Raw genomic sequence first — 62,183 nt, forward strand, 5'->3', positions numbered from 1 at the left:
TCAACTGTAAATAAAAGAAATTGAATTGCCTTGATGAAATATTTTAGAGACGTTTTAAACACTGTTACTGGCAACAGTCGTCACAACTGCCTGATGTGGTCAGGCTCAGTTATTTAATGACTGTCTGTGTGTGTTAATTAATGACTGTTTGTTATGGTCCTGAATCGACTTCCTTTGTAGAAGAATATTTCTGGATTGTGACCTCAAACAATATTCCTCATGACGAGTGATTCTTTCAGGATAACACACAATGCGTTGTTTATGGATTTCAGTTGGTCCTCTTTGTGTAGAGCGTAATCTTCTTAAAGGAGATGTAAGGCAATATGGCCTAACGTGTTTACTCACGTGTGCTTCACCGAATAGCTTCCTCGTTGAACCTCAAAGACGTATCTCGGTTTCCCGACACCACAGTTACCCGGATGTACAGTGTTTGTGCCCACAATGAACTTTGTGAACGAGTGTAAACGCAACGCCGTGTGTCTATACAGTTAGTTTCCAGTGTTTAAACTCTTGCCATAAGAATTCGCCTTGACGTTGTTCATTGCTTAGTATCCCAGTCATTTATTAGTTTGTGTATGAGCCGGTAATGACCCAAGTGTTTGACCGCTATTATCTCAAAGGAATAACAAGGGTTTCACGCCTACTGAACAGAATTATTGTCAATGAACACTACACCAGTTTAATCCCGGGGAATGTTCATTGTAGCAAAAGTCATACACGCTACACTTTGCTCTCTATGGTGAATTTGGTAGAGAGGCAATATATATCAAAATATACAAACGCGTAATAACCTTTTGGCATAAGATCGCTACTTGTACCAGTACTTTGAAAATCTCCAGTAAACTGTACAATTATATCCAAGTTAATGTCCCAGATATATTAGGTCGACTGAGATGGTTTTCATTTGTTAAAAAAATTCTTAATGATTGCGGGTTAAACGAAATATATGATAACCCTTCCACTTGCACCACCACGTGGCTAGTCTCAACAGTAGAACAGATACTCAAGGACCCAAATTTACAAAATTGGAGAAGTTCCGTCGAACAAAGTTCCAAGGGATTTTATTACAAATACCATAAACAGGATTTATCTTTTGAACCAAAATCTGTATATGCCAAAAATCAATTTACATGCTTATTCTCAAATTTACGAAACTAGTAACCATTATCTACCTGTTGAAACTGGCCGGTGGACAAATACTCCAAGAAATGATCGTTTATGTAAATTAACTCACCCGCTGTCGGTGATGAGTTTCACTATCTTTTCAGGTGCCATACTCTTCACCAACAGCGGCAGCTGTACATACCCTAGTATGTAAATACCTGGCCCAACCTTTATACACTCAAAAGATTACTGTGTTCAAAGAAAGCTAAAGATGTTAAAGACTTGTCAAAATTTATTAAATGTATCAATAGAAGTTTAGATATAAATACATGTAATTAAATGTTTGTATCATTCTCTAATGACACCCTTGTATATATGAATATGTATGTACATGTATATTGTATTGTACATTATCCTGCCTCAATTATATCTCTCCGATGCCATCTTGGTGTATATGTGTATATAATGTTTTTCCAGTTCACTCATGTACCACCGTTGGTGGAAGTTGAGAAAATAAAAACCTTCGCTAATTCCACGCACAAAGGGGTTGTGTGTGTGTGTGTGGGGGGGGGTGAGTTGGTGTATGGTGATGTGGGGTGTGTGTGTGGTGGTGTGGTACACCTTCTACCCCACTCCCGTATCTGTCTCTCTAACACAAATACACCAACACACACTCTCTCGCTCTGTCTCTCTTTCTTTACTCCCCCACACACACACACATACATACACACACACACACACAATCATACAAACATTCACAGACACACACACACAGAGGTTAGGCCGGTGTTTATATGTGGTCGGCTCATTGAGTGCCATCTGTTCACGATCACTACCCTCGCTCATGACATCAACCACTAGTTTGCGTTACCCCGACACAATGACTTGCAGAGATAGTAAACTGTTTCATCGACAGATACATAACGTCACTCACTGGCAATAACATACCTGGCGCACTGACGTTCGAGTATTGCCAGATCACATCAACATTAGTAACACTTACATAGCACTTGGTTCAGTTAGCAACCAAGGTATTTCGCCATAGTAACGGGATGCGTTCCGGGGTTCACGGCATCAGTTGCTGTAATAGAGACCAGGGGTCATGGCCTTGTCGGGGCAGATAAATACATTACCATTGCTCATCACATTGTCCTGTGTAGTCTGGCTGACTTCTCCGATACTGTCACCATAGTGACAACATTGACGTTTAAAGGATACGTACCCATTTACCATGGTCCTATATTGCTCATCACCGATTGGCAATTAAAGTCGCCCTGTTCATGAAATATTGTATATGATGACATTTTGGTCATGATACATTTAATCCTTTTGGGCTCTTCTCAAAATTTCCAAACTGATGATATTTTTGATTTAATACTCTTGTTAGCCAAATTTCACATCTACAGGTGCAAAATGCAAAACTACCTACCAAACATAAAACATTTCCAAAACGAGGTTAAATACTACTACCCGATAGATAAAAAACTAGACAATTTAACAAATCCAAACATGCTGAAATTTATAGGAAATGGTATATATATATATATATATATATATATATATATATATATATATATATATATATATATATATATGTGTGTATGTATGCATGTGTATATATATGTATTATTTTTAATTTACATCAAACACTGCCAAAATCTCCTTCCTGCGGTATCCAACTTATGAATGTTAAAACGTTTCTGTATGTGTGTGTGTGTGTATGTATGCATATCTCCTTCTGCAGTATCCAAATATGAATGTTAAACGCTTCTAGTGTGGTGTGTATATATGCATGTGTATCTCCTTCTGCAGTATCCAACATGAATGTTAAAAAAAGCTTCTAGTGTGTGTGTGTATGTATGTGTGTGTGTGTATGTATGCATCCTTCTCCTTGCAGCATCCAACATGAATGTCAAAAAGCTTCTAGTGGGTGTGAATGTGTTTGTATGTGTGTGTGTGTGTATGTATGCATGTGTATCTCTGCTTCATGGATGTTAAAAGCTTGTGTATGAATGTGTGTGTATGTATGTATGTGTGTGTGTGTATGTATGCATGTGTATCTCCTTCTGTAGTATCCAACATGAATGTTAAAAGCTTCTAGTGGGTGTGAATGTGTGTATGTGTGTGTGTGTGTATGTATGCATGTGTATCTCCTTTTGCAGTATCCAACATGAATGTTAAAAGCTTCTAGTGGGTGTGAATGTGTGTATGTATGTGTGTGTGTATGTATGCATGTGTATCTCCTTCTGCAGTATCCAACATGAATGTTAAAAGCTTCTAGTGGGTGTGAATGTGTGTATGTATGTGTGTGTGTGTATGTATGCATGTGTATCTCCTTCTGCAGCATCCAACATGGATGTTAAAAGCTTCTAGTGAGTGTGAATGTGTGTATGTATGTGTGTGTGTGTATGTATGCATGTGTATCTCCTTCTGCAGTATCCAACATGAATGTTAAAAGCTTCTAGTGGGTGTGAATGTGTGTATGGATGAGCATGAGTGATCAGCAAATGTACTTTGTCCAGGAATAAATATAAAAAATAAATAAATAAACAAAATCTTGGTCATAAAGAAGTTGATGAAAAAACACTTGAACATTGGTGTAAACTTTTGGAAAACAGTGTTGGTTGTTGTAGTTGATTGTTGTTCAATCATTAATTGACCTTTGATGAAATTGATTTTTTCTGTTGTCCAGACAGCTAAACGCATAACATTGTCCAGTTACATAAAGCTCACAATATCATTCTGATGAATCATCGATGTCAAAATACAAGTCACATTGCATTGTATACTTTGAATAAATGTGTAACGTGGAATATTTTCTGTACTATAATCTACTGTTGTTCATGTACAATATTCCTTAAACGTTGTGAAACTGCTTTCGTCTAGAATATTTGAATGTACAGACTTTCTTCGGATGGCTTAACCTTTGACACAATTTTAAGTGTTCAAGAATAGCTAGCGTAGTTATTGTGTCGAGTAAATAGACCATTAATAAATTACCGTTGTACTTTATTGACTCGATGTAAAATTTGAAAAACCGTATATATCGCGGAGATATTTTTACTATACTTTGTCTTTCAATCGCTGAGGAGCGTATTGGGTCAGGTTAGGCATAGAGACTTAAAAACTATGGCCAATGTTTGTTTCACGTTTATATTAACGAGTGGTTATGTGGACATTTCGAGTGAATTTCAGTTCACAAAATAGAACAGGAAGGAATGAAGAGCCTTAAGATATGTTAATGATTAATACGTTCCCGCTGTTGTTTCAGGTGTAAACCCTTCTGATAGACGGAAGTGTGCCTTGTGTTGAAATGAACATTTTTTATTGGTCACCTGTATCGACAGATGTCGGGATTTAAAGGTCAGTCTATGCCCGTTATAAAAGCGACTCTTTGTGTTCCATCTGTATAATTGGGGTGGGGTAGCCTTGTGGTTAAAGCGTTTGCTCTCCACGCCGAAGACTCGAGTTCGATTCACTATATGGGTGCAATGTGTGATGGCCCAGATTATTCACAGGATACATTTAGAATAGAATAGAATTATCACAATTACATTTATTTAAAAATATGATTATATTTAGTTTCAATTTAAGACGTTATTGATGGAACGATATTTAGATGAGCAAAAAACGTAAGCTTTAACTGTAAGATCTTATTAATCATGTGCAAAGATATGGCATGACAATGTGATATGCGAATTCATTTTGTTATTTGACATGTAGATTGTTTTTTTATTCGAACTGCTTTTGTGGTATAACGAGTGTAGCGTTATACGCCGTTACCTCAAATGAACTGATAGATTACAAAATAATAGTCGCTGCTTTAGTGTAAAAAGAAATGACTAGATTAAAACACAAAATCTTCTTTCTGTACAAACAATCTCATCAAGCCAGTTGCTGTGCCCCGTCAATATATATATAGCAATACTGAGATGTGTACACACAGGCAGGATCTACACAGTCCTGGTTGGATGTGGGACACGGGCATTTGAAGAAAATATGCGCATCTTCCTGTTACGTGTACAGACATCTGGCAGTTCATTGGGTGATGAGACGCTAGGGGGAGACGCGTGTTGTCATTATGTTTGAATTCATTGTGTCTGGATAGCTAGGTGAATGTCACACGTAATGTTGACACGAGGATTGAAGTTTTAGAACAAACGGTTTTTGACACATTCAAATGGTGGTTGTAAATACGAGGGAGATGAGACTATTGATGTGTGCACTGTGGGTGTTTGTGTTAATCTTTCAATTCATACAATCTGAGGGTAAAGTTGTTTTTTTTATATTATTCCTTCCTTGTTTATTTTCTCATCATCATCATATCATGCATATCATATCATATCATTCATATCTTATCATATCATATCATATCATATCATATCATATCATATCATATCATAAAATATCATAACAGCCACAAGTCATCAGATAGGGACACAAAACATAACGTGCTTCTCTGCTTAACTGCATTCAAGAAATTCCGTATCAATGACATCATGCTACGCTTTTAAAAGAAAGGAAATCAACATCTAATATTCTCTTGTAACGAATGTATAAACTGTTTGCAGGGTAGTAGCAGCTGATATAATACACAACTTTATTTTTGAAGTTGATCTAAAAACATAATTATTTTATCTAACTGCCCCTGAATTAATTCGCTGTGCGCATTTAGTCGAACCCCACCACGGTTAAGCATACAATAGTACTTAGAAGCATCTGATGTTCCAAAGTACTTAAACAGCACATGTACATACAAATCATAATATTTTATCTCCATATTTACGTGCTACCCCTAATGCCTAACGTACAGCAATATTTTATCTTTTTGATCTCGTGCGGAGAAATGTAACACATGAAACAGCGAAATTGATTTCCCTTTTCTTTCATATACACATAGACAAATTTATCGCAACACATCTGATTTTCAACCGCCATTCAGACATTTATATTCATAATCATCATTATGTTGATCTGTATGATGATTTCTGACCAGTCGGGCGAAGCATACACTGATTTCAGATAAACATCTGTAATGACCAATGGCAGGTATCACGTGCAATAGTGTCCCCATCATTAAGGAAATATCAAGTTTTTAGTAAAGTTACAGATCGACTTGGAAAATCAATTGATTTCGTTGTTGATAAGCAAATGTGTGACTGCTCAAGTTACTGGTAGCCGGAATGCTATCATTAAGGGCTTGGCAAGAGATTCTGGTTGTGGGCCGATTGGCCAGAACACATCAGCAAAAAAAAAGGAAAAGAGTTGTGGACCGTCAGCGTTCAGGATCCAGCGAGGATACAGTCAGTCTCAGAATCACAAGACTTCATTCATTCATGCCACGTGACGTGGTAAAATCTGGTGTGGCTTCCACATCGTCGTTTGCTCACTGGACGGTCGGCATTAAAATCGGCTAAAATCGGCTGAGTGTAGAACTATACGACATACCAGACGTATGCTGTCATCCACTGAACAAAAGCAGCAGGGATAGCCAGTTGTCAAGCTCAACGTCTCTGGAATTTGACGTCGGTCCGACGAGAGTCGACTTCATTTGTCCATGTTTGATGGCCGAGCTCGTGTTTGGCACCGGAGAAAAGTGCATATGTACAACAGAAATATCTTGGAGCAGGTAAAGTTTGGTTTAGTTCATTGCTGGCGTAGACTGTAAACCTGATCTTGTGAGGATCAAGAAGATCTGAATGGTCAGCAGTACATCACTGGCATCCCAGACAGAGTTGTTGTACCACATTTCGATGTGCCATCCTTTGAACTGAAGGCCAGTCTTTATGGACGGCAATGCTAAGCCATGCATGTGCCGTTGGAGATTTCTTTGCGTCAAGAGGTGGTAACGACTCTATCGTGGCCGCCAGGAGTCCAGGTCCCATTAACATAAAGCATGTTTGGGACAATAGTGGTCACAAAATACAACAGAGAGATCATCCAGTACAACTCGTGGTGATCTGTTAGAACAAGCCCTCCATCAGGAATGGAACGCAATACACATGCAATGAAGAAGAGTGTTATGGCAGTTTTCTTCTCTGTGAAATGGGAGTCAATTAAGGAGGGTACATATAGTATGGTTAGTTGAGGTTTGGATAAGTTCCTTTGTTGTGGGTAATGGTAACTTATTGAACATATGGAAAAATATAGGGTGTCGCGATATTTTTTCCATGTGTGCATATATATAATACCGATGTGTCCTCATGAGCTGACAACTTGTCGAGATTCTCCGCCTCGCCGATTCAAACTGCTTCAACCACTTCGACATAGTGCGTTGTCTGAGCACACCCTTTGAGCCATTATGCAATTAGCCAGCATCCATCCTTGTGCAATCACTTTGTCTGAATCGTGGAGCGAGTAAATATGTTTTTAATTGGCATTTACTAAATGTATACAGTTTATCGGGAGGCATGGGGGCACGAGACTAACACTTGCTGCAAAGTAAACGTTAAAAACTGTTGCTTTCGTTAAGACAGACGGTCGTTTTGACCTATGTTTCACAAGGAGAAAAGACACGTGGAGCGTCTCAAAAGTTTGGTTTGGTAAGGTCTGGTTGTTGTTTAACGCCGCACTCCGCAATACTCCAGCAATACGGCTGCGGTCTGTAAATAATCTGGACCAAACAATCCAGTGATCAATAGTATGAACATCGATATCAGTAATTGGGATACGATGACATGTGTCAATCGATTCAAGTCAGCGAGCCTGACCACCCGATCCTGTTAGTCGCCTCTTACCACAAGCATGGATTACTGAAGACCAGGAAGACGAGCTGACCTCAAGGCTTCACGATCTCGTCTTGTGCCGCCCTCTACAAACCGTCACATTCATCAGTGGTGTACACAACGTCGTAACCTAGATAATCTTTGCTAGTCCCCGTGTCATGTGTCAGCCCCGATGTAATTTGCCCTTTCGTGGAAGGCGCTGTCGTGTCTAGCGACATCTACATGAACCTCAAACCGTGAACGCCATCGAAAGACTCGTCAGCAGTATGCCTCAACGAGCGAATGGAAGTTTGGCAAATCGTGGCGGTATTACACACTACCGATCCAGAAACGTACCCTTTGAAATTTCCCATCCTAGTCCCATTGTCGTTCAATATCATTGGAGGCCATAACATCATCTGATGGTGACACCAGGCTTCATATATGTTATGCCATTTGAACGCGTGTCTTCATCGTGCAGTTTAACTATTTATACTTGACTCTTTTTATCAATAGTTCGTCAATATCCGGGGTTCACAGATTGTAGCCATGCATGTACTCGAACCCGGATCTTCGGCATGGCGGGACGAGCTTTAACCACTGGGTTACCAAACCGCTCGTCAGTGGATTAAAACTCATGGAGGCTTGTATATAGGTATAGTTCGTCTATGTTTGGTTGTTGTACTCATCGATGTTACAGCTTTGGTAGCGGATGTCTGTAACTAATCAAGTCAATGATGACGATGCGTCGATCAAGTCAGCGAGCTTGTCCACCCCATCATGTATGTCGCCTCTTACGACAAACATGAGTTGCTGAAGACACATTCTAACCCGGATATTTTATGCTAGATGTGTTTCACAAGTGTTTCTGATATCGTTTGTAGGTTCTCTGGTACTAACGACTGTTCCGGCAGCAGCAGCAACAACAGACAGCCACGTCATCACTCTGATCTGCAGCAGCAGCTGGGGCAGGGCCAACAGATACTGGTACAGGGATGAAAACGTCATCTTCCGTACAACCGAGTCACTGTCCACCCTCAGTAAAGCAGCCATATCTAACCCGTACGTCTACAGCAAGTACCTGTCAGGGCGTGTCAGTGTGAACTGTGGGTCCTCCAACACAATGTGACTCTCAGGATCAACGCTACAATTGACAAGGGACAGAGTGGTGGTGTAAGGATACAGTGAAGAGCGAGACAAGCAACCATATAACATTACGTGAGTTAGATGTGTACTGCAAGAATCAGTGTAACGGAAATGCCCACAATACTTGATGACAAGAGGGCTGATTTTGACATTCCAGTAGAACCGTTTCCATTCAAGTCGACCAATGTTTCAGCAGCTCCTATCTTTGTAGACCGTTTCATAAATTTAGTCCTTTCTGGTACGAACGATTTCAATGGCTTTATATGACTCCTGTACAAAGTTTTCTGGTTTAGAATTACAACATTCAAGGGCTCAGTAAAGCTTTCAGATTAAATTAGTGAAGGCATGTGGATGGTATTCACGTATATGACACATTAGTGACACAAATTATAGTGTTTCGTTAACACCTGCCTTTGTCATAGCAGGACAATATAAACGTTAGGTCTATTTCTTAGTCAGTGTGTGCTGACTGTAGATAATGGCATTCACATCAGATGGAAGTATGTTTTGTAAATGGGAGGTCAACACTCAACGATTTATGACCCAAAAGCAGAAGTTTTTAGTATTCCAGCATTGCCAGCCCGGATAAAAGGGATTCATAGTTGAATCAGATTTGATATGTATGCCAATAGGATTGGCCCTAGTGTCTTGTGTTTGAAGGTAACATATCTCGGAAAATAATATGAGGTTTTATGAGTTTTATTTCTGAAGTTATTATCACGTTATTATGAGTATGAGTTCTATGTGTGTGTAGTTGTTTGACAGGATATGCCATAAACACGTATACAACGTTGATCAGCTTATGAACCTGTTGTTACATGTTCTCATCTTACATGGACATAAACAGTTCGGATACTGCTGAACAAAGGTCTGATGTTATTTTGGTTAATAAGAACGCACGTATGTAGTAGCCTAGCATGAATAAAATGAACGTTCGGGCTAAATGAATGATTGGTATGAGTAGCTTACAAGTGTCTGAAAGGAGTGGCCCCTTCCGAAGATTAGTTGTTAGTTGTCATCAGTAAATGGACATCAGGCATACCGTCAATGTTCTGCTTACAATCAGTCTTATTCGTATATTCTAGTAATGTGTAATGTCTGCAAACTAAGCCTACCATTTCCTGTAGCTTCTAGTTTGCTTTAACCCTTTCACAATTAGCCGTGGTTTGCGAAGGCCTCATGTCTGAATGTGTCCATAATGTTGGAAGTTGCTGTTGCTATTCTTGTATTTTCCTTATATTGTGACAAAAGAATAGAAATTTGTAGCGTTAAACCTTATTATCGGTTTCAGTCTCTGCGAAGTCTGGACGACATACTGATCTATCAAGACTTACAGACAGCGATGCTAAAGACAACGGTAACATACAAAAAAGCATGGAATGTGTGATTGACTTGTGGCGATCATAAACGAACAATTCTAATCAACTAGTGAATACATATCGTGTTGTTTATGATATTTAACATAGGATATAGGTAAATGCCTTGATGTTGCCTCGTGTTGAGCATAATTGGTGTCGCATCATGGTGTGTCGACTTATGTGTAAGAAATAACTATTTGGAAAAAGTGCAAGATATGTAGTCATACATGGCGAATTTTGTAAGCTGCAAACCACTGTATAATTGTACCCAAATGTGCAAAACGGTCACAGTCAGCGATATTCTACCTGTCATGGTGACCAGTAATAATGGACTCGGGGACAGTGGTGACAATCCAAGTCACGACCCAATCAGCAGGGTCACACTATATAGCACTCATTGCTCCATTCGACGATTGTTCAGGACAAGCATGGTCCAAATCCAGGTGAAATAGGCGACGTCGCTGTTGGAGAGGTTTATTTGACACAAGCCAGCAATCTTGGGCTGCTCTGAAGTGTGATACTTTATGGAAATTATCTGAACTTATCTGATCACTTTGAGGAAACGCTGCCTTGACGTGGGTGGAGTCGAGCGCTTCATTATGCACGCCATATTGACACGGCTTACTCAAGGAATGATTATTCTCCTGCTGTTTCAGGCTCGGGAAGCAGGACTGTTATTTACATTGCTGCAGGGTCCGCCTGTGCAGTTGTAGTCATCATCGTTGTAGTCGCCATATTATTTGTTAGAAGAAGACGTCACACGTCCGGAGGTAAGACATTAAGATGCAGAGCTATGGAATGAGTCATTGGATTCTTCATTAGATTGAACTGTGTTTAAACTGCAAATATGATACAATAAGTAAACAGTATTTATCTACAAGGTGTATTGATAGAAAATATTTATCCATAAGGTGTATTGATAGAAAATATTTATCTACAAGGTGTATTGGTAGAAAATATTTATCTACAAGGTGTATTGATAGAAAATATCTATCTACAAGGTGTATTGATAGAAATATTTATCTACAAGGTGTATTGATAGAAAATTTTTATCTACAAAGTGTATTGATAGAAAATATTTATCTACAAGGTGTATTGATAGAAAATATTTATCTACAAGGTGTATTGATAGAAAATATTGTATTGTAAGATGTCGTCGTATCGCAGTTGCGTTGATCGATGCTCATAATATTAATCACTGGAGTGATTCAAGTTTGATTGTTTTACAGATCAACGTCATATAGCTGGAATATTGTTGCATTTGGCGTTACACAACAAAAAGACATGTTCGAAATAAGTTAATCATTATGAGAATGACGTTCATGTTTCAGCCACGCAGGATGACATACTACACACAGTGTCATCAGAAACGTCACCAGCTGATGACCACACACAGTACCATGAACCAGTGACACAAGGTATATAGTTTGTCTCGATCAACACCTTGTCCACAGATAACAAAATGAATTAAGTAAGTCATAACCTTGATTGAATATATTATTTTCATGAGACATAAAACGAAAAGTGTTCCGTTTTCCTGTGTTAATTTGAGACATGTATGTCGAGTAATGTTTGAAATCATTTTACACAATATAGTTCCTTTATACGTGCAAATAACATCCGCGGAGAAATATACTTTGGAATGTTGTACACATTAATCTTGAAAATATTTTTATATGAAAACCATTTGTTATTTACTAGCAAATCTTACATGATCATGACACACGGTAACTTACCTAAAGTAATATTTGCTGTTGTCAGGTGTGTACGTCCATGTGCTGAAAGACAAGGTCAAATAACACAAGGAAGAGGAAACACATGTCGGCGTGTGTACGTGTATATATTTCTCATTTACTTCACCAGGGAGGCCGGGGGGACTAGTTAGTGAATCATAATGGTTGTAATGTCAGCAGTTAGATCCTTGTTTGTGTGTTGCAAGTGCTCATGTCATTCATCAAAGCATGTCTGGATTGGTCAAACTGGTCGTGGGATACAGGGTTGAAAGTATGCTCGATCATTCAGTGTATCATCTCGCCATGTTATATCATGTTATATATGTATCAGACTAGAAATATAGTTTGTATTTATATAGTGCCCGTTCAAACAAATTGAGCAGAGGCACTCAGGCAAAGACACTGTCAAAAGCTGTGTTTTAGCACTCGTTTGAACTGGTGGAGTTCACAGGTGACTTAAGATTTTGTTTGGGAGATTGTTCCATAATAGATGCCTGGCTTCTGAAAATGTTCATTCTGTTTGATGGTGGTACCTGCAATATTCGTGATGTTTGTGTTATCAAAGGTATATAACAAAAACTGTAGAATGAATTGTATGTTCACAATGGGATTAAGCCCACACCGGTAGTAATATCACTGCATTATAAGTTTGCAAGAAGTGCCATTCAAGACCAAATTGTACATGTTCAGCAGAGCCAGAACACATTCTGCAGGCTTTACAGTTCTGGTCCGATGTGTTTGATGAAATTCTGAAGGTGTCAGTGAGTACGTGAGCTGGGTTTTACGCCACTTTTAGAAATAGTCCAGCAATATGGCGTCGGGGGACATGAGAAAAGGGCTTCACACATTGTACCCATATCGAGAATCGAACCCAGGTATTCGGCGGGACAAGTGAATGCTTTAACCACCGGGCTACCCCAGCGCCCCAGATTCTGAAGGAAACCTAGCGGAGTAGTCCCGTGTGATGGGACGTTGTCTTATTGCTGTTGATCTATTCTGGCCCGACTTTGAGACAATTGGTAGAAAGTTGTCTCCCTTTAATCAAATTCTGCTGTCAAAGCCTTTGCTGAAGTGTAATTGTACTTAATAGGTTATGTATATAATTTGTCTGTGGTGTCATAATGATACTACCGTGCTTGACTGGATCATCACATTATTCTGCATATGCCCCCGCTGACCAGTCATATCACTGGTGTCTTTACAAACTAAACTCTGGACCAGACAAACTATTGGTTGATAGCATGAGCAAATAACGCATAAATATGGACGTAGAGTTCGAAGTCGGTCTGGCTGCAACGGTTTATCGAACATAATATACATTATTATGTATTTCCAGAAGCTGTCCCACGGTCGAGATTTACCGGGGATGATTCTGATGGGAGGATGGAGCCAACCTCAAAATGGACCAGTTGGGGCAGAACCTACAAGTTTCCTGGAATTACGGGTTATCTGAAGTCATCATCAGTTGTTTCGAGAATGCCGTGATGTCACAACACGTTCATATGGTCCTCTAAACAAACAGTGGAACAAATGATGCCAAATAGTCAATCAGAAGGAAAAAGTACAATGCTCAGTGAAAATAAAATCCAAGCCTAAATGTTTAAGGAACCTACTGATACACAGACGATAGGATGAATATGTGTCCGTCACATAGTTACTTTTTTTCCATACATCGCTTTGTGACAATAATTGTGAGAGAGTAACAATTTATGCCGTCATTGTTTCACCCGTATTACCGGTTTTGCACAATTACAAAACGTTGTCAGTACGAATGGCTCAACAGAAATTGATATTTTATGTGTATTGAAAACACTGCCTGCTTCCTTTGTTATCGGTAAAGTCATGCTTCAACACTTGTGAACGATGTTGACAGCTGTTTGTTTGTCAGGTGGTGACGTTACTGTACATGCATATGTGCAGGCCGGCGTGTTCACAGAAATATAATCTAACGTACACAGGTCTTTCAGGTAATGTACAAATGAGTGCAGCCATAACCATAACCTCTTGGCAAAAGAATGTACACATCTCACAATTTGATTTTACCCAAAATATTACAAACTATCAAAACGTGATAATTACTGGACTATATCAGTCAACGGTTCACGTTACATGTTCACATTAAACTCGTACCTGTATCAAGCATATCATCATACTAAGTTATTTTCTTGTTTGTTCCATTTTCAGCCTCTACCAAACATGTGTGTATTTATGTTTCGCCCGTCAGTTTGTGTTTGAACACTGGCATCAAATTAGAATAATCATTCTCTTTGTAAACACTGCTGTACATTGTCATGTCATTTAGGCTTTTGAAAATTAAGGGTTAATAAAATATTCAGTACTATCATTGTAACTGTTTCGTAACATATGTACAATAATTGATGATGTCTCAGAATATGATGATTTTGGAGTTACGTGAAGATATTCAAGAGAGTGGAGTACTGTTTGCTTTCAATTAACCCGAGGCAAACAAACGGTTTGTTTCAGACTTGATAAGAGACGAGTACCTGTCGCATGTTCGTCTTCGTACGTCAACTGTCACTAGCATAAACCGATGTCTTTAGTTTGGTACGAAATACTCGAATATTGCCAGATACAAGGCTCAAAGTTATAACTATTCTAATAATTAAAACAGGTAAATGCAGATGGGCCAACAGTAGTTGATTTGCGCACATTCCACCACATTCAGACAACTCATTTCACACATATCTCATTCTGTGGATGGAACAATATGTAATCAGGGTATCATATCTCGGCCGTATTGTGCTACTTCTGTTCTGTAGTAGGTTTGACCACATCAAGAGTACACTTCCAAATACCTGAGTCTGACGTTAATATATTTGATGTATTAGGAACATCACGAGCATCGTTGAAGTACAGGTGAAAAGAATGTACACATTTACATTCTCACTGACTCACTCGTGCAGCTCAGTACAGAACAATAAGTCGAGACAACAGGGATGGAACAGGTCTTAAGCTATGTGTGCTCGTATCAAGAAGCGACTGTGCTTATTGTAACAGGCCGTCAATATTATCTGAAGGTTAGGCAGGCTGTCTAAGGTAATGAATGTCATGGCCCCCACAACAGCGTAGATTTATGTTCATGATGTCAGTCACTGGCTGACCACTACCATATCTCTTGAGTAATGCTAAGGGCTGTGTTGAATAAAAAAGAAAGATTCCCACTCAATTATGATATCAGTGTACATCTGGATACGAAAGGGTGCACTGTATACGTAAGGCCGTCTATCTGAAGTAGATCTGAAGGTAATATGCCGCCAGGCATCTAAACAGAAGTAAACGAACAGCCCTACATTTTAAACAGCGTATATTTAACAATGCTAACAATATAAGCGAGAAAATATATTAATGTTCAACCAAGGAGACCGGTAAGCATCTCTCTACACAAACATAATTACACAGTAAACGAGACACCAGTCCGATCACATAGTCCGTCAGCCAAACAACCCACCAAACCAGCCACTGCACGGCTCAGCACAGTACGAAAACCAACGCTATCTCTGGGGTTGAACTATTTCGCTTCTCAGCAATTAAACGAGAGGTCATTTCAGGGTTGTGGAACATATTATGCAGATGCGAAAGTGCTTCCCTGCCCCACGTGATTTCCGTCCGATGCCCCTAATCTTAGCCCATTGTATCCCACACACAGGGATACAAACCTGGTTCTTTGGCGTAACAAGACATCGCTTTAACCATTTGGCTACCGCTTCGACCATACTTTTGAAATATTGATCACACAGGACTGATAAATAACTTATATGCTGAAATCCTTTGTTCAGTCAAATGATTTACGACCTTTTTTAAAATCGTCAGAGGACAGACTTGTTTAAAGGATATGAAGTGGTTTGTTTACCGCTCAAGCGTCGAGGAAAGTACTGCGTAACGCCGAAAGACATGCTGCAGTTATATATAGACCACAGCAAGCACGTCTGACAGGTACACAGAACATGGAGGATTTATTTGTGAATCTGCTGATCCCAGGACAGACTTGACATGACATCCTGTATCTCTGCTTTCGATAGTGTATGGTACTGTACCCATTGCCTAATGATTGTTTCAATCAGGAATTGGTTTTCAAATGCAAATGTTCAACTGTTAAGGAGCCCGATGTAAAATAACACCCATCAAATCAAATCACACAATTCACATTGAAATAGGCTCTTGAGATACCCCACTGTGTATACTTTCATCTGTGTATGAATGTTGATTTAGCTTAAGGATGTGTACTAATGTGAATTCCCTTTTCAAAACACTTAATGTACTGGTATATGTTCATAATATGGACATGCGCATTCACTCGACAAGTCGATAACACCTCCATTCCTCACGCACCTAGAGCTTGCAGTATTCGTGATTATCGTGATCTCAGCAGGTACACTGTCGGTCTGAGCCCACTCTTACACACGCTGTTGATTAGATTACACTTCACGGCAACACACATATTTAATACGATCTTCCCTGTTGGAATTTCAAATATATCTTCCTCGAGAACTTATTGAATGGGGAAATCAAACTTGCATCCTTGGTTGAGTGAACGTCATCGGGTGGAGCGTTGTTCACTATATCAATCACGTGTTGCGTTGTTCATTATTACTATCACTTGTTGCGTTGTTCATTATTTCAATCACTTGTTGCGTTGTTCGTTATGTCAATCACGTGTTGCGTTGTTCGTTTTTTCAATCACGTGTTCTGTTGTTCGTTATATCAATCACGTGTTGCGTTGTTCGTTATACAACACCGAAACATAGATTTGTATTAAATGCCATGATAACAATAATACTGGCGGGATTTGTTCAGCTAGGGCTGAAACAAGATGTATTCTGCTTGTCAGAATGTGTGAGATGTCTGTGTCTCTATGTTAAAGGTCCGGGTACTCATTTGCACGGAATGTCAGCTTGCCACCCAATGTAAATAGATACAACACTCTTGGGTATCATAATCACACACACGCCCAGTATGGCTTAACCTTCGACAGCATGTTTCGATCTACGGATTCCAATATTGTTGTTGGTTGAAGTAATTTCCCCATCGGCGTTGGCAACAATCACTTACTTTCATCGCGTGAGTGACTGGCTTTGGTGGACAAGATCACGTCACTGATTTCCAGTGACCCACGCACATAATAGCGATCACTCTTGTGTTGCGGGACAAATCGAGACTGAGGTTGTCATTTGATATTATATCTTCCTACAACCACACCCGTGAACATCCGGGTTAGAATTGTTCTTCAGCAACCAATGCTTGTCGTATGAGGCAAATAACGAGTTCGGGTGGTCAGGCACGTTGACTCGGTTAACACGTCATCGTATCTCAATTACGTAGATCGATGCGCATGATGTTGATCACCTGATTGTCTGGTCCAGACTCGATTATTTACAATTATACTGTCGAGTGTTAACCCATACCGTTCGTGATCAAGCCCGCTACGGAACACATGCCCCAGTGACAATCTTCTACAACACGGGTGGAGGTTGTGGAGGGGTATGTAGCAGTATATGTAGGTAGCAGTGTTGAACAGTAGCAGTAATTCTCAAATTCTCAAATTCACGCACGTATCCACCTACCTACACCACTAGTGTCACTGAGTAATTTAGAGTTACATCTAACAGATTCTCATCCACGATTGTCAAAGGATACGTCACCGTGTACGCCATCATCCCAAGCGATTTCTGAATGTTGACAAGTCTTAAAGTCACATCACTACTGTATGTTATTGACACATGTAAATCCTGTTTGAACAGAATTGACATTGGCGAGACATACTAAGGTTCAAGTGGATTTGTATGATTTGGTTACATGCACGGCAAACATATCCTTGTCACTTAATCTGATGCAATTACAGGTGTGTAAACTTGCATGAAGTGTGAGCAGCGATACCTATACCTGTATGGCCTTCAACTGCTCGTGACTCGGGTTAAAGCTGTACACAACAACTTCCTGGTTTCAGACAATACGCTTGGGTTGTATCACGTTGCGGGTAGGCTGATACACATAGCCTGATGCTGATAAGCGACCCTGGTGTTACAAGGGACTCCCAACTACCTGGACGGTCACTGTGTGGAGTTATTGCGACTTGTACACAACCTGGTTTACCTTGTTCGACGGGAGAGATTTGTGATGTACAGGACTCTGTACATGTGATACGTGTGATGGGTGAAGTGTGAGAAAAGTGGCCCCGGAGTACCGGAGCTGCGTGGATAGATGGACACGCAAGAGGAGTGTATTTTCATGTGATATTCGTAAACAGCTACTATACAGCCATGTATCGGATATATCTACTCCTGTTTCTGTTACTCGGTGGCCGCTCACACCAGGCAGGTGGGTATTTGTGTAACACTACACTGCTCACGTCTCCTTTCTAAAAGTATGATTACATCACGATTATTTTCGTACAAAAAATTGTACAGAAGCTCTACTTGTGACTACAGTCCAGAATGTTCTTTCCCAGGAATATAACGATGTCTCATGTCGACACAAACCATCTCCTTAGGAATTGGATAGTGTTTCTATCCCGAAAGGTGTAATTCATATTGGATCCAATTTTCGGAAAAATATGTGTACATGTATATAGTCGGAAATACTGGACAGCTTTCTCGGGGTATAATTTGAAATTGTGAAAACTAGAAACATTTAAACACCCACAAAAGATAGAAAATCCCAAACAGATTTTTCTCAACCAAAAACTATTACACGTGCAAAGGTCAAATGCTCTAATGCAAGGTGTGTTTCCAGTCACGGGTAGTCAAATCATCCTTCGTTCATCAAAGGTTGGGTGAGTTATGAAAGGATTTATTTTTTTTGTCTCTTGGAAGCATTCCAATCATGCTGATATATTGAACATATACTCATGCCAATAATGGTTGTCACCCTCCTTCCCACCCCAACCCAACACACACACCTCACCCCACACACCACACCCCCTCTCCAATAAAAAAAATGACAGGGGGTGACAACCACTATTGGCATGAGTATATGTTAAACTAGATGGTTCGGTTATAACTTGAAAAAAAACAAAAAATATTGGCCAAACGCAAATTGTTTCCCGAATCATTTTTTAAATTATTTGTGCATGTACTTAAATGCGATTACCTGATTTTTCTCCCTTTTCCCAAACTGTGTGTTCGCTACCTTTCACCGAGGCTGAAGTCGCTGAGTGAGTGAGTGAGTGAGTGAGTGAGTGAGTGAGTGAGTGAGTTTAGTTTTACGCCGCTTTTAGCAATATTCCAACAATATCACGGCGGGGGACACCAGAAATGGACTTCACACATTGTACCCATGTGGGGAATCGAACCCGGGTCGTCGGCGTGATGAGCGAACGCTTTAACCACTAGGCTACACCACCGCCCCGCTGAAATCGTTGAAACACAGCTGAACAACAACAATACGAACAAACAAGAACAACCATTTATCTTATTTAAGTTGTTAGTCGCCCTTTACTTCACAGTGCGCTTACACAGTCTTTCGCTTTCAGAGCATTTTCGTATGTTTTTCTCTGGATTGAACAACTAGCCTTGCATTTCCCGGGAGACGTTCTATTTACTTGACCTTACGGTTCCAAGCTTTTTTTGCCCTCATGTAATTTTGTTGGAAATACAAATAAATTTCAAATTATTTGTACCAATTCTTTCCATTAACGTTCACCATCCCCTTACTAAAGGTTGCAGTCGTCAGATCAATTATAAAGCGATGCGTGCTATGCTGAAGTATATCGTTGCATAAATTGCATTTAGTTGAACCGCTTTGTCGGGGTTATAGCTTGGTTGATCTCATGTTATATCTTCAGTTGTATCTCGGGTTATATCAAGGCTATCAACGGTTATGGTTAAAGAAATTTTGAACTGATGTTGGCCTCAGTTAGTTTTGATAAAGTAGACGAAGTTGTTATCTGTCTTCTATGTGGCAGTTTCTGTTAGGTTCTCGAAACTGGAAGAATGTATAAAATCATTCGTATCTCAATCATTACACACACATCTCTATCTATCTGTCTGTAATCTATCTATCTATATATCTATCATTAGTTACCAACAACTAGTTATTGCTTATGATTGAGAAGATATTTTGTTATATACCCATGTAAACCTAGGACAGTAATACAGGGGTGCAATATGTATGATGTGGTCAAATTCCGTATTCGAAGATTCGATGATGTCATGGGAACAGAGAAACAACTAGAGTTGTTTTCTGCTCCCATGACATCTTCTCGTTCAATACAAAACATCCAAATACACTAGTATGACGTTCTATATATATATTCCTCTACAAAGTGTGGAAATCGATGTACAAACTAACATGACTGGAGTTTAATTGTGAAGTTGTTCCGTTTGTATATGTTATCAGGTTCTTTAGTCCTGACAAGTTCCCCGTTGACAGCGACAGACGGAGAACTGTTCACCCTGATCTGCAGCAGTAACACAACTGGGGGACAAGATAGACAGTGGAGCAGAGATGATACATTAGTCTTCTCCACAACACGAGGTTCCCACAGTCCCAGAGTATCCAACCCTTCCATCTTCAACTTGTATCTGTCAGGTCGGGTCAATGTGAGCTGTAATGCCACACAACACAATGTGACTCTCAGGATCAACTCCACCGTAGACAATGGATCCATGTGGCAGTGTGTGGCTAATGTCGACAGTCAGACGAGCATAATATGACGATATGTGAGGCATTGTTAACCATCATTTGTTTTTACTGATTTTCAGTTATCCCCCACAAAGTTCCCGTACTTGGGTCTCTTCTTTGAATAGGTGAATGACTATAAGTACAAATAGTTCATCAGCATCGTGGTATGAGTCACTAGTAATTAAAATCTGCAAATGTTGGTATTTTCCTATGGCGTGATGGCAATTTCCTTATCAAAAGGACGTGTTTGTCATAATTTATGAATTGTGAATTATGTGATATATGTATTTTCATAAATGCCTTTCATATTCAAATGTTATGCAAAAGTCTACATCGAGAACACATAGAAAAAGCAACATCGGTAATTATATCCCTTGTCTTTGAAATGGAAGTGTTGATGCAATAAGACAACAACATGCTGCAGATGTTACAGTGCCCCAATCATCAGTGACCACAACAACTCATTCGGCTTCAGTCGCAACACCGACAGCCACAGTTATAACCGGATCAACAAGTAATAGACGAGTGTTTATGAAAGCGACCAACAGATAAACTGTAGTGATACGTGTGGTGTTCCGCCTTTGGTAGCTGCTGACCCATAGTTCATTTTTATAATGTAGATATAGCAGAAGCCAAATTTAAACGTTAGATATCAGTATTAAACTATGTCTGTGATCTTACTGCGCTTTGTCCACTCTGTCCATTATAGTTGATGTATGTAGTATATTGAAATATTACCGATATGACTTAATCTTAACTCGCTCATGTGATACGCAACAAAGTGAAATCACAATCCAGTAGATATATTTATCCTTTTGTTAAATCTAGCGTGTCAGGCCGGGTAGAAATTTAACACCTACGAGTCGTATGCCAATATTGTGTTCTACAATGGCAACACCTCTCCAACAATGCAAGGACATTTTGTCTGAAATGAATGCTCCTCGCATTAAAAGCCAAACGCTACGTTCAAAATTGAAGTTAGGAGAGTCGATCAAAAAGTACGTAGCCTAACTACATTCTCGATGTCCAGTGTTTGAAAAGCTTCCATTTCATTTTGAAGGAATCGTTAGCAAAGCCATATCCAAATTTCACATGTGTGAGTAATGTGGTGAACCAGATATTTGTCATCACAACGCATTGGGGTATAATATTTCTAACAAAATTGCAGAAAATGAAAAACGATTTGTCTTTTGGTACCTCTTGGATAAGGGTATGCCCTCAGATAATGTATAAAATATGCTCAGTATAGTATTGGATGACTTCCAGTCATGATCAACAGTCAAAGATTTGGATTGCCTCATTTACATTTAGTCGGGGGCTATTTTTTAAGGACAACCCCATTTTAATCTTTCAAAAACATTGTTTCCAGATATTCAAGCTGGTACTGTTTACAATATATTGTGAGCTGACACTTGTGTGACCATTTAGTGTTTAGTTTGAACCATTGGCATCATGTATGCATACGTGAAAACATTAGAATCAGCTATGCCCTTATCATTACGTCATCTGAAAAGGGGGTTGGGGTTGGGTAGTGTCTCCAAAACAAGCTCTTTCAGTCAACATGAAGGGGGGAGTCACTTTAACAAGCGATTGTAATTTCAAATTGCTTTTTCAAGAACTTTAATATCTAAGTGTGATTCTAGGGGACTTCTATCAATCTCAAACACATAAAATATTTCTTGCATATTTTGTTTCCTGAAGTTTTTGATGCATTTATTGTAGATTTTCCGTTTTTGAGGGTACTAAGAGGCAAGGTCAAACCAAATGGGGATCGTGAGACTGGAACATAACAAACCAACTTTGCTTGAGCTTGACAGATAATATGTAGAAAAATAAAACATAAACAAACTGCATTTGTATCGTTTTCTTGGTGATTCTACATACTTTTTGATCGCCCCTCGTAAATCTATAGATAACCTAGCTCTACACTGAATGCACGGGACGTCTATCTATTATCTCCTTTCAGTGTTACTAAATCCATCTGGTATGTCATTAATATATACACGTACAATTGTCCCAGTATTTTGTTAATCTAACTTCAATAAAGCTGCCAAGTACGTTTATAGGTACAAGATTTAAAGTGATAACATTTCTGTAAACAAACGCCTTTGTACATTTAGCACTTATTGCTCCTTTTCTTTTATTTCAGAAATGTAATGACAATCAATTGTACATACAAAGAAAGACATTTTGCAGTAACATTTGCTACAGTGTTCAATAGTTTGTTTTCATTGCCTTTTCATTTTTGTTATAAAATGCACAAAGAGGGAACAAAGTCGTCAGTGTAATTCATTGTTCACCCGCTTTCGAGCATGTTTTTTTACGTGACCATTAGCTATATAAATCCAACATTTTTATCTGCTTTCAGTTAAAATGTTAGGTCATCATATACTTACAACATGCATGGAAGTTGCAGAAGTATGTAGTACCAATTCTAGCATGATTTCTGAAAGTACTGGATTGTGATTGGTTAATTAAGTCACTCTGAGGTATATAATTACGTTATATACCACTGATTTTCCAACACAGTATGTATTTTGTTAACATTTTAATAACGCGGTTATTGAAGAATGGAAATAAACATATTAGCGTTAAGGCTTTAAATCAAATTAAGAGCTATTATAATTTTGTTATATACGTTTTTTCCAACACAGTATGTTTATGTCCGAATTAGTCCATGTCCCTTGTGACAGACAACGGTTGTGGCTGAGATTAGTAACAATAATGTGATAAAACGGACATTAATGCTGCTTCAGATGTTAATGTGTCAGAGACGCCTACTTCCCCAATGTCGAAGCATCCTACTACAATATCAACCACCAACAACAACAACACCACAGGAAACCCAGTAACAACGCCTGGTTACACAGCTGGTGAGTCAGCAGGTAATTCACACAAGCAATCTTCACCGTTAAATCCCCAACAAGGTGTAATTACCTAAAACACATCACCTGATAACGTAGTAAATCCCTTAACACTACAATTACTAAGATGGGAACATATTTCTATAGACGAATGCCATATTTCAGTTAACATTATTTCATTTGTTACTTGTGCTAGACACTATAGTATACATCTTATCGAGTGAAGTCTGAAAGGCATATTTTCAAGAGTTGAGACAAAACGTTCGAAAAAGTATGTTTAGCTTTCACGAGGCAAGATATAGATCGTATTTGACAAACGGCATGGAACAGACTACGTATTATACAAAGAAATAGACTATGCATTATATGAATTGTGACGCCAAAATGTTCCTTTAGGAAAATTTGCAATAAATGTTATCAACGTGTGTACACTATAGTTCCTCGTTCAAGCTTTATCAACGTGTGTACAATATAGTTCCTCGTTCAAGCTTTAGCAACGTGTGTACATTATAGTTCCTCGTTCAAGCTTTAGCAAGTGAAAGACACACAACACGCAGAATTATGTTTTAAAGTTTTGGAAGGACACGGAACTGTACACACAAGTATTGAGTGATAATCTGTCAAAGTCGTTGCGCCAACGTAAATACATTAATACATGTGAACAACACTGCGGCAATCACTACAATGATCAGTTGTTTATTCATTCATTCATTCATATACTCAGTTTTTCTGAATAATACTGTAAACGTTGGCGCACACTGGTGTAATACCCACTTTTTATCAGAGAACACTTCCCGTAAGAAAGTTGTGAAAGCCGTAGCGGAACAGACAATTTGTGCACTTGGGACTTAAATGTGCCCAGTTTACTGCTTGGTGTCAAATATACCTTACCACAGGTATAATATCAATAAGTCAATAGTACCATGAAACGTTATCACCCAGTCTTTCATACGTCCAGGCCATCCTACTACAATATCAACCACCACCAACAACAACACCAAAGGAAACCCAATAACAACGTCTGGTTACACAGCTGGTGAGTCCAACACCATTGCCATCGCCGCTGGAGCAGCCGGAGGAGGTGTTGCTGTCATCGCTGTTGTCATCTTCGCAGCCTATTTGTATCAGAAAAAGACGTCGCTCTCTTGAAGGTAATGCTTGGGATAATGTCCGAGTTATAACAACTCATGACGCTGTGAGGCCAATTTAAATCATTCATGATGAAGTGTTATCTAACTGTGTCATCGTTGAAAGGTTGTCCTCCCACATGGAGCTGACAAGCAGTTACATCTGAATTATCATTAAAAACAAATCACGAGTCAGTCGGCCACCAACTAATATTTGTATTCTTCTTCCAGAAGATGTGAGGGATAAAAGTCGACGGGATAGAAACCCTTCCAAAAGGTGCGTCTGTGTCTGTAACACTCATAATAATAGCCATTTCCTTTAACCGTTCCTCTTGAAATCTCAGGTTTGAGGCTAACTTGTCCCAGTGTATGTCCATAAGATCGGGAAAGAGAAGATTTCCACTGTGAATTAGATCCACATTCAAATAGCAGATGTGACTGCAACAGAGCAGATGAGGCTATATATATATTGAGGGAAATAAATGAGGGAACATCACTTCATGGCAGTGCTGCCTCATTCATGGTAAAGAAGGTATTTAACCTGTTTATGTTTACAGATGTTGAGTATGGCCATTAGTGTATTTTCCCGCCACGAGACCATTTTAATGCTATTTTGGCTGTTGATTTTAGTGCTGAGATGCTGATTGAAAGTGGAGTAACTGAAGGGGACGAAAAAGGCAAGTTACTGAACCTTTGTCCTAATGATGGAGACATTTATGTAGCATTGAAATATTGTGAATGCATTATTAACTTCATGCACATCAACATATTCAAAAACTTATTATCAAGTGTGGCATTTACAAAACCTCCATATCTGTAATAGTGATACAATGTTATTTTTATTTGACATGTGAATAAATCTGGGGACATTTTATTTTATGCATATTTCAGTCATGATGGACAACATAATATACACCAGTTCGTCTGACGTAGTGCCGGCTGAATACAGTATACATAATCACGATCAAGCCGATAAAGGTAACGAAAATGTAACAGAATATGTGCTTATAATACCCCTTTACATGCGCTTGTCTTCCTGATTGGAACTTCTGTCTCAAAAGTTTATCACAAACATATTATTTGTAGATAACAGAGCGTTTCCCTTGTAAATTCAACACACATGAAATGTTTCAATTTGCATATGGAACGGTCATTGTTCCTGTCATACATAACTGCTTAGCTTAATATCCCCTTTGTTTCGAAGTTCCAATAATGTCTAGGTTTCTAAGCAGTATACTCCGTTAATTGTTGACTAGGGGGTGGTGATGAAAGGATGCGGATACATATAAATTTATTCACTACGTTCATATTTCAGTCATGCAGGACAATATTTTGTACACCAGTTCATCGGATATAGAACCGGCTGATAACAGTATTGAGGATCAGAATCATGTTGGGAAAGGTAACAATTACGCAATTTCTGTGGATTCCAGTTGGAGTCACTTGTCTGATAAAGGAGTAAGAATGCTAACTATGGTGTGATCCTATTAAATTAACGTCAAATGAAATTTCACATAACTGCATGAATCTCTCAACAATTTACAAGATCCAATAGTCTTCACGATTTAAAAGTGTTATCAAAGGCATCAGTTTTAGCACACACAATCTACTTCCACAAGATCCAACACGTACGAATGTGTATAAGTTTATATTCATGTGTGTGTGTTCGTTCTCGCGCGGGTGTAATTTGCCTATGAGACCTTACTTCACCAAAGTGCATTGCCAAGGAACAACTACCAAACTCACTGTGAGCTCCTCTGCATGAATGATACTGTATCAGGTAGATGTTGCTGCTGTTGGCAGATGTCTACAGCAAGGTGAAGAAGGTGAAGACGAATGCAGACCAACATGAAGTTACTGACGTGTACGCAAAACCGCACAAAGGACGGCAGGAAACACCAAATGGAGGTAAGTGTGCCAGATGCTGTTGGTAGTTCGAAGAGAAATCTGTAAAAGTGTAGGAGTGTGACTCATGCTTTCATCAACTATCAGCTTAACAGTCAAATGGCTGAACTTGTACAAGAAACCAAACAAATGTCTGGCGCCAGTCTGTAAATAATGGTGTCTGGAAGAGAGAGTCGAGTGATCAACAGCACGAGCATCTCTCTACGTAACTGGGATACGATGGCAATTGTTAACCGAGTCAGCGAGTCTGACCACCCGATAACGTAGTCGCATGGTTTGCTGAAGACCGGTTCTAGCCCGTATCTGCACTGGCCCAAACAAAGGAGATGAGGAAGAATCCAATACAGATATGTATTTTTCGTTTGTAAAGCAGATAGGACGAAAACTCTGTAAATACGCATGAGAGTGACGAAAGCACGAGTATGCTTCCTTGTATGGACAAATGGCTGAACAAAAAAACATTACATCTAGCCAGGCGCAACTTGCAAGTTCTATCGCAAACGTGTTTATCTGAAACGTTATAACGTAATGTTGATCGTGTTTGATTAATTGATTTCATACATCATCTGGAACGAACTGTCATAATCATCATGTAGTTAGACAGAAGTAGTCATGTTGTCAAAGTTCAGTTCTATAGTCACAGAACCCGAGATCATCCACGTAGATGTTCCTGGATTGACGAGGATGATATCTATTTTTTCTGGAGTAAATACGACAACAAGTCATTCGTATTGTTAGGAGGAAGAATATTGATGTATTAATAAGTGTCATATTATCTTTGAAGATGTGTTTGCCAAAGTGAATAAGGTAAAGAGCAGAGAAGGAACAAGTGAGAATATTGAAGACATGTACGCCAAACCACAGAAAGGCAAACGGAATCTGAAGAGCAATGCAGGTATGATCGTTTTGGTATTTGTTGTAGGTGTAATGAGTGAAAGAAATAGTGTAGAACTGACCGTATGCCCAGCAGTCAACTCTGACACCAACTCCTGAATGCATATACAACCAACTTTCTCTTAAATCCGCATGATGCATTCTGTGATGACATTCAGCAATAATGCCACAGTCAATATTTCTTTCAGATGCTGAATGATGTTCCATGAAATAAGTCTTCTGAGACATGCTAAATGAATATCGGTGCTCGTGCTCCACGCTATTGCCATGATGCCCTCAACAACCCAGTGAACAATTTCACGCTGTCACAATGTTCTGCTTTCGTTGTTACAACGTTATTCTGTATACTCCAATTTACGTTGCCACAACGCTGTGGTCTGACGTTGTGATAAAGTGTATTGAGGTATTGGATGCTAGTGTATTTGACGTTGTCTATTAAAACGTTCTGCATAACGTTAATGGTTGAATAGCTTTCCCAGTAGCGAACAGTACATCAGAAACAAAGCAGAAATTCACTTCAATGTTTATTCGTCATCTTGGAAGTTGTATTCTGAAGGTGTAGCTGAATAGCGAAAAAGGAATCCCAAATTGAAACGTTTTACAGAAAACTCCATGGCACCACATTATAAGAAACGTTATTATAGCGTTGTGAGGAGCCCAAAGTATAACGTTTCCTCAACGTAAATTTGCAACGTTGTTATTACGCTGTGACATAACTTTATAAAACGACGTAATACTAACGTAGTGACAACGTTGTGTCATGACCTTACCAATCTACAACCTTCCCACAACGTTGTGAAAATGCTGTGTGTTACCTGGGAATTCCTTATTCATATTATTCCAATTAAAAAAATACATGCAAAATGATTTATGTTTATTAATGCTTCAACAACGTCGTATTTAATAGGGGCAATATTTTCCGAGACCAAGTAATAAAATATATGCTTGATGCCTTTGCAATTGCGCTATACGTATGTGTACATTGTACCGCTTTTGCCTCATGGATCGCAGAATACCATGGGCGTAGAGCTTAAAATATACTCCTCAGAAAAGATGTAAGCAACAAGTATATTCAGTATAATATTATTATCACCAAAAATTAAGTAACAAGTATTATCAGTGTAATATCTTTATCAATCTCGATTGAGACTTTTGCCGACACGTTACTGAAAGGTAAATATTTAAAGAATACATAACCTTTAGTGACTGTCAAATTGATTTATCTGATAACATTGACAACATCACCCGAACATAACCACCCTCAGAAACAACATGCAAAATGTGTGGCATGAATGTGCTCCACTCTTCACACATTCACCCTGATCGGTGGAAACCTACCTGTAATCATTTCTCTGGCACAACAAGCGGGTCCTCACTTTATTTTTATGGATGATAATGCCCATCCATGGATGATAATGGCTGAGAAAGAGTTGTTAACGATGTTGTTTAGATCAACATCACACATATGGACTGGCCTGTAAGGCCACTTGATCTTAATCCCATTGAACATGCTTGGGACATTATTGGAAGTCTTGTTTACGGTCTCCATGTTCGTCCCAGACTCTGGATGACATTGAGAGAATGGCAGATCATTCCACAACAGCAACTTTAAAGGCTCATTTGGTCAATGCAAAGATGTGTGTGTAAGCTTGCATTTGTGCTCATGGTCGTCATACGCGTTACTGAACACTGCTTCACTGTCCAGAACTGACTTGAACCTTAATGTTACGTTTTGATCCATCACTGCAGTACATTTTGCACGACTGTTTCACGGGTACATGCTTTTGGTGATTTGTAAGGCTATTATTGCTCAATACCATTTCATTTCATTTTGTTAAGCATGTGTACATATGTTTCACCTTTCGGTTGTGACGTCATTCCATGACTTGCAATTTCAACAAATTAAAATATAATGAGATTCAAACATTGTGTTGCTTTAATTTGTGTGAGAAGTATACATATCTATAAGGAGTGATATTATCACACGACGTGCTTCTTTTCTCCGTTTTTGCTGCTCCTCTTGGAAGTATATGCTTTGTGACAAAATGGGGTACACCCGCGTGATATATATTTCATAAACGAATGTCCCCTATTCAATTATCACATCTGCACTGGTAGTGGTTTTCCAAAAACTAGCTGTATGTATATATACTGTTGTGCGTCGACAGGGACTATTTCACACAGTAAAATAGTTCTAAACTGTTTTCAGTGTTTGTTCTGTATTTAACGAATACATCAATCTTGATTATCTGCTCAGTGCAACATAGATCGATGCTGATGATATCAATCACTGATTCTCTAGTCGAGAGTCTATGATGTATAACCTGTCGGCAAAAAGCTGAGCGATTGCTTAGTTTACAAAAAAAAACACAAAAACCAATGGGGAAGTATCCACAACTTCATAACACGTTTTAGCATCTTGACACTTGTCTTCTGGTCGTCCCTTTCTTACATGTTCTCACAACGTACTCTGCATCATCTGACAGAAAATATATAGATATCCATGGTGATCTCAGCTGATGTTGGAAAACAACGCAGCGGCCGCAACTTCTATTTTTGAAACAAGGAAGCAACAACAAATCCCAAAAAGTAGAACACCCGTCAATACTGGAATATTTCAGACTTGAACAACACGCAGTCAAACAAAGAGCAACACAAGGCAAGGTATATTACAAGTCACACTAACACAAACATCGACAGTGCACTGGACTAATGCTTAGTTTGTAATATATATGTAATTCCGATACAAATAAATTACTCCATTTAAATTAAAAAAGTGTCGCACTGAACTCATAGATTCCTAAAATTGAGGACATGTAGACTTGATTCATATAGAATTTTGCATTTTGCTGGTGGAAGGTAAAACAAGTGCTTCTGTGTAGGAACAGTGAGACAGACTAACAGCTCACATGTTGATAGGAGTCCTCTATCACTTAACATGCAACTTATCGCTAGCTAACTATCCAAAGCTTGCGTCATAATCTATTACAACGGCCTACTGACAACATAATGACTTAGTGTAGGTGACATAACTTCCTTGTTATATGTGTTCAGATAATGCAGAAGAAATCACGCTCAACTATCAGGGTTTTCCACATTAAGTGTTACGCCCGTTGGACACACTTCCTGGTCCGTGTTAATGTTTGCTTTAACACACGATCTACAATAGGATTTACTTCCTGGTATCACTAGACTATAGTCCGTTTGTTTCAAAAGCGGACCGATGATTTGCAATCTATCTCGAAAACTATCAAATATATAATACCCAATGAAACACTGATAATAATCTAAACATCAGACTAAGTTTTTCTTAGAATTTATGTCATGAAAATAAAAACATTGTATAACAAACTAGATTGCGATTCATCGGTCCGCGTTTGAGGCAAACAGACTATAATGCACCTACAATTGTTGGACACGTGAGTCAATGGTTTGTTTTAATGCCGCTTTGGTCAGTATTTGTTACAAATATCTATCATTGTGAAGCAACACAACTAGTGATAAAATTTTAACATAAATTTTATTACACGAAATGCCCATCCCTGCTATATTACACGCAGCATAGTTGTCTCCTATACATCCTTATAATATTAATATACAACATGCACAATGCAATATAATAACAATCTAGGAAAAGAGTGAACAGAGCACGTTGGCGCTTCACATGACAACTATTTTAACACATATCTGTCATTGTGAAGCAACACAACAAATGATACAATTTTAACATAAATTTTATTGCACGAAATGCCCAACTACTGAGTGCAAAGAATATAATAAAATACACTGGAAAAGCTTGTAATAAAAAACACAGAAATATAACTCTCAACACTTAAATCCTCATGATGGCCAAGGGGAGATAACAAGTAACCTACTCCTGTGAAGCTCACATAAAATATAGCATAGTGATTCACAATAACATGAAGGTAGTCAAATCATGAGCACGTATAAACATGACTCAAGGTATACACAACGCTTATAATCTCAACATATTAATCTGTATAACATTAACCATGTTTAACAGTAACATGTCCCTCCCAAAACATTAGAAGGTAAACTAAGATAAAACATCAGTGACCACACCCTGTGATACCATGGTATGGACGTAATGTTGATATATTGTATGACCAGAAATTATTGAGAATTTTAGGAATATGTTTACTTGGATTCCTAGTATAAACAACCTTGACCAGCTATCAAGTGCTTGGTTTCATTCAAGAGAGACAACTAAGTTAATCCTTTTTCATTAGTTTGTGAAGAGTTATCCCCTTTGTTTACTTTGTAATATACAGCCCTAATTATCTTTTTTTCTCACATTTGGCCTCGGGTTAATTCCAGTGTTGTTTACATTTTGACGAGTTTTCCCTGTCGGTATATAGGCAGTGAGTTTCATTGCATTTATCCTCAGTCTTTGGATTGTGAGACGTAATACCGTTTGAATAACATTCAAAAACTACTCGATGTTGTGTACAATCTAATCCATATCCTTTTTACCTGATAGAACTTATATTTAACTGTCGTTTCGTCAGAGTTATGCTTCGGAATATTATCCATGGAGGCGGCCATATTTGATGACGACATCATGAGTTTATGTGTACACAGTTCGTTGACAAATTTACTTTTGCAAATTCTGTATTTTAAGCGTCAAAAGACATTTCCATAATTTTAATGAATCCAGTGACACTCTACAATTATAATTCTGCACCAATAATAAATTAATATCTTTTGCTCGTTGATTGTAAACAAATTACGTCATGAGGATTGTGGCGTAGTTCTTGGTCAGTTGACAGTTGACAGTTCTAGACTGATTGTGGTGGATGCGAGTCGCTGTTTTTCCGTATATATTTTCACCGGTATCTACCGAGAACAATATTTTTGTAAGCATACTACGTCCAAGCTTTGCTTAAGACAAAACTTACTTTTAGAGAAGTTTGTTCTGGTTTGTATAAATTTTGACATTACTGACTTTGATAAATTTATATGTAATAAATTCTTGTTCACTGTTTCAACTTCATGTTGTCAAGTTGGTAAAACTGTAAAAAGTGAGAGTGGTCCACAGAACCGACATGCTACTTAAATGAAATTTATTTTTCTCAATTTTACCCCCATTGAACCGTTACAACTTGCTAGCAGACGACATTTTCAGTGATCCTCAGTATGGATGATTTAGAGAAGAGGAAGTTGATTTTTAGAGTATTATAACAAGGACATCCGATCAGCTAAAAGTGATCTATAACAGAACAGGCACTTTGTCCACTGTTTATCAGTTTTGAAAAATATTACAAATGGATATGGCACTGAGCACCAGGGGGCAGGTCACTGAGAAAATTGACTGTCATGACAGGAGGCAGCTTGATATTCTTGTTTCTAAATACAAACGAAGGAGTTTAGAAAACTTAAGGCTGCATATGATTGATAGAGGAACTGTGGCTGGCTATCAGGTGACAATTAGAACTGAGCTGCATGCAATGGGTTACAGAAAAGTAGGAATACCATCACCGATCATGTAACTGCACAAAAGGAGCGAAGGTTGAATGCTTACAGATTTTAACTGGGACAATGTGATTCTTTATAGATGAAAGTTCTGTGTGGCTGTTTCCTAATACACTGAAATTCTGGACAAAACAAACTGAAAAACCTTTGTACCAGCGCCCAAAGTACAGTCCGAAAGTTAACGTATTGGGTGGCATATTTGTGTTAGGGGCAACGCCCCTCTGTGTATTTGAAGGAAATATGAACAGTGAGCGGTACACAGATATTCTCGAGGGACATTTATTTCAATCTGCTAACGTGTTCTATGGACATTTTTGTATTTTCCAGCAGGACAACGACCCAAAACATCGTTCAAAGCATTCACAGGCCTGGTTTCGGACCCAAAATATGACATTATTAGCTATAGCCCTGACCCAATTCCAATAGAAAATGTTTGGAGACTTCTGAAGGAAAGTGTCAATAAGAAAAAACTGACAAATATTGCTGAAATGAAAGAAGAGGTGGTCCGATATTGGGACCACGACTTTCTAACTTCTTTGATCAGTAGTATGCCCCGCCGCATTGAAGGCTGCATTGCTGCCCATGGTGACTTGACAAAATACTAACTGTTCACCTGTCTTTCAATCTGGAGTTATGTTCTGCTTATATTCACATTTAATACGTGAGTAATGAGTGAAAAAAATATAATAAATTACAATCTTAAATTCTCAATAATTTCTGGTTGTACTGTAGAACACCTCAGAACTCTTCCATCGTCCAATTGTTTGAACAGTCTTAGGATCAACACCCTTCTCGATAGGATTTTGCAGAAAAGTTGCACCTGTTGGCCGATAGGATTTTGCAGAAAAGTCACGACCACCTAAACCAGCCAAGTGAATACCAGTCTCCAGAATATGTCCCACTGTAGCAGCCCTTATAGCGTTGAACGGCGGACGTAAACTGAAAAAGACTGGTTTGATTGCAACTAACTGCCTTTGCCCTTTTGTACGGTCAATGTAACAAGGAAGGGCACGCACAGGGTCCAACTTAGTATCTGAGTGTCTCTGAAGTTCAACGGTAAAACCTGCTTTACTAATGTCATTTTTTATTCCATGCAACTTTATCTTGGCTGTGCCCTCATCTGTAAACACAATGTCACTTGTAGATAGAACCATAGGTGTTTCAGAATGTGAAACAGGGTCAAACAGCATCCCGTTGGGAGCAATATCAGACGGTCTCAACATCAGTGTTAGCGCCATCAGACAAATGGTCTTAAGTCTCAAGTTGTTTATGGATAATTGTTCATTATTGTCCATACCTGAAAACAAGGCACAACATGCTTCAACAGGCATTACTGAAGAGTATTTCATAGGTTCAGAAGTGCCAGATTTAACCAGGGCGGTAACTAACCGTCGAACAGCTGATATTCGAATTAAATCAGGAAGGTGAGCTGCCTCAAACATTGCTGGCATAGCTGCTAAGGCAGTGTTAAGTACAGATATGGGTTTTGCAATCTGCTAGCATACAAAGAAAAGATACAGTGGCTATCTCAGACACAGGTGGGGAATTATACCTATGCTTTTTACAAAACATACAAGGCTTGTTTAAGATAGCATTATAAGACTGCAAAGTTGACTTAGCCCAACAAAGAGGGATTTGTGCTATTGCCCTCTCAGGCCAACCCCTAGATCTGAGCTCACTCCGCCACAAACTCTCCAAGCAAGAATTTTCCAACCCAGATTCCGCCTGGGCTCTGGAACTGGGCCCATCCTTTGGAATGCTGTCTTGCAATTTGGAATCTTGAATGGGGGTGCTATCGCAATTTCCTTTAACTTCTGGAACCACACCTGACCTGGAAATAGAGGGGCAATCACTGTTGCACTTGCCCTTTGCTGAATGATTTTCTCGATAACTTTGGGTAGAAGACAGAACGGTGGATTCACCCAGTTGTTGTGACTGTCCCAGTCGTCCTGTGCCAGAGCATCCACCCCTGCACTCAACGGTTCGTAAAACCGACTGTTGAAGTTTGGTAAATGAGTGTTTGTGCAACTTGCAAATCTGTCGAACGTGTGGGGACCCCAAACTCTGTCCAACATTCTGAATAAGTGAGGGTGTTTCATCCAATTGGCCTTGTCTAGAGTGCGACTCAAGGCATCTGCCGTCACGTTTTCCCTTCCTGCCAAATACCTGCAACTCAGCAAAAGTCCACAGTCTTCTGCCTCTGCCCATATTGCTTTGGCAATTTTTGTCAAGTATACATTTGGACCTCCCTTATTGGAGATATATGCAAGCGCAGTAACATTGTCCGACAATATCTGTATATGTTTATTACAGATATAACGTCTGAATGATATCAGGCCCATCAAGATGGCATAAAGCTCACGCTTGTTGGAAGACAAACTACTAACTCTATTGTTCCACTCACCCGACGCTAACTTACCATCAAATACGGCACCCCAATCGATACCGGAAGCGTCGGTTGTCAACTGCCCATCAATTGGTCTACCAATAATAGTTTTAATATTCCATTCATCCACAGCATCCAACTACCACTCAAGTTCTCCGGAGGCCTGCCTAGTAAGATATAGTACAGTGTCCCAAGACGTCCTTGATGCAATCAACCTGTATATCTCACATAAAATCAACTTCGCCGGGGATACTACCCAAGCAACAGAAACACACTGTCCTGCGATTCGAGCTAGGGACCTAACACTACAACACTGTTTTCTTAGTACCTGTGTTATGCTCCGCTTTATACGGTATATCCTGTCCTTCCTAACCTTAATGACTGGATGACCTGTTGAAGAAACAGAATTAATGGTGTAGCAGGAATTAGGGAAGACTTGTCAAAATTCACTTTAAACCCCAAATCATGTAAAGTGTGTAGTAGTAGATGAGAATGATCTGTAATCAGTGAACTCTGTGCACAGTCAATAAAATCGACTACATAGACAGAAACTCTCACACCTAAAGATCTAAGATATGATACTATGGGTCTGATAACTTTACTGAAGTAAAAGGGACTGCAACTCAGACCAAATGGCAACACACACCATCTGTAGAAACATTTATCAAACTGGAATCCAAGAAAATCTCTATCAACTGGGTATATAGGAACATGATGAAAGCCATCCTTTATGTCCGCTGTAACAAGCTTGTCATCACATTTCAGTATATCAGCTACAACACGAATAACATCATTTTTAAAACTTGATTTCAAACAGCAATGGTTAATCTTACGAAAATCTGTGATAAGTCTAAACTTATTGTTCTTCTTGGGAACGCAACCTAAGGGAAATATATATGTTGGCTGAACATCACACTGTTCTATGTATCCTGCCTGTAAGAAACGGTGAATCTCATGTTGAACAAACACTTGTTGTTTAGGAGAAAACTTATGATTGTCTAGGCGGAAACCATCTGGTGTTGTCTCCAAAGGAATACGTACACTTTCACTCATCCACTGAGGCATGAATCTTCCGCCAGTTGTTTATAATCTTACATTTCTCCGTCACACACATCCTGAATCAAACGATCCGCCATTGTTGTTTACAGTTCAGGGTGACGTGCTTCCGCTCCACCGGTGTTATGTGAGTTATGTCGCCCCCGTGAAAACGATCTGCCAGAAAAGTGCGAAAATACATCATCTCGTCCGCGAAAAGTGCCTCTTCCTCGCTGAAAACCTCTGCTATGCTGAGGACGGTAGACAGTAGACATCGCTGCCGAACTTCGAAGTTTGTCTAATACTTGTGACGAAAACCCAGACGTATTACGCTGAAGTGACCTGAAGAATCTCGAAACAGTCGGGTCGAACTGACTTTGAACCGCGAGAGCTGCACACTCGTCCTGAAGATACGCTACTTCTGCTTGAAGGATGATTGAAATCTGATTATGACGACTGTCACAGCCCACATGACCACATTCTGGCAATAAAGACATACACTTCAACACAGTCTCTGTATAACGAGCACACTTGGCAGTCACATTGTAAATTCCATTATCTATGCGTCTGATATCTTGACGACTGTCATTTACCCATAATTCTTGGGGTAGTTTTACACTAGACACAGTGTCCTTCACACTTTGGTATTCACCTTGAATGTCTACGTCTCCAGCGGCGACGGGAGTATTCAAACCAGCGTCGGGTCTGGTTTGACCTTGTGAGCGTGGGTTAGATTGGGACGTCAACGGTTCCCGGGCACCATCATCGCTCGTTGGGTTATCAGCCTCTCTCTCTAGCGCAGCAACTTGTGCTTTTAGGTCCTCGGTATCGTAAGAAACTTTATGGACAAGTGCCAGAATCTGATTAAGCTTGGAATCGTCAGATGAGTTTGATCTTTCGACTGACATACTCGCCGCGAAAATGGCGGCCGTCCTGCCTGCTGCGTGAACAGAGCAAGAATGAAAACGTGACGTCACGAGAGTGTGACGTCACCGGTGTAATAGTACACGTTGGCGCTTCACATGACAACTATTCAGTGATATCACGGAGTGCCTGGGAGGAAATCGTAAAGGGATGCAGGTCTTAGAGATTAGCCCCTTCTGTGAACCCCGGGCTCATGATCAGGGTGAGCCAGACTTCCAACAGACGTGTATTGAGATTTAATTGTTTAAATGTGTTCCCACAGCAAGTGTGGGTGTTCATGCTTTAAACCACTGGTGTCCTCGGTCCATATTACTTTCAGCCTCCTGTATTATGGAAGATGCGTATCATATTTTGACCAAGAGCCATAAAATCACAGCAACATGCCAGGTCAATGACTGCGAGGAAGATGAACCATCCACTCGTCAAGGTGATTGGTTTGTTGTTTGACGCCGCTCTTATCAATACTCCAGCTATATGGCGGCGGTCTGGAAATATTCGAATCTGAACAAGACAATCCAGTGATCAATAACATGCGCATCGATCTACGTACTTGGGATACGATAACAAGTGTCAACCAAGTTAAGCGAGCCTGACCACCAGATCCCGTTAGTCGCCTCTTACGACAAGCTTGAGTTACTGAAGACAAATTCTAACCCGGATCCTAACGGTTACCAAGCATAAAGCGCTGGCAGACAAACAAATCCATCCGTGTCATGCAGTTTCTCAGTAGATGTTGAAGCACAACTTTACAGGTTGGTCTTCAGGTTCACCTTTCGTATTTGATATGGCGTGGAGTTATACACCATTGTATTTTGGATTGAGGAACGACTCTTTGATTTCAAAGAAGAGAATATAGTAGGGTGAGTTTAGTTTTACGCCGCTCTCAGCAATATTCCAGCTATATGGCGGATATAGTAGGGTATCATTTCAAATTTTGATCATGTTTGAGAATGTTAAAATGTCTTGCACAAATAATACTGTTTGGGAAGACGTTTAGAAATAGGCTCATAGTTTCATAGTGAAACACCGTTATCGAGGGTCGACGACTCAATCGCTACATGATGTCTGAATGGGAACCAGCAGGGACCAAGCTTTTGTTTGGACACAACGGTAAGCTCGACACAATAGTGACTATCTGTGTTTGCATGTGTAGCAGCTGAAAAATTTCAATCTCACGCCCCGTCCACAAAATATGAAACAGCTGGTACCTAATTACGAATCCATGCATGCACCAGTTATAGCTCTAGCCTACACTAAAGTAATTACTGAGGTATCCGTACACATATCGTTCTGGATTGTTTCCAACCTTCTTCAAAACAAGTCTATATAAAACACTGAAACATCTGTTTTCCCCAGAGACGTTATAGCTGAGTGGGAGAGGCAATACATGAATAATAAAGCCACGAATAATATTCGTCGTTTCATGGTTTTGAAAGACAGAGAGGACAATATACGCCACTGGAATGAGGCAGTGAATTATTCATTTTATTGTACATAACCAAAACAACGGGATCATTTAACAGTCGATGTACTGGCTGATTGCTTTACGTGGAGAATCTGAAACGTGACAATGTAGAATAAAAGAACGATATGCAATTCAAAGCCTAATGTTATAATTTCCTATTCCATGAGGGATGTATGTCAAATAGTGTATTGAATAGTTAAGAAGAATTTCCCAACATTCATTTCACCAAGCCAGAAGTAGTGCCAGCCCACATATTCACTCGTTTTACATTTGGACGTGTCTGCCCAGGGCTCACTTGCACAAAGCGATCTTAGTGCTACAATGATTGTAACTCACATTCTCCAACATAGGCTTAAAATAGTCGTCGCGCTAAGATCGCTTTGTGCAAGAGGGCCCAGATACAAGACATACTTGTAACGTAACGCTCGGAAACTTACAGATACACATGGCAACGTTATCAGCTCCTTCTCGGGTGATCTTTTTGTTAGATCATACTACATCCAAGTGCCCTCGCTTCCCTGGGGAAACAACGGCATAACTATCCCTGCTATTGTGCAAACAAATCAATTCGGATCCCAGACAACAGGGCAACAACCAACGATCAAGTCAATGTACATATAATTAAAGTAGGAATTACGATTGAAAGACCTTTATACTCATTTTACATTAAAAATCAACGGAAACAAGAGTATTCAGCAATTGCAGGACTGGAGACTCAGTGCATGATATACATGGTGACTCATTGATTGATTGATTGAGCCTGTCCTTGGGAGGTAAATACATGTAGGATACTGGGCTATATCAAATATGTCACATGAGTTAACACATTGCAGGAAATAAATCTACTTTGTGCAGTTAACCGAGGTAAAATAGAATTGGAAACGAAACGAACCTAATTTCAGTCCATTGTTCTTCTGTCGATTTCACCTTTTTTGCAAACATGCGTTTAATATTATACCTAACGCAAGTGTGAATTGAAAGCTTAGATACAGCTTGTATCATGATGGCTTGCTGACTTATGGTACCACAGACGACGTTTTCCGTGCTAGTCCAAGTGATGTGGTCTATCAGTCGGAGAAGAATTGCTTGTAATCTATGTGTAAACAAGGATTTCATAGACCGAGATCTTCCATACACCCCCACACTTAGTCCCTGGATCCCCAGCGCAGTTGGATGAACATTGAGCATCTGGTACCATCGCGTATCGATCCTTGATGGTGTTTCCACAGTAACATTCTCTACCATCCTGCAAGATAACAGATATATTGGTTTAAAGGAAATAATGACTTGTTCGTAACTTTGTTAATGAAAACAGAAAACTGTTTACATACTGTATAAGTATATGAAGTCGACATCCGTTAGTGTTCACCGCAAGTATTGTGGTAAAATATATATTAATTCAGTTTTAGTTTCTAACGAATTCATCCTATTTCGCTAGTTCAGAATATTCCCTTGATTGGCATTCTAAAAGTTGAGGTGATGAAGAATAAGGACACATTTTTAATGGACATACAACTTCTCTATTTTGTATAGGCGACGTTTCGACACAAATTCTAATGTCGTTGTCATTCTTCGGTTCCTTCACTGTCAAATACACCACACATCATATATTGCTCATTTATACCAGACTAATAGATCAGTGATCATGTGTTTCATGGTTAAACAATTATAAGACGGTGATTGGAAGGATCAGTATGGCACTGATTATGCATAGTTTCGGGAATGATAACAGTGTTACCCCAGGAAGAAAAAAATGTCCGGTTGACCATACTTATACTTCAAATTATTACTGTATGTTCGTCTGTACTGAGAATGATGCATTCCAAAATAAACCAAATTTAGGAACTAGAACTTTATATAACAACACGATAGTGTCTTAAACAACTATTTTCTACTGAAGGGTATAAAAATAACAAAAGCTGATAAAGTTGAGTACAGTGTAATCATTAACGTCTACCGTTCTAGTCTTTACCGGATTTTGAGTTATTCTACAATTGAAAAAGGGGTAAGCGTGAGTGAACATAAAATACACAAGTTACTTGGACAGCAACAGCTTGTAAAATTAGTGTTAAGTGGAAAATTGCTTTTGTGCGTGCTTGCCTGATCAAGATAGAAGAATATCCAGTAAGTTTATGACTCGGACGAGTAAATGGATACTCAGATTCGAGGGAAAAAGCCTGCGATTTACGATTTCGTATCAAACCTATTTTAGTGGAATAATTATTAAGACATCTACAGTTGTATTGAATTAGGTTGAGGATCCACAAGTGGTATATTATGTGAACGTGATGTCTTTGTGTTACTGTTAATTGTATCGTGTGGAAATGGAGATTGATCTCCATCTAAAGAGGACCAAAGCAGTTATGGACCTCTACAGATACATCTGAAGGAGAGGCGTCATTTGGTAGGTAGTTTTGCAGCTGTTCTACTGTTTTAATCAAAATTTATAATTTCCGTTCTTTTGTTTGTTAGATGAAACAGCTGTAACCCATGTTAGGTGAATCTGGCAGAAAATAAGGCAGGGGGCTGCTACATGATTGGATACTCCAGCAGAATAAGAAATAGTTGAATCGTCAGGCTTGGAATTACAGACTATGTTCGTGTTTGGAGTTTGCATATGTCGCATCATTCCTGCAGTGCCCTCGTGTTTGTCACCTCATTGGTAGCAAACAATAGAGGCCCGTCAAGATTCGGATCAACGTCCAAACTCTTCTTAGGTGTAGCCTGGGCAATGATAACAATAATCCAGGTGTTGGCTGGCTGAACAACACCATCCTTTTGGAAAGAACATCTTTGCAGGATCAATCTGATACGTTCACAAATTTCAATAATTAAAAACGAGGTCGTTTGTAACAGTGACGTACGAATTGAAACACCGATGTGCGCACTGAATTCATACGTATGAATACGTACTGTGGCGTGAGATCAGTGGGGTTGATTTTTAATTTGTGCCCATTATTTCACAAACCTATAACGTCAGTAAACATACTTCAACCATTAATTAAGGCAAAGAAGAAGTATTGAAGCAGTCAGGCTGTTTCAAATAACTGCTACTTACTGCCGCATTCAAATATTCGTTCTGTGAGGTTTGGAAGGCACAAGATGCTAGTTAGAGATAAAACCGGAAGTCATGAAATGTCTGGAACCGGTGAGAGCAAACCAGCTCATTGCTGGTTTGAATGTGCTGGTTTATCCCTTCTGGCCTTGGTGAAGAACCACGAATATGCATGCATTTTCACGAAAGTCCTGTGCATGATGACACAGAAGGGCAGAAAGGGAAGTTCTAAGAAGTGTTGTTAGGATTCACCGAACTTCCATCATCGTGAAAGGAGTACACCTCGTAAGTTAAGTATTTACTTTCATTGAATGTTCTTCCATCAACTCATGCATTCTGGTTACAATGTGATAGACCCATGGCTGTCCTATGGACAACCTTTGGAATCTTACTGAATTGTGGAAAACCCAAGGACCGCTGGTTTTTCATTCCTTGCAAGACAAAATCTTTTACAACGATTCGCCATCATGTTTATATACCACATCAAATAAACAGCCTTACTTGCGTTCCAAAATATCTGTATCCTTTGCCGTGGCAGTGCAGGAAACAGCGTTCAGTCGTCAAACCTCCGTTTATGGTTTTTGCATTTGGCAGCAGTTTGTTCCTGTTGTCCTTGTAGCATCCAATGTACGTGACTGAATAAAAGACGAAATGCATGCTTACATACACTAGACATTGTGTCCTTGTTTGCCGGAAATCCACACCAGTGACAACAAATCACACGAATATATCATGTCAATTTGGATTCTTCTGTCTCGAACAAAACTTCGTACGTACCAACCACGAGATACCTTCCAATAAATATCACTTGTGATAATGCGTGACAGTTCATGTTTCATGCAAGGAGGTATGGAACATACATGCTGAAAGAGTCGTTTATCATTGCTTTGCATTTACCCCTGTGCGCTTTCTGCATGTTGATGAATGTGGTGATATAGCTGCGGATGCAGCGCTTCCAACTGAGGGTTTATATGTTGCTAATGTGACTAAACATACCTCTTGTATTTATAATATACATCCAACAAGACACATGGGAACTTCCACATTTACAATACTGGGGTGCATCTGGAAGCAACATCTGATCACATCCCACATCAAGCATGAACAGTATGTTATGATCGTGCACACAGGGGCTAACACGAGTGGACGAAAAGGGAACACAGTTCACACACACACACACACACACACACACACACACACACGCACACACACACACACACACACATGCCTCCAATAGAGAACAGACACAAGGTCAGCTTTTGGGGACGGTAGAGGAGGGGTCGCCAGTATCACAAGACTGGTTGTATGTTTGATCCAGTTTGTCTATGAAAACTGGCGAATGAGTCAATCAGAAGGCTTGACGCTTTGTGGATTTGTCAGACTTACTTCCGGGGTCGAACGATGCCTCTGAAACAATGTGTCCACGAAATATGCAATTCTCACTTTTTGCTAGGATTTAGTGAGGTGGAGTAGCGTAATGACCGGGGTCGATCCCTCACATGTGTGAAGCCAATTTCTGGTGTCCCCCGCCGTGATATTGCGGGAAAGTTGATACAAGCGACGTAAAACCATACACCATCGATTATTTTGCTAAGATTCGATGTGTTCCTTTAACAGCATCAATACGGTCGGGACAAGAGAATTGAGTCGGAACGGGGAGCGCGATACTCAAATATCACGATCTGTTATGTCTCTCATCTTTCATCTACTTGAAGGTGAGAATTTGCAAGAAGTGTTCCTTTTGTCACACCCTGGTCAAGTATTATTCAGTTCTGTAACAGACTATATTTACTTAATTCTCAGTTGATATATTCGTATAACTAGGATATATTTAACCCAGGTATGATATAGTTCTCCTTAAAATCATCAGTCGGAATAGAGGAGGTTGCCGATATTTGATGATAGCAAAAGCTAATGTTCAGTAAGATGTTGAGTTTGTGGACACATTTTTCAAGATTTCGTGACGGTTATTTTGAAAGTGTTCTTACTGTTTACTGCACAGAAGTTTGCCAAAGATGTGAAAAAATTGTGAAACAACTTTAATACATTTTGGAAGACAATTAGTACGTATCTTAGAAAATGAACCCATCTGAATAACTGTCATGTTGTGTACATGTCGATTTTTTAAAGTTAAGTTACTTAACACCTGTATTTATTGCATATACTTGGAATGTATTTTTAACTTCCAATGAATTCCAGGAGCACAACTTGAGTGAGATGATTTTTTTGTCTGAAGCTGATTTTAAGAGCATGACGATGACCATTCCTCCGTCCATTAGAGACTTGCTTCTACCCCAATTTACATGGTCTACGGAGAAACGGGAAGGTACCCTCTGAGAATTGAGATTGTAAATATTGGCGGTTGATTTATTATTGGCACACTCTTGCTGTACCTACAATATCAAACGTTAAGTTATCTCACACTTTACACAACTTCGTTACACTACAACAACAGCACTATGACTATCAACATTAGTGGTTAATTTTTATCGAATGCATTGGAAATTCATTTATGTCTCAGTGATATTTTCAGACATCCAGAATGTGTTAACACTGAATGACTGGCCTGAAAGGTAAAACTAGTTTTAAAAGACCACTTTACTCAGAGTTGGTGGTCAATGAATAATAGACCCAATCCTCTATATTATAAGACTATAAAAGACCCCATAACATTTGAACGTTACTTTCTTCTTCCAACAAATGTTTATATCCCAATTTTGAAATTCAGAACTAACCACCTTCTACCCATTGAGACCGGCCGCTGGGAGGGCATAATCAGAGAAAATAGAACATGTAAGTTATGCGACAACCCCGCAATAGATGATGATCTTCATTATTTACTGACAAGTGGTTACTATAATGATAGTAGACTAAAGTGTATCCCTTCGAAATATCTTAAATGTAAAAAAATCTGGTTACCTTCAAGCAACTAATGTGTACCAAGAAAACAGCAGAATTGAAAAGGCTATCGATGTTTATTGATAGTATACTAACACACTTTAAATGTTAACTGTGCCCCATCTTGTCTTCGTCTATGTAACCAGACGCTCTTGTACTCTTGTACCACCGCTTGGTGGTTGAAGGAAAAAAAAGAAGTTGAATTTGAAGTATTAGAGATCGGTAATGACATCGCAAATACGGTACTCTCATCTCAAGTATATGACATTTCATATCAAAGGTCTTTATCATGTCTAATCATGTCTGGAAATGAAGGACGATTGACGGAAGGAGGAAGCATGGTCATACATATTGCTTCTATTTTATGGCGGATGGCAATGGGTCATCGAAAGATGATATGCCCCGGTGAGTGCTTATTTGCAAAAGTCGTGTGAATCCTACCCCTTCAAGGAGTGAGTGTGTTTAGTGTTACGCCGCAGTATTCCTTATGGCGGCTGTTCCCTTCAAGAATCGTAAAGGGTTCTTTGCTTCTCAACTCCCTAAGGATCGGCAAGGTGGAATACGCTAACCCTAAGGATCATGGATTAACAGCGAAGGGAGACGGAACAGTTATCGAGTTATAGCAAGACAGCTACACAGCGCAATAGCTGCGCCCGGGAAAGAGCACCCAAGCCAAGAAATTCACTCATCACTATAGTATACTGAGTCCAAATCCAACTCGTTTCCATGTGGAAGACATGTTCAGAAGTGCCACTGCCGGGTCAGCGCCTATATGTGCGCGATTACTAAGACGGTATAACATGTACACTCAGAGCTGGCGGTACTGCTACTGAACACGCTTCGCTAAATTCTAGGAACGTCTATTGGGTGCTACTAAAATAGAATGGATTCTCCGATTCTGCAAATCGAAATTATGCACTGAACTGGTACAAGTATGCTCTATTACGTGTAAAATTGTCTTGAATTGAAAGTGTTTACAAGAGTTTATTAACGTTTTGATCAGTAAAAACACAGAATGTGTGTAAATTAGAGATTTACAGAAAAATCGATTTCCGTATTAACTGGTGAAGTAAAGCGTGGCAATTATTTAGGATTACCCATATGGTCACGTGGCTCCTAATTTGCTTCAGTTGTGTTCATTGATTACTTGGATTTGCCAAAATACATAGAGACTAAGTATCATTGGCTGAAAGTTATCTTGAATAAACCAAGTGTATATAGAGAGAAATTTCACCTGAGAGACAATTCAGCCTGTTTAGAAGGTTGGAGGTGCAAACGCCACCAACCAATAAGTTTGTCAGTATGTATTTGTATTAACAGTAGATTAGGAGATATTATCTGCACCTAATTTGCAATTGCAGCTTACAATAAACCTCTTGTCCTAATGACAAATCTTTTGAATAAAAATATTTGTTTCTTATTGTATGTGGTATTCTATTTCAATGGTTGTTAACTGATTAGATAAGTATACACCCTATGTTTAAAATCTATATAATCACTGGTTTCCTATGTCTGAAAGATGGAGCAGTATACAGTTGCTGACAATATCTTGGATTTTCACATGGTTTCTGGTTTTGTGACACACCTTTACCTAAAATACTTTTAGTTCAATATCCTGGAGGTGGGCCATGCACTTGTACCTACATTGAAATTTCAAGCAAGCATTCATTGCAAAGAAACGAAATTGGAGAATAATGGTTTGTAAGAAACTGTAAGTTCCTTGTATTCGGTATTTTCAGTATGGAATACAGTCTGTCCATCTGACCTCACCTGTTGCAGCGGTTGTTGCAGGGGCAGTAGTAGTTGTTGTTGTCGTCGTTGTAGTAGTAGTGGTGGTTGTAGTAGTAGTAGTAGTAGTAGTAAACGTTGTAGGAGTAAAAGTTGTAGGATTGTAGGAGTTGTAGTAGTAGTTGTAGTAGTAGGAGTAGTAGAGGTTATAACTGATACCACAGAAGTGAGTGAAGTAATTCCATCTGGGATTGTAGTGGCGTCAACAGTCGTGTCGACAGTAGTGTGTTCTGTTGTAGTCGACGAAGTTGCGACAGAGAGATCAGTTGCAGGCGTGTTTGAAACACGTAACTGACGTAGGCGGGGATGAATATGAAGTTTGGGTAGATGTGGACGTCGTCATGTCACCCGGTGGTGCCATCAGACATATGTGAGCTGTGCCAGACGTTACTGGCACGCACACTTCCCCTTCTCTACATGGACGGTCTTCACATATGCGTGTGGAAAGTATCTAAATAATAACAAAAAATAGATATTGTACTATTCCCAGAAAACAACAACACCATAACAACCGCATACACTGATAACAAAGGATTTGTTTAGAGAACAGAGGTCTGAATAGTGTTATGGCAGTGTGCCCAAATACGATATAATTTGCACACATTGCAGGGTACAGGTCATGAGTTCTGTCAACACGTATTAAAAAGCTAACCTATTTCTTTGAGTGACTTTGAGTGAGTTAGTTAAGATTTTAAGTCACATCGACAATATTTTAGTCATATCGTAACCAAATCAAGTTATAGATTTATAACAATTAAAAGTAAATTACAAACACCTGTCAACGAAGGAAAGTAAAACTTGATTATCACAGATATAAATTTAAACCTAGTGATTAAATGTAAACAATTTAAACTATAGATGCGAAAACAATATATATACAGGCTCTAGATTGCCAGCAACTCTATAGTTTTATTCGTTGACAGCAACTTAGTACAATTTAATCAACACTGAATTATCCGTAGACAAAGAGATGCTTCAGGTGTGTGGACTTGGAAACATTAGAACTGCTAATCTATCATGATCTGCTAAGCATGTTGCAACGTAACTTCACACTCACCTGGACGTTACCGATGATGGAGTGGCTTGACCCATCGATCCTGAGGAAAACATCTCTGGTACGATCGCCGTGTGGGGTGAAGGTCAGGGTACACTCCCCTCCTGTCACCCCCCATCTGTACCCGGCACACTGGGTCAGGTAGACACACAAGGCTTTAAAGCCAGCATAAGATAGAAAGTAGCACGACCTCGGGCACATATTGACAGGCCTGTATGACAACTATAGAGAAGATAATACGTAACTGCATATCGTCCAGTTTATCGGTGACAGACGATGTCAATGTGTTCTGTATCCGAGAGTCTGGTTGTCCAGTTTATCAGGGCTACACGATGTCAACGTGTTCTGTATCTGAGAGTCTGGTTGTCCGGTTTATCAGTGACATACGATGTCAATGTGTTCTGTATCGGAGAGTCTGGTTGTCCAGTTTATCAGTGACACACGATGTCAATGTGTTCTGTATCTGAGAGTCTGGTTGTCCAGTTGTCCAGTTTATCAGTGACACACGATGTTAATGTGTTCTGTATCCGAGAGTCTGGTTGTCCAGTTTATCAGTGCTACACGATGTCAACGTGTTCTGTATCTGAGAGTCTGGTTGTCCGGTTTATCAGTGACATACGATGTCAATGTGTTCTGTATCTGAGAGTCTGGTTGTCCAGTTTATCAGTGACACACGATGTCAATGTGTTCTGTATCTGAGAGTCTGGTTGTCCAGTTGTCCAGTTTATCAGTGACACACGATGTCAATGTGTTCTGTATCCGAGAGTCTGTTTGTCCAGTTTATCAGTGACACACGATGTCAATGTGTTCTGTAACCGAGAGTCTGGTTGTCCAGTTTATCAGTGACACACGATGTCAATGTGTTCTGTATCCGAGAGTCTGGTTGTCCAGTTTATCGGTGACAGGAGATGTCAGTGTGTTCTGTATCCGAGAGTCTGGTCGTCAAGTTTATCGGTGACAGGAGATGTAAATGTGTTCTGTATCCGGTCTGATGTGGTCTGTGATGGTGGTGTTATGTCCTGTACAGTGTATGTGTTGATGGTCTGATGTGGTCTGTGATGGTGGTGTTATTTCATGTACAGTGTATGTGTTGATGGTCTGATGTGGTCTGTGGTGGTGGTGTTATGTCCTGTACATTGTATGTGTTGATGGTCTGATGTGGTCTGTGATGGTGGTGTTATTTCATGTACAGTGTATGTCTTGATGGTCTGATGTGGTCTGTGGTGGTGGTGTTATGTCCTGTACATTGTATGTGTTGATGGTCTGATGTGGTCTGTAGTGGTGGTGTTATGTCCTGTAAAGTGTGAGAGAGTTGATAGTCTGATGTGGTCTTTGAGGTGGAGTTATGCCCTGTACAGCATATCTGTTGATGATCTGATGCTGTCTATAATAGTGGTGTTATGCCCTGTAAAGCGAGAGAGAGTTGATAATCTGGTGTGGTCTGTGATGGTGGTGTTATGGCCTGTAAAGTGTGAGAGAGTTGAGGGTCTGATGTCTGTGTGGTGGTGTGGTCTGTGATGGTGGTGTTATGTCCTGTAAAGTGTAGAGTGTTGATGGTCTGATGTGGTCTCTGATGGTGGTGTTTATGTCCTGTAAAGTGAGAGTGTTGATGGTCTGATGTGGTCTGTGATGGTGGTGTTATGTCCTGTAAAGTGTGAGAGCAAGTTGATGGTCTGATGTGGTCTGTGATGGTGGTGTTATGTCCTGTAAAGTGAGAGTGTTGATGGTGTGTAATGTGGTCCGTGATAGTGGTGCTGTTATGTCCTGTAAAGTGTAGTTGAGAGTTGATAGTCCGTGATGGTGATCTGTAATGGTGTGATGTGGTCTGTGATGGTGTGTTATGTCCTGTAAAGTGTGAGAGTGTTGATGGTCTGTGATGTGGTCTGTAGATGAGTGATGGATGTCTGATGTGGTCTGTGATGGTGGTGTTATGTCATGTAAAGTGTGAGTGTTGATGGTGTGATGTGGTCTGTGATGGTGGTGTTATGCCCTGTAAAGTGTAAAGTGTTGAGAGTCTGATTGATGGTCTGTAATGGTGGTGTGGTCTGTGATGGTGGTGTTATGTCCTGTAAAGTGTGAGTGTTGATGGTCTGATGTGGTCTGTGATGGTGGTGTTATGTCCTGTAAAGTGTGAGAGTGTTGATGGTCTGATGTGGTCTGTGATGGTGGTGTTGGTCCTGTAAAGTGGTGAGTGTTGATGGTGTCCTGTGGTCTGTGATGAGTGATGTTATGTCCTGTAAAGAGTGTGAGAGTGTTGATGGTGTGATGTGGTCTGTGATGGTGGTGTTAATGTCCTGTAAAGTGTAGAGTGTTGATGGTCTGATGTGGTCTGTGATGGTGGTGTTATGTCCTGTAAAGTGTGAGAGTGTTGATGGTCTGATGTGGTCTGTGATGGTGGTGTTATGTCCTGTAAAGTGTGAGAGTGTTGATGGTGTGATGTGGTCTGTGATGGTGGTGTTATGTCCTGTAAAGTGTGAGAGTGTTGATGGTGTGATGTGGTCTGTGATGGTGGTGTTATGTCCTGTAAAGTGTGAGAGTGTTGATGGTGTGACTGTGGTCTGTGATGGTGGTGTTATGTCCTGTAAAGTGTGAGAGTGTTGATGGTGTACTGTGGTCTGTGATGGTGGTGTTATGTCCTGTAAAGTGTGAGTGTTGATGGTCCTGATGTGGTCTGTGATGGTGGTGTGTTATGTCCTGTAAAGAGTGAGAGTGTTGATGGTCTGATGTGGTCTGTGATGGTGGTGTTATGTCCTGTAAAGTGTAGAGTGTTGATGGTGTGCTGTGGTCTGTGATGGTGGTGTGTTATGTCCTGTAAAGTGTGAGAGTGTTGATGGTGTACTGTGGTCTGTGATGGTGGTGTTATGTCCTGTAAAGTGTGAGAGTGTTGATGGTGTGATGTGGTCTGTGATGGTGGTGTTATGTCCTGTAAAGTGTGAGAGTGTTGATGGTGTGGTCTGTGGTCTGTGATGGTGGGTGTTATGTCCTGTAAAGTGTGAGAGTGTTGATGTCCTGATGTGGTCTGTGATGGTGGTGTGGTCTATGTCCTGTATGTCCTGAGCAGTGAGAGTGTTGATGGTCTGATGTGGTCTGTGATGGTGGTGTTATGTCCTGTAAAGAGTGAGAGTGTTGATGGTCTGATGTGGTCTGTGATGGTGGTGTTATGTCCTGTAAAAGTGTGAGAGTGTTGATGGTCTGATGTGGTCTGTGATGGTGGTGTTATGTCCTGTAAAGTGTGAGAGTGTTGATGGTCTGATATGGATGTGATGGTGGTGTTATGTCCTGTAAAGTGTAGAGTGTTGATGGTGTGATGTGGTCTGTGATGGTGGTGTTATGTCCTGTAAAGTGTGAGAGTGTTGATGGTGTGATGTGGTCTGTGATGGTGGTGTTATGTCCTGTAAAGAGTGAGAGTGTTGATGGTCTGATGTGGTCTGTGATGGTGGTGTTATGTCATGTAAAGTGTGAGAGAGTTGATGGTCTGATGTGGTCTGTGATGGTGGTGTTATGTCCTGTAAAGTGTGAGAGTGTTGATGGTCTGATGTGGTCTGTGATGGTGATGTTATGTCCTGTAAAGTGTAGAGTGTTGATGGTGTAGTGTGATGTGGTCTGTGATGGTGGTGTTATGTGGTCTGCAAAGTGGTGAGTGTTGATGGTGTGCTGTGGTCTGTGATGGTGGTGTTATGTCCTGTAAAGTGTGATCTGTAATGGTGTGTTGATGGTCTGTGATGGTGGTGTTATGTCCTGTACAGTGTATAGTGTTGATGGTGTGATGTGGTCTGTGATGGTGGTGTTATGTCCTGTAAAGTGTGAGAGTGTTGATAGTCTGATGTGGTCTGTGATGGTGGTGTTATGTCCTGTAAAGTGTGAGAAGTGTTGATGAGTCTGATGTCAGGTCTGTGATGGTGGTGTTATGTCCTGTAAAGTGTGAGAGTTGATAGTCTGATGTGGTCTGTAATGGTGGTATGGTCTGTAGTGGTGGTGTTATGCCCTGTAAAGTGTGTAAAAGAGAGTGTTGATGGTGTACTGTGGTCTGTGATGGTGGTGTTATGTCCTGTAAAGTGTGAGAGTGTTGATGGTCTGATGTGGTCTGTGATGGTGGTGTTATGTCCCTGTAAAGTGTGGTGCTATTTATGGTCCTGTGTGGTCTGTGATGGTGTGATAGTCCTGAAAGTGTAGAGTCTGTTGATGGTGGCTGTGGTCTGTGATGGTGGTGTTAATGTCCTGTAAAAGTGTGTGTTGATGGTCTGATGATGGTCTGTGATGGTGGTGTTATGTCCTGTAAAGTGTAGATGTGTTGATGGTGTGATTGTGGTCTGTGATGGTGGTGTTATGTCCTGTAAAGTGTGATGTTGATGGTCTGATGTGGTCTGTGATGGTGGTGTTTATGTCCCTGTAAAGTGTGAGAGAGTGTTGATAGGTGATGTGGTCTGTGATGGTGGTGTTATGTCCCTGTAAAGTGTATCTGTTGATGGTGTACTGTGGTCTGTGATGGTGGAGGAGTTATGTCCCTGTAAAGTGTGAAGTGTTGATGGTCTGATGTGGTCTGTGATGGTGGTGTTATGTCCTGTAAAGTGTGAGAGAGTGTTGATGGTGTATTTGTGGTCTGTGTGATGGTGGTGTTATGTCCTGTAAAGTGTGAGAGTGTTGATAGTGTGATGTGGTCTGTGATGGTGGTGTTATGTCCTGTAAAAGAGTGAGAGTGTTGATAGTGTGATGTGGTCTGTGATGGTGGTGTTATGTCCTGTAAAAGTGTGAGTGTTGATGAGTTTGATGTGGTCTGTGATGGTGGTGTTATGTCCTGTAAAAGTGTGAGAGTGTTGATGGTGTACTGTGGTCTGTGATGGTGGTGTTATGTCCTGTAAAGTGTGAGAGTGTTGATGGTGTGCTGTGTGGTCTGTGATGGTGGTGTTATGTCCTGTAAAGTGTGAGAGTGTTGATGGTGTGTTGTGGTCTGTGATAGTGATGTTATGTCCTGTATATAGAGTGAGGAAGTGTTGATGGTGTGATGTGGTCTGTGATGGTGGTGTTATGTCCTGTAAAGTGTGAGAGTGTTGATAGTTTGATGTGGTCTGTGATGGTGGTGTTATGTCCTGTAAAGTGTGAGAGTGTTGATAGTCTGATGTGGTCTGTGATGGTGGTGTTATGTCCTGTAAAGTGTAGAGTGTTGATGGTGTGACTGTGGTCTGTGATGGTGGTGTTATGTCCTGTAAAAGTGTGAGAAAGTTGTAGTTGATGGTCTGTACTGTAGTGTGGTCTGTGATGGTGGTGTTATGTCCTGTAAAAGTGTGAGAGTGTTGATGGTGCTGATGTGTGGTCTGTGATGGTGGTGTTATGTCCTGTAAAAGTGTGAGAAGTTTGATCTAGTCTGGTCTATGTGGTCTGGTCTGTATGATGATGTTATGTCCTGTAAAAGTGTGATAGCAAGTTGATGGTCTGATGTGGTCTGTGATGGTGTGGTCTGTGATGTCCTGTAACAGTGTGAGAGTGTTGATGGTCCTGATGTGGTCTGTGAGTGGTGGTGTTATGTCCCTGTAAAAGCAGAGAGTGTTGATGGTCTGATGTGGTCTGTGATGGTGGTGTTATGTCCTGTAAAGTGTGAGAGTGTTGATAGTCACGATGTGGTCTGTGGTGGTGGTGTTATGTCCTGTAAAATGTAGAGTGTTGATAGTCTGTGTGGTCTGTGATGGTGATGTGGTCTGTAGATGTGCTGTTATGTCATGTAAAAGTGTGAGAGTGTTGATATGTCTGTGTGATCTCATTGATGGTGGTGGTGTGGTCTGTGATGGTGGTGTTATGTCCTGTAAAGTGTAAGGAGTGTTGATGGTGTGATGTGGTCTGTGATGGTGGTGTTATGTCCTGTAAAGTGTGAGAGAGTTGATAGTCTGATGTGGTCTGTAATGGTGGTGTTATGACCTGTAAAGTGTGAGAGAGTTGATGGTCTGATGTGGTCTGTGATGGTGGTGTTATGCCCTGTAAAGTGTGAGATAGTTGATAGTCTGATGTAGTCTGTAATGGTGGTATGGTCTGTAGTGAGTTGATGGTCCGGATTATGTCCTGTAAAGTGTGAGAGCGTTGAAAGTCTGATGTGATCTGTAATGGTGGTGTGGTCTGTGATGGTGGTGTAATGTCCTGTACAGTGTATGTGTTGATGGTCTGATGTGGTCTGTGATGGTGGTGTTATTTCATGTACAGTGTATGTGTTGATGGTCTGATGTGGTCTGTGGTGGTGGTGTTATGTCCTGTACAGTGTATGTGTTGATGGTCTGATGTGGTCTGTGATGGTGGTGTTGTGTCCTGTACAGTGTATGTGTTGATGATCTGATATGGTCTGTGGTGGTGGTGTTATGTCCTGTACAGTGTATGTGTTGATGGTCTGATCTGGTCTGTAGTGGTGGTGTTATGTCCTGTAAAGTGTGAGAGAGTTGATAGTCTGATGTGGTCTTTGAGGTGGAGTTATGCACTGTACAGTATATCTGTTGATGATCTGATGCTGTCTGTAATGGTGGTGTTATGTTCTGTATAGTGTGAGAGAGTTGATAGTCTGATGTGGTCTGTGATGGCGGTGTTATGTCATGTAAAGTGTGAGAGAGTTGATAGTCTGATGTGGTCTGTAATGGTGGTGTTATGTCCTGTAAAGTGTGTGAGAGACTTGATAGTCTGATGTGGTCTGTAATAGTGATGTGGTCTGTAGTGGTGCTGTTATGTCATGTAAAGTGTGAGAGAGTTGATAGTCTGATGTGATCTGTAATGGTGTTGTGGTCTGTGATGGTGGTGTAATGTCCTGTACAGTGTATGTGTTGATGGTCTGATGTGGTCTGTGATGGTGGTGTTACGTCCTGTAAAGTGTGAGAGAGTTGATAGTCTGATGTGGTCTGTGATGGTGGTGTTATGTCATGTAAAGTGTGAGAGAGTTGAAGGTCTGATGTTGTCTGTGATGGTGGTGTTATGCCCTGTAAAGTGTGAGAGAGTTGATAGTCTGATGTGGTCTGTAATGGTGGTGTGGTCTGTAGTGGTGGTGTTATGCCCTGTAAAGTGTGAGAGAGTTGATAGTCTGATGTGGTCTGTAATGGTGGTGTTATGCCCTGTAAAGTGTGAGAGAGTTGATAGTCTGATGTGGTCTGTAATGGTGGTGTGGTCTGTAGTGGTGCTGTTATGTCCTGTAAAGTGTGAGAGAGTTGATAGTCTGATGTGATCTGTAATGGTGGTGTGGTCTGTGATGGTGGTGTAATGTCCTGTACAGTGTATGTGTTGATGGTCTGATGTGGTCTGTGATGGTGGTGTTATTTCATATACAGTGTATGTGTTGATGGTCTGATGTGGTCTGTGGTGGTGGTGTTATGTCATGTACATTGTATGTGTTGATGGTCTGATGTGGTCTGTAGTGGTGGTGTTATGTCCTGTAAAGTGTGAGAGAGTTGATAGTCTAATGTGGTCTTTGAGGTGGAATTATGACCTGTACAGTATATCTGTTGATGATCTGATGCTGTCTGTAATGGTGGTGTTATGTCCTGTATAGTGTGAGAGAGTTGATAGTCTGATGTGGTCTGTGATGGCGGTGTTATGTCATGTAAAGTGTGAGAGAGTTGATAGTCTGATGTGGTCTTTGAGGTGGAGTTATGCACTGTACAGTATATCTGTTGATGATCTGATGCTGTCTGTAATGGTGGTGTTATGTCCTGTATAGTGTGAGAGAGTTGATAGTCTGATGTGGTCTGTGATGGCGGTGTTATGTCATGTAAAGTGTGAGAGAGTTGATAGTCTGATGTGGTCTGTAATGGTGGTGTTATGTCCTGTAAAGTGTGAGAGACTTGATAGTCTGATGGGGTCTGTGATGGTGGTGTAATGTCCTGTACAGTGTATGTATTGATGGTGTGATGTGGTCTGTAGTGGTGGTGTTATGCCCTGTAATGCGAGAGAGAACTGATGGTCTGATGTGGTCTGTAATGGTGGTGTTATGACCTGTAAAGTGTGAGAGAGTTGATGGTCTGATGTGGTCTGTGATGGGGGTGTTATGCCCTGTAAAGTGTGAGAGAGTTGATAGTCTGATGTGGTCTGTAATGGTGGTGTGGTCTGTAGTGGTGGTGTTATGCCCTGTAAAGTGTGAGAGCGTTGATAGTCTGATGTGATCTGTAATGGTGGTGTGGTCTGTGATGGTGGTGTAATGTCCTGTACAGTGTATGTGTTGATGGTCTGATGTGGTCTGTGATGGTGGTGTTATTTCATGTACAGTGTATGTGTTGATGGTCTGATGTGGTCTGTGGTGGTGGTGTTATGTCCTGTACAGTGTATGTGTTGATGGTCTGATGTGGTCTGTGATGGTGGTGTTATGTCCTGTACAGTGTATGTGTTGATGATCTGATGTGGTCTGTGGTGCTGGTGTTATGTCCTGTACAGTGTATGTGTTGATGGTCTGATGTGGTCTGTAGTGGTGGTGTTATGTCCTGTAAAGTGTGAGAGAGTTGATAGTCTGATGTGGTCTTTGAGGTGGAGTTATGCACTGTACAGTATATCTGTTGATGATCTGATGCTGTCTGTAATGGTGGTGTTATGTCCTGTATAGTGTGAGAGAGTTGATAGTCTGATGTGGTCTGTGATGGCGGTGTTATGTCATGTAAAGTGTGAGAGAGTTGATAGTCTGATGTGGTCTGTAATGGTGGTGTTATGTCCTGTAAAGAGTGTGAGAGACTTGATAGTCTGATGTGGTCTGTGATGGCGGTGTTATGTCATGTAAAGTGTGAGAGAGTTGATAGTCTGATGTGGTCTGTAATAGTGGTGTTATGCCCTGTAAAGCGAGAGAGAGTTGATAATCTGGTGTGGTCTGTGATGGTGGTGTTATGGCCTGTAAAGTGTGAGAGAGTTGAAGGTCTGATGTGGTCTGTAATGGTGGTGTGGTCTGTGATGGTGGTGTAATGTCCTGTGCAGTGTATGTGTTGATGGTCTGATGTGGTCTGTAGTGGTGGTGTTATGCCCTGTAAAGCGAGAGAGAGTTGATGGTCAGATGTGGTCTGTGATGGTGGTGTTATTTCATGTAAAGTGTGAGAGAGTTGATAGTCTGATGTGGTCTGTAGTGGTGGTGTTATGTCCTGTAAAGTGTGAGAGAGTTGACAGTCTGATGTGGTCTGTAATAGTGATGTGGTCTGTAGTGGTGCTGTTATGTCATGTAAAGTGTGAGAGAGTTGATAGTCTGATGTGATCTGTAATGGTGGTGAGGTCTGTGATGGTGGTGTAATGTCCTGTACAGTGTATGTGTTGATGGTCTGATGTGGTCTGTGATGGTGGTGTTATGTCCTGTAAAGTGTGAGAGAGTTGATAGTCTGATGTGGTCTGTGATGGTGGTGTTATGTCATGTAAAATGTGAGAGAGTTGAAGGTCTGATGTTGTCTGTGATGGTGGTGTTATGCCCTGTAAAGTGTGAGAGAGTTGATAGTCTGATGTGGTCTGTAACGGTGGTGTGGTCTGTAGTGGTGGTGTTATGCCCTGTAAAGAGTGAGAGAGTTGATAGTCTGATGTGGTCTGTAATGGTGGTGTTATGCCATGTAAAGTGTGAGAGAGTTGATAGTCTGATGTGGTCTGTAATGGTGGTGTGGTCTGTAGTGGTGCTGTTATGTCCTGTAAAGTGTGAGAGAGTTGATAGTCTGATGTGGTCTGTGATGGTGGTGTTACGCTCTGTAAAGTGTGAGAGAGTTGAAGGTCTGATGTTGTCTGTGATGGTGGTGTTATGCCCTGTAAAGTGTGGGAGAGTTGATAGTCTGATGTGGTCTGTAATGGTGGTGTGGTCTGTAGTGGTGCAGTTATGTCATGTAAAGTGTGATAGAGTTGATAGTCTGATGTGATCTGTAATGGTGGTGTGGTCTGTGATGGTGGTGTAATGTCCTGGACAGTGTATGTGTTGATGGTCTGATGTGGTCTGTGATGGTGGTGTTATGTGCTGTAAAGTGTGAGAGAGTTGATAGTCTGATGTGGTCTGTGATGGTGGTGTTATGCCCTGTAAAGTGTGAGAGAGTTGAAGGTCTGATGTTGTCTGTGATGGTGGTGTTATGCCCTGTAAAGTGTGAGAGAGTTGATAGTCTGATGAGGTCTGTAATGGTGGTGTGGTCTGTAGTGGTGGTGTTATGCCCTGTAAAGTGTGAGAGAGTTGATAGTCTGATGTGGTCTGTAATGGTGGTGTGGTCTGTAGTGGTGGTGTTATGTCCTGTAAAGTGTGATAGAGTTGATAGTCTGATGTTGTCTGTGATGGTGGTGTTATGCCCTGTAAAGTGTGAGAGAGTTGATAGTCTGATGTGGTCTGTGATGGTGGTGTGGTCTGTAGTGGTGGTGTTATGCCCTGTAAAGTGTGAGAGAGTTGATAGTCTGATGTGGTCTGTAATGGTGGTGTTATGACCTGTAAAGTGTGAGAGAGTTGATGTTCTGATGTTGTCTGTGATGGTGGTGTTATGCCCTGTAAAGTGTGAGAGAGTTGATAGTCTGATGTGGTCTGTAATGGTGGTGTTATGACCTGTAAAGTGTGAGAGAGTTGAAGGTCTGATGTTGTCTGTGATGGTGGTGTTATGCCCTGTAACGTGTGAGAGAGTTGATAGTCTGATGTGGTCTGTAATGGTGGTGTTATGCCATGTAAAGTGTGAGAGAGTTGATAGTCTGATGGTCTGTAATGGTGGGTGTGGTCTGATGTGGTGCTGTTATGTCCTGTAAAGTGTGAGAGAGTTGATAGTCTGATGTGGTCTGTAATGGTGGTGTTATGCCCTGTAAAGTGTGAGAGAGTTGATAGTCTGATGTGGTCTGTAATGGTGGTGTGGTCTGTAGGGGTGCTGTTATGTCCTGTAAAGTGTGAGAGAGTTGATAGTCTGATGTGATCTGTAATGGTGGTGTGGTCTGTGATGGTGGTGTAATGTCCTGTACAGTGCATGTGTTGATGGTCTGATGTGGTCTGTGATGGTGGTGTTATTTCATGTACAGTGTATGTGTTGATGGTCTGATGTGGTCTGTGGTGGTGGTGTTATGTCATGTACATTGTATGTGTTGATGGTCTGATGTGGTCTGTAGTGGTGGTGTTATGTCCTGTAAAGTGTGAGAGACTTGATAGTCTGATGTGGTCTGTGATGGTGGTGTAATGTCCTGTACAGTGTATGTATTGATGGTCTGATGTGGTCTGTAGTGGTGGTGTTATACCCTGTAAAGAGAGAGAGAACTGATGGTCTGATGTGGTCTGTGATGGTGGTGTTATTTCATGTAAAGTGTGAGAGAGTTGATAGTCTGATGTGGTCTGCAGTGGTGGTGTTATGTCCTGTAAAGTGTGAGAGAGTTGACAGTCTGATGTGGTCTGTAATAGTGGTGTGGTCTGTAGTGGTGCTGTTATGTCATGTAAAGTGTGATAGAGTTGATAGTCTGATGTGATCTGTAATGGTGGTGTGGTCTGTGATGGTGGTGTAATGTCCTGTACAGTGTATGTGTTGATGGTCTGATGTGGTCTGTGATGGTGGTGTTATGTGCTGTAAAGTGTGAGAGAGTTGATAGTCTGATGTGGTCTGTGATGGTGGTGTTATGCCCTGTAAAGTGTGAGAGAGTTGAAGGTCTGATGTTGTCCGTGATGGTGGTGTTATGCCCTGTAAAGTGTGAGAGAGTTGATAGTCTGATGTGGTCTGTAATGGTGGTGTGGTCAGTAGTGGTGGTGTTATGCCCTGTAAAGTGTGAGAGAGTTGATAGTCTGATGTGGTCTGTGATGGTGGTGTTATGCCCTGTAAAGTGTGAGAGAGTTGATAGTCTGATGTGGTCTGTAATGGTGGTGTGGTCTGTAGTGATGGTGTTATGTCCTGTAAAGTGTGAGAGAGTTGATAGTCTGATGTGGTCTGTAATGGTGGTGTTATGCCCTGTAAAGTGTGAGAGAGTTGATAGTCTCATGTGGTCTGTGATGATGATGTTATGTCCTGTACACTGCGAGAGTGTTATGTGATTTGTTCCTTTCTGTATGTCTGTTATGCCTGCAGTGTAGCTGTGGTTCATGAATTTACGTTTCCTCAAGTTTACTTTTTTTGTACATGCTGTCATTTGTAGAGATGGTGTATAACCAATGCTATGTTGGTGTGACAAGGAGTGATCCCAAACAGACGAAAAGTGAGACATCAATGACGATACCTTAGTGTGCATTAGGACTTCTGCCAACTTTATCTGAAGTAGTCTGAAGTAAACAAAATAAAGTAATATGTGAGTAACTGGTCAGGCCGCAAACCAACTTATTGGGAGGAAAGACAAAGCTACAGTTCGTGCACGCTTACGGATTAGAAGGAAGCCATGACCTCATGATTTCTTTTGAGGGTGCTGAGAAACCGCAAAGATCTGATTAGCCCTGAAATGTCTTATGTTCTCTGTGGAAACAGCGCCTGGTCAGCCATGACCTTTTGAAGAGTTCATATAATATTATCAACTTTCTAGATTGTCCAGTGCAGCACTGCCTTAGACCTGTACACATAGAAGAATGAGCTTCTGTAACATATTGTGCTTTCTGGTTGTACATTGTTGTCAAAATGCAGTCAATGGATTGAATTGGTGTGCAAATGAAAGGATCGCTAGCTGGTATATTGTGGGTGAGAAACCCGGTAGATCGTGAACAAAGGCGATTTATAGCCCAATTTTATACTGTATTGTTTTTCCCCTATAGTTAAAACGTTTTAGATTTAATTACTCGTTTTACATACATATCTGTGATATCCTAGTTGCTTTACTGTCCTTCGTCGGCAGGTTTTTTATAATATACATATACATACACGGGTGAGTTCAAAAGGCAGATTAGTGATCTTACGGAAATCACTGTCTGTGCTAATCAGACTGGAACTGATAAGGTGCCCCTATTAGTGATAGGGAAATCATTACATAAACAAATGCTTAGGCGGAGGAATTGGGACTGGATCATCGTTTTTTTCTACCCTCATAGACATACCTATGTCTCGAATACATCGATAAGTCGAATTTATTACTTGGTCCCCAGAGATTCGACTCATCGGGATTTGACTGTATTTCATTTCAATATCAAATGTTCTCGTCACGATATGGCTGAAATATTGCCGATGTGACGTTAAATATTAACTCACTTACTCACTCGCATGAACAAAACGGCGCCAGAAGGGGGGCAACCGGTAGATTGCCTGATGTTTTGAGTTCAGAATCGTTAACGATAAAGTGTCATCTGGATAAATAGTATTATTGTCCAAGACTGCATTGGAACTGTTGAGTGCGTGACTGGATATTTTTAGCCAATATCACGGCAAGGGGCACCTGGGATAGGCTTTACGAGACTGTTGCAGCTATCCCATCATGATACAGTACAGAAGTCGTTATTTGTATATTGATATGTGTATACATTATGGCTATAACGCGATTGCAATGCCTTGTATGAAGTACGAAACATTAACAATTTTTGGAACTCAATGATTATTGAAAATACAGTTCAGGTAAATGTTGCACATTCGCCAGACTTCGACACTTATAACTGGGCCAATCCCTCTAACACTGTAGATTTAGTTTAGCATGGTACAAAGCAGTTACTTTATCTAATCACTCAAACTTGGTCCAGTTACACCACAGCCTGATCGCTAGTGATTAGTCGATGAATTGTCGAGTTCGTAGCAGGCCGTGGAGATTCTGGATCAAGCTCTCGTATTAGAATAAAGTAACCACTACATAGTGCGTATTCAGATTCTTCAAATGTCCTATCAGTTTAAGACATGGTTGCATTATGAGCCCTTTGATATTTTCTATATACATAAATGAGTTAGCAACTAGTATTGAATGGTGAGGTTGCTGTGGGCTACAACGTATGCCTGATCTTGTACATATACACTAGTATAGAATTCTTTTTGCTGACGACATAGTGTTGTTTTCTAATGCGGGTAAGGACCCCCAAAACATTTTTTCTTCTTTTTCGATCGAATTTGGATTGAAATTTAATATGGCAAAAATCAAATATAATGGTATTCAGAAAGGGAGGGGTGCTAAGTACAAATGAGAATTTAGAATTTGATGAGGAAGTGTTAATAGTTGTGACTAGCTATAAATACCTTGGTATGTATTTCACTCCTCAACTACCATGGACATATACTATTAGTAGAAGAGATATGGAAGGAAAGCGAGCTTTAAATAGTGTTCTACAAACAGTGAATATGACCCCACTAGAAATAGCAACTGGTAGGACGAATAGTGTTGAGCGCAAAGACAGACTGTGTAAATCATGTAAATCTGGAGATAAAGAGGATGAATGCCTATTCTGTTGGGTTGTTGATCACTTTCACACATTAGAAAACATAATGTCAATGTCACAACAATTATAGATCAACATATGTTGTGTTTTGGGATGGTTAATATCCTTGGCGAGCTAAATACATAGTGTGCAAATAAATCTACACTTTAATGTTGCGTGACATGTTCTGCTCGCTGACCCTGCAACTAGTGACAGTCGGTCGGGGAGCTGTTTGTTTACACTGTGAAAGTAGTCCCTAGAATTACCATATGACCTCTCTAATTTGTATCGATATACGCATATGAACCCAAAGGATACCGAAAATACCCGTTAACCTTATCCTGCCGAGAACGCTATCCATTGTATGATTATTTTATTTATCTAAT

General features: G+C 40.3%; 1 protein-coding gene and 3 long non-coding RNA genes across 4 annotated transcripts; 3 read left to right on the forward strand and 1 right to left on the reverse strand.

Annotated features, from left to right (window-relative positions):
* Window positions 1-10,325: 10,325 nt before the first annotated feature.
* On the reverse strand, window positions 10,326-12,136 carry LOC124269659. Its single transcript, XR_006896564.1, has 2 exons — window positions 12,049-12,136; window positions 10,326-11,151 (listed from the first exon to the last, which is right to left on the reverse strand). It is a non-coding gene; the product is annotated as an uncharacterized LOC124269659 (long non-coding RNA).
* LOC124269652 lies at window positions 11,019-12,102 on the forward strand. The gene is made up of 3 exons (XR_006896563.1): window positions 11,019-11,082; window positions 11,644-11,730; window positions 12,074-12,102. It is a non-coding gene; the product is annotated as an uncharacterized LOC124269652 (long non-coding RNA).
* A 34-nt stretch (window positions 12,137-12,170) lies between the features above and the next one.
* On the forward strand, window positions 12,171-14,094 carry LOC124269645. The gene is made up of 2 exons (XR_006896560.1): window positions 12,171-12,316; window positions 13,382-14,094. It is a non-coding gene; the product is annotated as an uncharacterized LOC124269645 (long non-coding RNA).
* Window positions 14,095-24,658: 10,564 nt separating this feature from the next.
* LOC124269630 lies at window positions 24,659-28,579 on the forward strand. The gene is made up of 8 exons (XM_046704668.1): window positions 24,659-24,700; window positions 24,908-24,953; window positions 25,307-25,353; window positions 25,568-25,654; window positions 25,992-26,078; window positions 26,480-26,584; window positions 27,366-27,476; window positions 27,664-28,579. The coding sequence occupies exons 3-8, from the start codon at window positions 25,314-25,316 to the stop codon at window positions 27,672-27,674; spliced, it is 441 nt and encodes a 146-aa protein (XP_046560624.1). The 5' UTR covers window positions 24,659-24,700; window positions 24,908-24,953; window positions 25,307-25,313; the 3' UTR covers window positions 27,675-28,579.
* Window positions 28,580-62,183: the final 33,604 nt, after the last annotated feature.

This window comes from Haliotis rubra, unplaced genomic scaffold, assembly GCF_003918875.1.
Source record: "Haliotis rubra isolate DU_JTF1 unplaced genomic scaffold, ASM391887v1 Scf1016, whole genome shotgun sequence".
Lineage (NCBI taxonomy): Eukaryota > Metazoa > Mollusca > Gastropoda > Lepetellida > Haliotidae > Haliotis > Haliotis rubra.

Bases quoted from the DNA above. Each gene is read 5' to 3' on its own strand.
- LOC124269630 (XM_046704668.1), top strand. From the start codon at position 25,314: ATGCTGATTGAAAGTGGAGTAACTGAAGGGGACGAAAAAG. The intron at 25,655-25,991 runs GTAACGAAAATG...TTCATATTTCAG, and splicing joins TCACGATCAAGCCGATAAAG to TCATGCAGGACAATATTTTG. The intron at 26,079-26,479 runs GTAACAATTACG...TGCTGTTGGCAG, and splicing joins TCAGAATCATGTTGGGAAAG to ATGTCTACAGCAAGGTGAAG.